The 72,089-nt window shown below is 37.2% G+C and overlaps 1 protein-coding gene across 1 annotated transcript; it reads right to left on the bottom strand.

Annotated features, from left to right (window-relative positions):
• Positions 1-32,483: 32,483 nt before the first annotated feature.
• LOC121321450 (kazal-type serine protease inhibitor domain-containing protein 1-like) lies at positions 32,484-40,185 on the bottom strand. The gene is made up of 4 exons (XM_041260775.1): positions 39,384-40,185; positions 36,082-36,242; positions 34,471-34,618; positions 32,484-33,325 (listed from the first exon to the last, which is right to left on the bottom strand). Exons 1-4 carry the CDS (start codon positions 39,853-39,855, stop codon positions 33,222-33,224), a joined length of 885 nt encoding a protein of 294 aa, XP_041116709.1. The 5' UTR covers positions 39,856-40,185; the 3' UTR covers positions 32,484-33,221.
• Positions 40,186-72,089: the final 31,904 nt, after the last annotated feature.

Here is a 72,089-nt window from a genome sequence, read left to right as displayed (position 1 = left end):
TAAGCAGTAAATACAGTATTAGAAGAAACGCAGTCTCGGATGTGAGAATTATCTATTTTAATCTACATTAAAGATTCCATTCCACAGTTTTGAGGAATGGTAAAGGTCTAAACCGGGTAGGTTACCTTTTTAGTGCAATCTGTAAAAAAGTACCTAGCAACTATATAGTTTCAGGTTCACCAGGACAGTTTGGGACATTTCAGGTTATTTAACTAGCATCCCAATGCACTCTGGTAATCCTGCACCTCTTAAAGAAGAGTCTGATAAAAGGCATGAATCAGGAAGGCTTGTATTAAACGTCCCCTGCATCTACTGAGAGCCAGAAAGACACTGAACTGAGTCAATTCAACGCACAAAGGTCTTGATTTTGGTGACTTTCTTTTACTTTTTTGCAGAACATCATTTTTGAAATTGAGAAAATAAATAAGTTTATTTTGCCTCTTTACTTAACCACATGAGACATTTTGGAGCCAAGCATGTGGATGCCAAGTATATTTTATTCAATATCCGTATTGTTTTACAAATGTGTAATGGGTAATTTATTTAAAACTATGTGCATTTAAGAGAGTAATACATTATTTAATACATTATCACTGGAGTTAGTATTTGCAGAATGGCTTCTGGATTATTACAACATAATGATCATACTCTCGCTATTACAACTCAATAAAGTTATAGCCGTGATCATTTTGAATCAAGGCTCACTTCCTTAATGCCGGTTGATTCTGATGAATTAACTGTTTTATTCTTTGTGACTGTTATCAATTTTTCACCAGCTGAAAATGTTTTTAACTCTGTCTGTGCTGTGGGTGCTTCTGTAGTACTTGTTGAATTTAATCTGGCCACATTGCCCACAGTGCACTGTGGGAGATCAGTTCCCACTAATGACCATTTCACACAAAGTGTGGCAGCTCTGAGTTAGGCAAAATCATACTTTTCATTTTAAATGTTGTGTAACACATATTGTGCACTCAGTGAAAATCTACAGGTGTGGAAATTTAACAAAACATAGTTTACCTTTGTTTTGTGTAGCATTTCTATCACTTGGATTCATTTATTTAGGGTTGCTAGGATCGGTTTAGCATGAAAATTATTTTAAGCCTCTCTCCTCAGAACATTTAAACAAATCTCCTCATCAAGCATGGATGTGCAATGTTTCTTATTCTGACATCATGTGTTCCTGACCCCTAGCAGAGCCCCGGTGGTCATGTACAGATTTAACCCCTTAACAATCAGGTGGGCGTGCACAAAGCTCAGGTACTATAACGATTATTTACAGACAGATAGACTAAGCATCCTTTTACTGACTTAAAGGCCTTCTGTAGCGCCTGCGTTTAAAACAGCAATTATTTAAATATCAAATCTGTATCTTATATTAATGTATTTAAACTTGTATTGCATATACAAGCCTAAATAAATTATCCAAAGTAATTGGAATATTAAACAAAATGAGGTTAAGCTCTGTTTTGTTAAATTTGCACTCTTATAAATAGTCACTTTAGGAAAACCAGGTAATGGAACAATTGGGCACAGGGTGGAGGGAGGTCCTGATACTTGATTGAGGACAATAGTGAGCTTTCATTACCTAAAAAGTTATTATTGTGTTATTTTCTTACAACAAAAAGTTGTTTTGGTCTTGAGCCACTGTATTTGAGTCGGGTTTTATATTTTCACTTGGAAGCCAATTTTGTCCCTGACATAAAATCGTGACAATCAAAATAATGTCTCATGCTAGTAGCCTCTCAAGAGAGTTTTGCAATCAGAGTTGCACAAATAGGATAATTACACACCAAGCTAAATATAGGATACTAACCTATATAACCAAGGTACATAGAAACTCAATATCTGAAGACACAGACAGTAGGAAAGTGAAAGATCATCTACCTCAACAAGCATGTCCATTTTGTTTGAGTTATTCCTTTGCTTTCTCTTTATTACCACTGTTCTATTTATCACAAGAAACATATCGTACATCTGGTTTTTGGTTTATATGAACCCTAGAAGTATAACGGGGCATCTGAATAGACCTATTTCTACCCATCTCTTCTGCAATTTCTTGTGAGAGTTGGAAAAGAAGAGAAATCTCATGAGATTATAGACTTGGTGACCCATCTACTTATCTGCTAATGGACCTAGCATAACCCAGTGTTACTAATCAAATTGCTGCTGTTGTCATGGATCTCCATCAACCTGCCTGGGGCTGTTAGCAAAGAAAAAGACAACCAGGGCTCCAGCTAAATTGGATTACATGTGATTAATGAAAGCCTTGTCTTCTATGGTTTACACAGGCTACCAAATCCTGTAAATGGTTTTCAAGTGTGCCTATTTGTAGAAATGGAAGTAAGTAATACTGTCTAAAAAAGACCAGGGTGCTACAAATGAAGCTACAGTGAACTAAAGTTAGACTCCTAGCTGGAGATGCTGCTCATTCAGATAAATAATCAGAGTAGTTTCAGAGTACTATGTGTTCTGAACTCTGGAGTGAGAATAATAAGGACATCTACTTACTTTTATCGTGGAGCACGGTCCCGAAAAGAATAAAGGCGCTAATTCTGGACTGCAGCCAAAATGTAAACAATGACTAAGCTTTGATATAGATCAGAGTTGCCCGAAGCAGTTTGTAATGCTGAAAAAGTGATGAAAGCTATTTTAAGTGATCCGGAAATACAGAAAACACCACATCTTACATCTATCAGACCTAAATGCTCACACTATACTCCATCTTGTGGCAGTACACCCTTAGTAGTGTTAGTAGAGTGGTTAGGTACAGAGATGCTAAAGTAAAATAGTTTGAAAGATACAGTGGTATAGAGGTCCATTACAACTGGCAATTTTTTTAAATATGGTTTTAAAAATAATTAAGGAGCACAAAACTGATGAAAAGAAGCCTGTTAGTGATTGTGGGTCTTGAACAGTAACACATTTGAACAAATATAGGAAAGAAATGTTGTTAAGCAAGCAAAATTACTTGAGTCAGGCCCTTAAACAACATGTTTATTTCATGTAATATTAATACCCAACAGCTCAAAGATAAGATTCATTTTTCATGTAATATTTATACATGCAGTAACACAAGGATTGAATTTCAAATTGGATTTATCAGCATGCCTCCCTGGTCACCAAAAGTCAACGTATCCAAGGTAACAAATAAACACCAGAGGCTAGATTCTCAAACATTTTAGTTTTTTATCTAAATCGTTCTAACACAATTAAGTAAAACTACTAACAAGCCACCAAATTAAATGTCTGTGTGATTTCAACAGTGTTTAATATAAAACAAAGTTTCAATCGTACTGTTTTTTTTATTTTATTTATTTTATTTTTTTATATTATTCTAGTGGGTTACAACAGGGTTTAATGCAGTGGTACTCATTAAAGACTTGGACAAAAAATGTTAATTAAAATAAAATGAGTTACGTTGAGATTACAATATGAATTATCTTGAGATCACAATGGTTTCAAACATTCAGATCCTGAGATATTTTATCTCATGATTTCAACATAATGGTTTAAAATATCACGAACCTGACATAAATATCTTGTTATCTTGTAATAGCAATTTAAAAAAAAAAAAGACATTACTGTACTTTCTTTCTATCCGGTATAGTTCAAACCATGCCCTTGAGTATTGAATTGAGCAGCTCAGAGCTTTGTTCTAACCAGGTGTTTTATCGTGTAATTAAATAGTTTCTAACAGGTTCTGGGTTGAATGTGCTGAAGAGTCACGCATTTAGTGTATTTCATGGATAGTGGACATTTTTTTTCAGACAGAAACAAATGAACCCTCTAAGTCTGAGAATGTTTTGCATGTTATTTGTATTGGATATTGGCTCATGATTTCAACTTCTCTGCACTCCCCACCTCTACCCCCCCCCCCTTTCTTTACTGTATAAACACAACCTGTGAACTTTCTGTCCTCATTTGTCAATTATGATATGTGTGCCTTTTATGTTCTCAAGAAATGCTACCAGCTTTACTTTCTCATACCACAGTGTCTGCAAAAAGACAATCAATCAAACGTTGCTTAGGATTTCTTTCCCATCAAATCTTTTCTTGTAAATGATTAATAGTCACTTCATTGATAATTGCACTATCAAGCTTGGCCTGAACTGTAATTAAGCATCAAGTGTTCCTCCTGCCTGTATGGGTTTCAGCCTGAAGGTGCCTGGATTTTAAATAAAATAAAAAGGTTTTATCTGATCTCTCCCTCGTTCTTTCTGGTTCATTGACACCAAGATGTCATAGAAAAGGAAATGATTGAATGTTGTTGTTTAAACTAAATGAAACCTGCGTGAGCACCATAGCTCTGCTGCCATTAGTGTCTCTTTGAAGTGATGCATTTGGTGCGTTCCAAATGTCAGACCTAATTTGTCACTGTCAAACTCGGACGATCCTTGCAAGACATGAATCTGATTCCTTTAAGATTAAGTTTTATTGGAACTTGTTTTATATTTGCTTTCGTTATTTGGCTAAGCAGAACAGTGAAACGTAGCCTGTCAAAACTTGCAATGTAAAGATCATATGTTTCAAAGTGTAAATATATAACCTTTTAATCTTTAAAAGCCAGCACAGTTGTGCCAGAAGAAGTGGTGGTTGAGTGGGCTGAATGCATTGCACACTTTGCCAGTCATGCTTTTCAGGTCTTTGAGTTGAGTAAAAGGAGACAGTTGACAAGCATGCCTGTTTTAAAAGATGCCTTATGTCTACTTTGGGTGCGTACGGGGTGACTTCAGGTAGGGATTTGCAGCTGTAACTGCCTCGCTTTCATTTCCATGATCTATAAAGCCATTATAGACCTATAGTCAGACATGATGCAATGTTTATGTTCATGGGCTAGTAGGAATATGGTTGTCAAGTTTTTCAGTAGTTCCCCTCACCCATATAGCTAATGTTATCTGATGATGAAATTACTTGCATTACATTTTACTGTCTAAAACTAGGTATTACAAGATACTTCACAATTAAACGTAATACACAGCAGAAAAAATAGTGTCATTCTAAATTGATCATTCTTTCTAGAATTATTATACAACAAATGTTCCTAAATATTTAAATCCTTAGCTGAGAAACAGCAAATTCCAAATTAAAGAATATTTAGTTTTCTTTTTTTTTTCATCAGTAAAATATCAAACGAAATCAATAAATAAATATAAAAATAATAACAGACACATGAAATGTCTCTTTCTTGTACTTCACAGAGTGATCTTTAGCAGAAATATTTACGATCTTTGATACAGCTGGTGTCTTTTTTGTTGAAGACATTTTAAAGAAATCGTGCAGCTCTATGCAGAGTGCGTTCAATCATTTACCGAAAGCAAGCCAGGTTCCTAAATGCAGTGTAACAGCTAGTGTGTCAATAAGGAAAAGGTTCGCTGTATTTATTTTTAAGTTATAAAAATGTACATATTTACACTGTTCTTTCAACAATGTTAATTTTCATGGGGAACTACATATTACACAGCAATGGGTACATTTCAGGGAAATCGTCAAATCTGTGATGACCGTGAAAAAAACTAAATACAACCTTAGTTATATACTGTATATAATGAAATAATTTCATAATTCTCACCTGTTGTGAGATGCAGTTCTCAAATATGTATGTTTGAAAGAAAAACATGAACGAAAAACAAGAAAGCTCTTTGGCTGTTTTACTTTCATGCAGTTTTACACTTCCTAGGTCTTTTTACCTAGAGAATAAAATTGTCCCCTGTCCATTGCAGGGTTTCCAGAGAAAGAAAGACAGAAAGAATTATCTCAGTTGAACACCCAGTACCACAAACTGTCCCTTTATGCATGCCTTATTTTGGGGGCTTTGCTGTATATTATAGGTATTATATATTATAAGGTGCCTTTCAGCTACATTTCACATTTAAATACATATTATCTAGATACTACTTACTTGTTTGACTTTGTGGAAAGGGTCCTTACATAGTTGACATAATGTTCTGGTATTCTGAAAGATATTTGCCTCAAATACCATGTTAATGTGTTTTTGTTGCATTAGCTGGAAACGGCTGGGCCATGGATCAGGAACTTGCATGCTACCCTATCAGAAAATGTAAAGAAATGATACTAAAATGTTCCAATATTGAGTTATCCATTTTCTTTATTTAAGTTTTTACCTGGCGTTGAACTTGCCTTGAGCTGGACTGGAGAATCTACTAGCGCTGCCAGAAAATATCAGCATTGTAGTTCATAAATAGCGAAATGGGAGCTGTAGATTTATGGACAGCTGTGTTCCAATTACAACATTGTTGGATTATGGTGATTCAATTAAATGTGCTCTGTGGCAAGGCAGATGCCCTGTTCTTGTAAATAGTGTTTGATTTGGTTGTGGGGGTAATTAAAGATGTATTATTTTGTATTTAGGTTTGGCAGGGATGGGGTTAATTCCATCCATGCCAAACCCATGTGTGGAATGTGGGTGGGTCTTGATTGAATAATTAATCATAAACAGAGGTCCAGTGAAGGCCCAGCCTGGCCTATCAGAAGTAGTGCAATTAAATGAAAGATGATTATTGTGCTTTGTTTAACCTTTTATTTTGGCCCTCATGCCCTGTTTCTTTGTTCCTCTTCTGTTGTATAATTGTTTAATAAGTGTGCACATGCAATGCTTCCCCTGCAGCTTCTTGATCTCATTAGTGATGATATTCTGTCTCAGCTCACTAACAATTTGGGGCAAAATGTATTTGACAATAATAAGTCTCCTTGATAGAGTTGAAGACTTCGGGCAGTTGATGGTTGACTCAAACACTATTTTGTTAAATTTAGTTATTTTTTAAGTTAAACCGCCTCAAGTGTGTTGTTTGCCACATCATTTTTCTAATGCATAAAGGAAATCCTGAGGTAAGTCATGGCAAGGTAAATGTTCTATATTCTCTCGCCTGAGTCATACATGCATTGAGGTGGTTGCTTTGTCTTTGCTCGTATCCCACTGTCCCTCCTGTCACAACATGGCCTCCATCAATTAAATGAAGACAAATGAGTGGCTAAGAGTCAGCACTTCATACACAGAAACAATATGAGCTCCTGGAAAGAGAACCGGAAATATGGATGGCTCCCACAGGGTTGTAGTCTGACAAATTTGGCAACTCTGCATAATTGTATATATAAACACCTCTGTACTAATTCACAAAGCCTGTGACTGGCCATGGTATTAGTGCATGACTGGTAGACATCATCCTACCCTGTAATAACTTCAATAGTCTTCAATAAAGACTGCTCTTTTTAACTAAACAACAACCAGCTTGCTGTTCAAGTCAGAAGAGTAAACTTTGAAGAGAAGATGATATGCAGTGGTCCCAACTGTATTTTGGTATTATTTCTTTACATTTTTTGAGGCAGTAACATGCAGGTTCCTGATCCATGGCCCAGTCGTTTCCAGTTCTGATAATACCTTGTTTAAGGTGCAAGATGCTGAATTGGATTTAGATTCAGAGATTGTGCTGGCCAAAGAAGATGACTGTCTCTTGCGTCTTGATCCAGTTACTAAATAGGTGGATGATCGCAGTTTAATCTTGAAAGGTGCTGTCAGTATTATTTTTTTGCATATGCAAATGCAATAGGATGAAAGGGGATGGGAAGGCCTTATATACACCTACTATACTAGTTGTAACTTACACACCGTGTATTAATGAGATATGTATGTGTTAATGAATGGAGTTGTTAATAGTGCAAGAGAGCGAATAGTTAAAAGCTGTTCTTCCAAGTATCTTATATCATCCCTCTATTAAAGACTGTAAGATCTGTTACCTTTCCTGAAACTGACTAATAACTTAAGTGCTACAGAATACATGTCAGAGGTGTTATTTTCACAAGTAAATCTATTAATTTAAGGGAGAGCATGTTTCAACATCAATGTTCTCTGCATTACACAGGTACATCCATTTAATATCTGTTTTTTTTTTTTTCAGACAAATTACATTGGCAGGTACAACTCAACCAGCATGGATAATGGGGGCAAAAAAAAGCCTTTTTCAGATAATTGGTGGACATATTTTACATTAATAATGCAACACACTAAACACTAACACTCAATGCCTGACAATTTTGTTTCCCAATGTATTGTACCTCCATCTGCCAGATGAAAATAAAATACTGTATGACTTTAAAATTATAAACAAGAACAGTATCCAATAAGGATGTTATTGAACATGAAGGGTCACACGTGTGTCATTTTGAAGGCCCTTAGAGCACTGGTCACCTTAGGCAGAGGAGAGAAGTGTATCAACTTGGGCCATCAATATTCTTTAATTATCCCCAAGGAGAAGAAGATCTTTGAGTAGGCAGCTGCCAGAGCCAATGGATTATCAGATATCACAAAACGATGTCCTGCTAAACTGGGAGGTTGGGAGGTGCTGGAAACATATGGGAAGAGCACAGAGATTTGAACTAACTTTTAATGGCTTGAATACATAGGGATCTGTATCACTTACAGTGTAATTTCTATGGCAAACTATTTAATAACCAATTTAAGTTATTTCAATAATTTGTTGGAAAATATGAATGTTAATATTAATCCACCAAGGTGTGAATTCAATAAACCAATCAAATAATTACACCATGTAACAATTTTTTTTTTTTTTTTTTTTTTTTTTTTGTTCCTGGGTAGTAAGTGTTATTTCCTAATTGCTTATTCATCAAAAGTATAGAAAATGGCTATTTTTCCCCACAAACTTTGCTTTTGTGACCAGGACAGTGATATTTAGAAATATCACTATTTCCAATGGGAAAACGGGCAAATGTGTGTCTTTTCGTTCACATAAAGTCAGAAAAAAACAACATATGAATCCAAATTAACATGTATTTATACTAAAGTAATACAAAAATGACTACAAAAGATTTAGAAGTGAGTAGTTTTTCGAGAGTTACGATTATACTGTATTTACACTATAATCGTAAATCTCGAAAAACAGCACCATAAAACAGTGAAATAATGCAGGACATATGCTTTTCCCCCACACAAATAAAATAAGCCATACAGAGTGTAATTTAAAAAGTACATTATTTAGCACAAAAGCCAACATCAAAGTCTGGCTGTTGTATCCTACATGGTGAACCCAACACCTGCCTTTAAAATGCATTCAGTTTTCATGCTGGATAATTCTACGGCTGTCGCTTTCCATTGCTGTGACCTGTCCACTGATCTGAAGCAGCGATGTTTTTACTATAGGGCTGTGGGGTGCCAATAAAAGGTTTATGCACCCACATAAAATCATCAGAATAATTATTTGCTAAAAACGACTTTATAACTGTAGCAATCTTCATCGAGAGAACTCCAGTAAATGAATGAATTAATAAATAAATAAATAAAAACATGTTTATTGCATTGCCTAGTACGACCATATAGACATTACAAAAAACAACTAATTAAAAGATCATTACAACAATACTGTATTTTGTTTATTATGTTATATTGTCTTGAGATTTATTGTATGAAATAATAACTATTCTTATACATAGCAACCAATGGTATAATGCAAGCTACAATTATTATTATTATTATTATTATTATTATTATTATTATTATTATTATTATTATTATTATTATTAATAATAATAATTATAATAACAATAATAATAAAGAAGCATACAGAGAACACCACAATGGACAGTAGAGGGGTAGAGGGGGCACAAAAAGAAGTACAGCAGCAGTGGGGAGTAAGGTCTAAAAAGAGAGAATGGCTTTTAAAAGGCTTTTGTCAGTTATTGACTGGTTGCACTCTTCTGCTAATAGCTATTTAAAGATTATGAGCCTGCTGGTGGAAATCAAGGCCTCCATTGTTCTCTTTATTGCTGTCTGGCAGATGGGGACTGACACAACAACACACAACCTCCCTCCGGGCACGCTTACTGCTTACTGGCTTCCATCAGCACATTTCCTATTGAACCAACCCTAATAACTTATCATGAATTATTAATCCACGCACTATACAAGAGGGGGGTGGACAAGATTGGCATGCAGGTGCCATCCAAGGAAGGCCTGCCAAAAGAGTCCCTGGGAAGCAATTTCTCGGAATACCGCGGACATTCCGATAACTGACAGAGAGAGAGAACATATATATTCATTAAAAGGAAGCTTTTGATGAAATGAGAGCTATCCATTAGTGTGAGGTGAATTGCCTAGCCATCTAGCTTTAGTCTCCAGTTTTCTGCTTTTAGCAGAACTTTGAAAGGCACCGAGGAAAGGCCCTGGGCTACTGGAAAGTTTGTTTTATGTTTATGTTTTGTTTTGTCATAAATAGGTTCCCCTGACACACAATTAACTTCTGAAGGTCGTATCATCAACATTTTCATAATACTTCATTTATTATCAGTTTAATATCCTATGTGTGTGTGCTCTCTTGTTTACAGAAAATAAATGTTCTTTTAAATCTGCTTTTAAAAGCTGCATGTTTGAAGAGAGGCTTGAAAAATAAACACTAGGTGTTTTCAACTGTAATTCCTGCCCGTAATCTCCAGAGTAGGTGGGACCTGTAGAGTTCAAAGGTCACACTGACAGATGACATGCGTGGAATGAGGTAGTCAGTTAACTGTCGTGCAGTTAGGATACTCCAGGCAAAGATCAGCAGAACCCAGAACTGCTTATAATGATGGAAACATCAGAAAAAAAACAACAGATAAAGACTGAAATTCAATTAAAGTGACTTATGTTCCTCAAATGCAGTCTTGGGTGACATTGCTGCTTTCAGTATACTCGGCTAACACCAGATCAACATTAAACCTTTTGTCCCCTAAAAAAGGCAGAAGCACTACAATACACTTTCATTGTTTTAATCTTGATGTTTGAAAAAGTTATTATTGGGGTTGATGTGAGCTGCAGGGAATTCACCGAAATGTATTAAGTGTGGAAGGGGTTATTATCCACATTCAATAGGGACATTCTTCAGTCTTAAGACCTTGTTCCACTTGCATCTGGAATATCAGCACAGTCATTTGAATTTTCAAGAATGAGCAACACGATACAGAATCCACTGATACAAGGTAAAATACATGCAATCATTAACTAGGAATACAAGGCTTTGTTAAATTCTCTTTCAAGACTTACAAAGTCTTTTCCAATACTCAAGACCTTTCTTTCAGGTAAGAAAGTATAATGTTTTGCAGTATGTATCCATATTTTTAACCTGGATTTAGACTGATAGGTTAATTTTTTTGTGTTGCATTATTTATGAAGCTCTCTTATCAGGTAGGTTTAAACAATATATATTATATGAGCAATAGACAGAGATTGGAAGCAAGTTCTTTTTTTGCAACTGAGGTCAGATCTTTTCAAAATATACGGAATAAAATCATTTTTCTAACCTATTCTTAAATTAGCAGCATTATCATCAGTCCCCTAAAGAAATATTGTTTTGTTCTTTGTGTGCAATGCAACAGATGCCACAGCTAGAGACCGGGCCAGCCAAAACCTTATGCTGAGTGCTTCTAACCCCTGACAAGTCTGTATATTCTACGTATACAGACACCCTGAATGGCCTTATTGCATTTATAATCCAGGTCAAACAGTGGACTTGAAAAAAAACAGAAGTAAATTTTAGGGCAAAAAAAAAATGTTTCAAATATCCTTACCCCAATAAAGGTACCACAAAAGTAGTCCCATTTATAACTTTGAACAACACACTAATTTAAGCAGAGTAAATTGATTTAATTGAAACATGCAAAAGTAAATATTTATTGTTGATGTGTTGAATTTTACAGGAGACGGAGTTGAGACGGCACTGAATTATTTTTTGTGAGAATGCAGGACACTGTTATTCAGCAGGAGTAAAAAAATTAATACAATAATGACGTCTTGGATTTCAGTAATTTTTCAAGGTATGTGTCTGAGAGGGGTGGATAATGTGCAGAAGTGTTTTTGTGTGTTTTTCTGTAGTGTTTACAAACCGCCAAAAAGTCGTTATTTGAAGTTGGAGTGAGTGAGTGAGTGTAAAGACAGTGATTTTCAAAAAAGTTTTTTTTTTTTTTTTTTTTTTGCTATTTTCCAGCTCATTTAATTGTTCTTCACCTAAATTGAAATGTCTATTTACTAAATTTTTTTAAAATTTATTTGCTGGTAATTGGTCACTCAGTTTTATAGTTACTGTACATCTGTAACTGTAAACAAGATGGATACCGGCACTTTAAATTTTGTGAGGCAGCGTAGTGATTTCGAACATGTGACAAGGCTCCAGCTGTCCATATCCATCCAATATACTGAATGGCCTCCTCTCGTTTGTAAACTTTCTTATGTTCTTATAGCACCCATTGTAATGAGGCAAACAACAAGCAACAAACGAAAATGCCAAGAAGAGTGAGTCTTGCTCCGAAAGGGGTCTTACTCCCCTGAGAGACGATTATTACCAAGAAGTTACAGGCCGTTCTCTGGTTGACAGTAACCACTGCTAATGGCTCAAGCTGTTTATTCAGTGCTGCACAGAACTAGATTACAAGGATAATTAAGCTTAATGATATGTTTCTATTGACTCACTGCTGGTTAAATGGTCCTCCTTTGTTAACCATGCTGTTACCGGTAGCTTACCTTTAGAGACAGCTAAGCATCCCATTCGGCACTTATAGCCATTCCAGGACGGAATGGAATGGACTGGCCTTCCATCATTCAGTCATTCCTTCGCTATCAACACAAGCCATGTATTTGATCTTTCAATACCTTGTGTAGAATTGTGCCCCCTACAGGAATGGAACCCCTATAACGCCATACTTGCGTCTATTCTTCAGAAATTAGATTTGACAGTCCAGTAAGCTGCATTTCACCAAACTCAGCACATGACAAAACAGTGGGAGCTGTTGTCTCTTAACATTCTCATTTTAAGTGCAGGTACATGTATGCTTTAGTTTAAAATATATATTTTTGGAAAACAGAATATGTATCATAGGGTGCTGAATGCACAGGTGCCATAACAGCACCCCTTGTATATAGTCTTTATTTAAAAAATAATTAAGTTTGTGAATTTACTTGGAAGTGCAAAAGCACATTTCCATAGAGGATAGCATAATCTAGAAGTTTCTCAGAATAATAATTGAACTGCTTCTTCCAACAACTAAATGGATTCTTTCAAGTTTGTTACCTTTACCCTTGTTATTCCAGCTCAGAAGGTTGCCTTTACACTTGCTTGAAAATAGGGGCCATTTATCTTTCACTGGGGAGGTTGCCAAGAAATATAAGTTTAAGATGACATTTGTTCTTGAACTTGGTCATGATACCTCCACCAGTATTTTATAATGTACAGTGTGTAAGGCTAATAAATTCTAGTTGTAAATTCTGTGCTGGTTTCAATTACTTATTGGATACATATCTGAACAGAACTCCTTTCTCTCTCTAGAAAAATAAGTTTAATACGTTTTCTTTATGTTTCTTTAAGTCAAACTGAAATGCTGGAACAAAATATACATTTAAAAAAAAAACCAAATTATCCAGACACTATTGCCTTCATTATATTACCGTATTACTTCAATTTAGTGGCATCCTTGAATTAAAGAAGCCCTCGTATTGACGTGCAGTCATAGATCACCTTTATAATAGAGGCTGGCCTCGAATAATGGTCACTATCAATAAAGAAACATTAAGGTATTTTTTTCTCCCCCTACTAAAAAAAACACACACAGTAAACAAATAAACGTGCAACACTATGTACATGTAACGCCCCCGAAGAGAGGGGAGCCTCAAACTAGCACGTAAATTACAAACTAATGTACACACACACAGTAAGCACATTTTATTTTGTGGTAGTACAATTCTGAAAGAAAATGCAAGATAAACTACTTACAAAACAGTAGTCCTTCTGAGGTTCTTATAGGTGGTTTTGTTGTTTTGCTGTTGGTTCAATTGCAATTCCTGTACTCAATCCCGTACAAATAAAAACAATGTGCTTACTATCTATGAGAAGATTTAGTTTTGGTTTCTCATGCAGAGAAATTACAAACAAACAAGTTACAGTGAGAAAAAAAAAATAACCGAGTAGGATATATTATAGTTTTTTCAGAAATCAAACTGGCATTGTGAGATCATTTCTGGTGCAGAAAAACATCACGTCACACTCTTGGATTTAACTGCTACATCAGCATTGTCCCGCTCCTTACCAACCAATACACACTCCTGATTCGCTGGTACAGTACTCCACTGATCTTCCAACTTCCACCTAATAGGCTCTCGGTAACTGTCACTGATAAGTGTACTGTAGTCAAAGTAGGTTAGCCACACACGCTGCTACATACAGGTAGACTACCGTATTACAGAAAATAAGCAACCGCGATACCTCTGAAATGCCATATCATGTAGTAAAATATTGCAGCGTTTGGAAATTGTAGTATTATTAATAAAGGTCGCCCTCGAATAACTTTTAAGCACCGCAGTCATTTTGATTAATTTAAAATAAATGCTGCGGCGCAAAATTGAAGTAATACGGTATTTTAATCAAAAGTTAAGTTAAAAGGGGCAAGAAGACAACCATTTTTTTTTTTTGTTTGTTTGTTTTATATTTGCCATTGTCCATTTACCAAGTAAATGTCACTGACTGTCATTGTTGAAACTGTTCACATGTTCTGTACTCTTTGTAATACATCGTTAGTTTTCTGTTGGGACGGATCTTCATAAATGACGTTGCTAGTGCTTTCCCTGTTGTACAGTGCTGTTGATGTTTTACACACAACACCAGATGGGGAAAACAAAGACAGCAATGTAAAACACAGTTAAATTCTCTGGGCAACTGACATGTATCTAAAGGTGATCAAAAGAAAATTACACATTTCCGAGACTGATGTGTTATCACATTGGTGTATTATATAACTGCTAATTTACTTGCATTCCATCTAGAGAGCCGCATCCAATGTAGAAATATTCATGCTAATGTGACTGTGCTTTAGGAGCCATATATTAGACAGTGAATGCCATTGCTAGTTTAAGGAGTCCCTGGGATATGGGACAATCCGTGCATTTACGAGAGCATATAGAATTCCGATATTTTTCAGAAAACTAATTTTTCGGAAAACTACGTTTTCAGAAAACTAATTCTGATATCAAAAGTCATGTAAGCACAGTTTTCGGAAAATGTATCGGAATATTCCGAAAGTCAGATTTCAGGAAAATGCACCTAGAAATTTCCGATTATATTCCAAAAACTGACAAACTGCATATCATGTAAACACACTTTTCGGAAAACTTACTCCGATAGCGTACTGCACATGTGCAAACTTTGACCTTCATTCCTGCACGTGGTTTTAGAAAACAGAGAAAATAATCATAATCTGCAGTCAGTCTGCATGCATTCATTTGTCTAGTTAGGGATAAAGTAATACATTTGTTAAAGTCTGTATGTATTTGTTAATAGCTAGAAGCAGCAAATATTTTACAGCCTTAAAATGACGTGATAATTTAAAATAATGTATGCAAAAGAAACTGGTAATATAGAACATTGTGTGGACTCTGAATAGAGGTATAGAACAGTAATCTTTGAATTTAAGACCTGGCACTTCGATAAAGCGCTATATTGGAATGGTCTCCGTGCTATCGTAGAAATGTCCGGTCTTCAAATCGTGCTTAGGCTACTACAGTACTTTGCGTGTGAAAATATTCTGCGTTTTCCAAAAACTTCAATCCATGTATAGTATTGAATTCTAATTGGATTTTCTATCATTAATCATGTAAACACAGAAAAGTGACGTTTTAAGAACATCAGTTTTCTGATTGAGTTTTCCGAAAACATGTAAATGTACTAAATTATTATGTCTAGTTACAATTGTATCATAAAGGAGTTAGGGTTATAGCATAAACATGTTTACACATTAAGTACATTGTAACTACACGTAATAAGATTGTAATTATGTGTAAGTATACATGTGTTTACTAAATAACTACTATGTAAATACACAGTAATTAGAGACAATGTAAAGTGTTACCCAGCGCTTGTAGTCAGGCTGGAACGTGCCGGGACACGCTCCGATACTTTTTCTAAAAGCAAAACCTTGGCTTATGTATTAACTTAAGAATCTTTACTGATCTGTTATGAAAATGTTTATATGGTGCCCAGCCTCGCTAATTTTGGGGCCTGGGCACCAATGAAGTAATGTATTTTCTGTGGGAGGAAATCAAGTTAGTCTTTCCATTGAATAGGCACTAGGAACCAATAATCAGTGTCCGATTCCCTACATACCAGTTTTGATGGTACACTGCGAATTGGAGTCTCTGATAAGCAGCGCATGTTTTAAGTATATGCAGAGTCAAGTTGCACACATCTCTCGCCAGTAAGTCGTCCATGTGATGGAATAAATAGAACATTATGGACTTCTATTACAAACTACAGTATGCTACTACTTTAAGAAGGCTAACAATGTTTTTAGTAAAAATGCTGAGGACGAAGACAACAAAAGTGCATCGTATGACTGTGGCCATAAACACAGGTTTAAAGATGCTTTATAATATGCAGACGCGGGGCTTAGAGCGAACGACTGCCCGTGCTTTTAAGTTGTGAGAAAAAAAACAAGCACAGCAGATATATTACAAAAGTATAAATAAATGCCACACATTTATTTAATATAAAAAGCACTGGTAATTAATGTCATAAACTATGTATTTATGTATCTGCTTTGCTTGTTTTTTCCTTATAACTTATGGTACCAGAACTGCTGTTTTTTTGTTTTTTTGTTTTTTTGTTTTTTTTTTTTTTTTGTTTGTTTGTTTGTTTGTTTGTTTTGTTTGTTTTATTTATCTTCTCTAGTTCCTCATCTACATAGATATAGACGTCAAGTTCATTAACTATATCTGCAGTTCAAGTAATTGCTTAGGCAAAATTCAAATTGCATTGCGGCCAGGCAATTATTTTGCACTGCGCTATGTAAGTGTAAGATCAATCCAAATCCCGCACAAATAATGACCTGCAAATATGATAGTGAGGGTTGCAATGAGCACATTGGTCTGTTTAGTGGTCGCACTTGCAGCCTAAAAGTGACAGAGTTAGGAGTACAGAAAGCAGGCGCTGTATGACATTTGTGGAGCACGAGAATTCAAACCAAAAAAAAAAAAAAAAAACATGTCAGCAAAAGGGCAGCAAAGTCCTCTTGGTGCACGGAAAAGAAAATAAAGGTTTTCTGAGATGGAGCTGAGAGTCCTCAGCCAACATCAGTTATGCTAGTATTCTTAGGAAATTATATGTATTGGCCTGCCCTTTTCAGCATGACATCCAGAAATTTTCCTAGCACTCAGGGCAAGGTGGATTGGGCTATCCCTCGAGACATTCCAACTGTGGTTGGGACAGTGGTCTCTAGATTGACACTAGGGTCTACCTCATCCATCAATTCAGCTATTAGGTCTAGGATGACCTGTGGAGTGAGACGATAACACTTTAGCACCACATCCTCCAGCATCCTAAATACAGTGCCCCTGGGATTGAATGTGCAGGGTCATCTTCGTCTTGCCCTTCCCCTCTGAACGTGTTCCTGCGTCTCCTCAACAAAAGCTAAGTGTTGCATCATCAGGGAGTTTATCCCAGCAGCCATCCTGAAGCCAATGACAGGTCTCTGCAGGTGTGTGCTTTTATACAGCTCTTAATTACTCGCTCCTATAATGGCTTGCACCTTGTAAGAAGAGGTATAAAATTGTGCAAAGCAAAATCCTTACATCACATTATGGTTTGGGCCTGCTTACTATCCAGATCCTGCCCAATTACATGCTCTTTTTTTTTTTTATTTGAATGCATTTCAATATAATTTGTGTGGATTAATGATGGCAAAGTTCAAATTTGATAGTGGGTGCAGAACGGCAGGTGAACACTATTCTTTACATACGCTGCATTTTTAGCGTTCGCTAAAATCAGACTTTAAGGCTGCTAAACGAGATTTACGTTCTCATTATGGCATGTCCAGGAAAAAAAAAAAAAGAAACATATTCAGAATGTAGTGTAAATTTGAATTGTCCAGAACTGTCGGCAGATAGTCTTTAAACATAAATGAAAAAAAGTAAAAACAATTCAAATTGTACTGATACAGTTCTAAACTGATGACGAATAAAAAATAACTGAGCTTGATTAAAAAAAAAAAAACGAAACCACCAAAGGCAACATTTACCCAGTAGATGCTTTCAAGACAAGACAAATTTGGTTTAAAACCACCAATCTGGCAACGCTGATCAAGGGGGAGTAGCCTGGAATTCGCATGCCTTACCTTTTAAATGTTACCTCAAGTTCAATATACAAATAAAATGTGAATTCTGAAAATTTATTTTAGAAAACTTTCACATGTAGGAATACACCATTGGTGCTACTTAAGATATTTTGTTCATAGAATTGGAGGGATAATGTTTAAACTCAAAATGACTTTCAGTGGTATTTTTCAACTGGATCAAAGACACAGGTGTCGTGTTATTTTCAGGTATGCGGTAAAAAGTAGTACCCAGCTAACTGCACATGCTCATGCATGCCTAAACAACTTCCACTAAGAGAACAGGGTCATGCCCATTCAGATGTAGTAGGGTATGTCGTTTTCGTTCTTTTCCATCTTTTTAAATTGAATTGATCTTTTTTCTAGTCTTTTACACTGTTTTTAATGCAATTTATCATATTTTTCCACCATCAAGAAAACAGTATGATAATGTTTATCATATGCAATACATTGGGTCTTGTATAAATTGTTTTTTCTTTTTAGAGAAATTGATTGTCTGTTTCCAGTTTAAGTTTACAAAAAAATAATGCATAATTAATTGTAAGTGTACCTCTGTTTGACAATAGGAAAACACCCATCAGATTGCAATTGATTGCACCTGTACCAAAATATGCCACGTACCACTCTCAATGTGACAGCGTATCACTTTCTGACATTACACAGGTCAAGTTTTGGTACACATACCACATTCTGACGTTGTACCACTTTCTAACACAACACCGGTACTGAAGTGTAGTAAGATTCAAACATTTCTGCCACTCTCATGCTGTATCGCTTCTAACTCACTCACAATCTATATTTACTTGACTGCGTCTGTCTTGGTTTTGTCTGTGATAATTGTGTCTGTCCTAGAATATTACTGCACTGTCTCTGAGACAAGCTACTGGCTTCCTGCTCATGGATTTCAGTCCCAACAGCTTCTCTGATAAAAGTCTGAGAAATCCATTTACATAAAACTCTGTTGATGTTGACTTCATTATGATGCACACCTTGTTATTAAGTGCAGAAATGCTCTTCTTTCAAAGAGAGTATTATTATATAGGGAATAATAGTTCCATTTCTTCTGTATGAACTGCCTAAATTGGACAAAAACAGGAAGGTGTAATATTTTAACAGACTTTAGCATTCCTGAATCTTCCTAGATTATCAATAATGGTAACAAAGTGCATTTTCAAAAATGTAACAATTCTGAAATCAAATCAGTGGGAACAGAAACAAATTTGAGAGCTGCACAAATGATCGAGTTTATCAGGGGTAAATAAATTAAACCCTGTTACTGGCTATTAATGTCTCCATTTCTGACACATTTCACTGCTTTTTCCTGTAATTTTTGAAAGCCATTTGGTGGAATAAAAATGTATCTCCTTTTTTTGTTGCATTAGAGAACATTTAAGGTTTCCATGTTTTTTTTTTCTTTCTCATAATTGGATTTTCTGTTCAAAAAAGCACTTTTCTCGTTTTCCATTGAAATGACACTGAGAATTTAAAACTTCCAAATTGAATCGGTATTCTCTTTTGTTCCACTGGTGTAACCCTGACATTGTGACGTCACTTATCTGCCAACAGATACACAACAGTCTGGGCATCAAGGCAACTTTGCTGAGGTCCAGAGGCCTGTATGCAAACAGTATAGTACAAAGTAGTTATGCCAATATAGAAATCTAGATTTGGTAGATTTGCTGTAACGTAAATACGTACTGATATTTATCCTAAGAATGTAAAAATGGACCAGAGAGAAAAAGAGAGTGCTAGTGGTGATTTGACTTTTTCCAAAAATAAATGTTACTTTACACTGAGCACTTTACTTATCACTGTCATTGTATATTATTCACAAGGATTACTTGAGTCTAACAGAAAAAAATCTATATATTACAGTTACATTTTAGTTTTTGACATTAAGAATATTTAATTTACTGCTTTTAAGAATAACTTTGGCTTTGCAGCTTATACCAGCATAGCTGCACATGTCTGAAATCACTTATTTTTAAACATTAAAATGACGCTACTATGTGTAGATATTTGTAACACAGCTTAAACTAATCTAGCCAGACTTGCACATCCTGTTCAGTTTTGTTTGAATATTTACTAATCTCATGCAGTTATTTCATTTCTTTGCATTATTATATTATTTTTGTTTGCCCATCCTTTTTATTATAATAAATATATCTTTGTGTGTCTTTGTCTAAAAACAGATTCAAATACAAAAAACAAAAAAAAAAAATGGATTATTCATTGGATAGAGAACTTTTGTTCAGTTTGGGAACTAACCCATTAACATGTTAATATACATCTTAGATAATACAATATATACCATAGAACTGCCATTATTTTCAGTAAGGGAATAGTTAGTCAGTTTATGAAAGCTTGAGTCCTTTTACCTCTTTCTACTTGTAATGCTGGAACGATGTGCCTGACTGAAGAATAAAGGCTGTGCCGGATGCTTTTTAATTACTTTCCATTGGAATACACAATCATGCCAGGAGACATTTTATGACACTAACTGACAATCAGAATGATGTGGGGTAATTAAAAATCGGGGCGTAAGAAAAAACAAAGCAAGCAGGGTGTCTGAAGAATTGTGTCAGAGGTTGTAGCATTTGAAGAGGATTTTTTTATTACCTGTGCAACAAGGATGTCAAATTGAACTGTCCTGGGATTTCATTCATGATTTCCAGAACTGACATTAAAATACCGAAGGGCTGTTTGAATATTTCACTGGGTGAAAGCTCAGTTCTGGCTGACATTAGACAAGCTATGCTTTTTCAGATGTGCTGGAAATATGTAGACAGCTGGATTTTTTGAGTTTCCAACTACTTAAGCTTTTAAAATTGAATGGCAATTTTTGTTTGTTCCAAAATAAGAAAGAATATGAAAAAAGAACTTAAGAGAATTCTTCTTTTAAAGGAATTAAAAAAAAAACACACAATTTGGTGACCAAACTAAACTGGTGGTTGAGAGAGGAAGGGGCATGCTTGCTGAGTGATATATTAGAACAGAAGCCAATATGTCTGATAGGTAGATCAATATGTTTCAGTCAACAAAGATAACCCAAATAAAATAGCCAATAGGAAGTTAGTATGCAAAGCAGTTGCACCTAGAAAGTGGTCAGATTAGTGATAAATGCTAAGGGCATCTTTGGCCTCATTTAACATTTTATAAAGTAGAGATCTAAACAGAGCCTTTGCACTGAGCGTGAATCGAAGGAGGAAACAGGACTAGGAAGGCAACCGACATGAATTGCTGCACAGCAGTTGTGGGGGAGGAGGGGGAAGTTGCTTTTGGAAAAGAGCAACAGAAGATTGTAGGTAAGATTAGCAACACAAATACAGTTAAAGAAGTGCCCGCCCCTTAAATACAGTTTTTTTTTATTTTATTTTTATTTTTTTTGTCTGCTGGTTGACTAGTCTTCATTTTCATTTGTAAACTCTAGAACATTTTATTTCAAAGATAACATATTGTTTATAACTATATGTGTGGAGTGTTTATATCAAAGAACATGTTTATTTATCAAATAATACAGAAACACAGATTAACATATCATACTTGGGTGTGCCATATCGAATGTTTTACAGGCTGTTATACAGTATAGTGACCAGAGACAGACAAACTGTAATAGATGGGATATTCAGTCAGGGGAACTAGCCACAAAAAAGGGTGCAATACCACTGTAAATTAATTAATTAATTAATTAATTAATTAATTAATTAATTAATTATAATAATAATAATAATACATACATACATACATACATACATACATACATACATACATACATACATACATATGGGTGCCAGTGCAGAGTGTTATGTTGTCAGGTAGGAGCTGATTATAACTGGATCAGAGATTTGAGCCAATGCCAGTTTCTGTATAGTTTTCAACAGTATATAACCCTCTTGACTGTTATCATACCCACATATCAGAGGTCTCTGGGGTCTCAGGCTACAGTTCACATGTAACTAAAACAGGTGCAGTGAGAAGGGAAGCTTTAACTTGCAGTAGATCTTTTTGTAGCATACGCCATCTGGTGGAAATGTTTCATATAACCAGGTTGGCTTTGAATCTCATTTCTATTTTGCGGTTTAATGTTGAACATACAGATAGTTTATTGCATTTGAATGATTTCATTGTAATGGTCAGAGCAAGCCTGCTGGTATCTGTTTTTTTCTTTATAATGCATGGCGTTTTTAAGCAAGGGAGGAGGGTTTATAAGCCAGGGCAGATGCTATGCAACCTTTCAGTTAGACACATCACAGCTAAGCATGCGAAGCTCATCAGTCTGCATATGCTCCTTTACCCTTCACTTGCATTTAACTGTAAAAACAACTATTAAAACAAATAAGCTATCTAAACTGAAACTATCTATATATATATATATCTATATCTATATATATATATATATATAATATATATATATATATATATATATAGTGGGACAGATCAGGGTGGTGTCTATCCCACCACAATTGGCATCAACGTAAAGTTCAAGCCAGTATCAGGGGGTCTTTCTGAAACTGACAAATATTTATTTATTTACTTATATTTTCTGTTTGCTTCGATGCATTGCCCATTTAATTTAATTGCCACTTAAATGCAGCTTGCTGGATGAGCATCCCTTAGTTTGTTCTGAATTTGACGCTTTTCATTTAGGGCAGAGGGTTTGAGATGAACATTGGACCCGTGGATACACAGGAAACACCGCAGCTTTAATTTATTTTCCATTGATCTGAATATAGGTTATTCTATCTCCTTCAGTAATTGACAGAAAGCCTGTACTGTTTTAATACCCCAGTGCAGCGCTTATTCGGTTAAGTGAAATGACCATTAAAGGTAATGAGGAGATGTTTCGATGTGGCATATGAAAGGGGAAACCTGCATTGTTGAACAGTAACAGTATAGGGTGGGTGATTATGAAGACAGATGGACACTTTACAACGATGACAAAATCAAATCAAATTATGAGTAGGCATCTTCAAATGTCAGTTTGATTTCTTTTTCTTTTTCTCTTTTTTATGTTTTCCTTATGTATGTTATTTGCTATTGTTCTGAGGGGGTTCTGGTGATCTCATGTTGACTGTAATCATTTGTATCTAAATCTTCCTTTACCTGGCTTTCACCTTGCTTTGAACTTGTCTGGTAAATGGCTTTTCCATTCATGTAACAATATGACTTTTCAACTCTGCTAACCATATACTGTAATATGGAGTAGGTAGAGTTTAAAGGTCATTGCCACATGATTTGTATGGAATGAGGGTAACACTTTACATTAAGTGACTCTAATTACTGTGTATTACATAGCAGTTACATGGTGAATACATGTGAACTTGCACATAATTACAATGTTATTATGCATAGTTGTAATGTGCTTAACATGTAAATCTTTTTGCACGATATATGTAAGTACATAATTGTATCAGAAAAAGGTTAGAGTCCAGTTTAGGTTAGGGTTAGGGATAGGGTTAGGGTTAAGTTATGCTTAGGGTTATATCATGCAAAACAAACATACACATTAAGTACATTGTAACTATGCAAAATAACATTGTAATTTTAAAACTACTTTGTAAAAACACAGTAATTAAAGACACTTAATGGTAAGTGTTACCAGAATGAGGAAGGCTGTCTGATTCTTCAGACACGATCAAAACGAGATCAAATTGACCGTTTTTTGAGATCAACTAGCTCCTCTTGTTCAAAAATGTCCTTAAGTTTTTTAAGCTCTAAACATCTCAACTAACATTAGCCAACCAAGATAATCATGAAATACTGTTTCAAATACTGACACTAATTCTACTAAATACTATTTCCTCTGCATTAGTGCTCCACAGAAGCCCCAGTAGCAGCATGAGTCTTATAAGTTTATCTAGCAAAGGTAGTGAGTCACTTATGAAATATAAACAGTCAATATCTCCCCCAATTGATTTCTCAAGTGGACTTTCACCTTATCGACTAATAAACATTAAAAGGCTTTCAGCAACATCTTCAGCTCATTCATCTAGTCTTATCGTTTGTTACTATTGAATACATTTTCATGGTTTAAAGGGCAGGTCCCTGGCAGAGCTCTATTAAAGGGATGTACATGAACAAATGCAGCCCTCCATGTGACCTCTGCTGTGGCCAGGAAATGCTGATTTGTTACAAAGCATCTGCTTCAGTATTTGATAGGCCTGTCAATCACCGCTCTAACAGAAGAGATTCAAGCCGGGCGCAACAATAAACACCTTGATTTTATTGACTGTCTGGTTCTGCAGTGGAAACGTGCTGGAAGACATACATAAAACAACATTTCAACTACACACACACTCACAAGCACACCCTTATGATTGTCCACATTAGTGAAAATGGGCCAACTCATATAAGTAGCTTAACATTTTAGCCTTTTGAGCTATGATGAATGAATGTCTCCGCTGGAGTATTCTAGTGAAACCAAGGTGGTGGATGAGGTCCTACTGAAATCAGTTTTGAATCAAACAGCACCTCCTTCAATACCTGCTTAGCAGTACAGAGCTGTAGGTGCACCAAGCATCAACAGTATAAGTATGCATGCAGTCGTTTGTTTGTGTTTGCTTTTAAGTACTAGGCTTGTTAACAGGGGACTGTAGAAAAGAAACAAATGGTCCAGAAGCAAAAACAGAAAGTATTGGTTAGCATGTGATATAACTAGCTGCTAACTAGACTGTTTGAATTACACTATCCAACCCAGTTTGGAACAAAATACTGCAATACAGATACATTACAATCTTCAAAAACTCAGTCATACAATACAGATAGATTCAATGTTCTGACAAAAATATCTTCTTTTTGTTGCATTCAATATAGTTTCAGTTTTATTGGGGATGTCTTTAGAGTACAACTTGAAAATAATATCTGTAAAACTATACGTGTTTCAATGGAATACAGATTGTTATTTTGAGTTCATCGAAATGCATTCATGCAAATAAGTAGCCATGATGTAAAAGACTTAATAATATTAACATCACCATTTGCTTGCTTTTAATCCTGTAAAAACCTTGTTTGAGTTTCCACAGTTGAATGTTTGGATCCTTGCCTGGGGCTGTCTGGGTTTCAGGTCTCTGAAATGCAATTTTAAAAGATAATTAACGTTTGCCAGCCTTTTAATATTGAAACATTCCCCTCTATTGCTGACAGGTCAGGCCACAGAGCCAGTAATATAATCCCACATTATTGGAACATCCATTAATCGAACTTCTCAGCCATGACCTCTGGCCAGAGTGACCCATGAACATCATATTACCAGTTCAAAGAAGAATCCCCACAGGCCAACCTGCTGACACCCTTCTCAAAAAGCAACATTTCACAGTTCAAGAAAAGAGTAACCAGGGACGTGTTGATGGAATAGCTTTTCAAGTACAATTACAAATTCTTTTGCACAGGTTTTGGGAAAAGTACATTAACTCACTCTTCTAACTAGTCGGCATGTGCTGTTAAATATAGAGCCTTTTTTCTCTGTCTTTCACGCAACCTGCCATGTTTTTTTTTTTTTTTTTTAAGAATCCCTTCCTAGTAAAATGTTTTTTTTTAAATGGACCAGTGAAGTGAACATGAATCAAAGAGTATTTTCAGCAGCATTTATCTATTAATTAAATGGTACTCAGAGTGTTTTTTTTTTAAGCAGGCACTTAGTATCTAGATATGATGAAGCACTTTTTTGTATATATTTATTTCACATATCTTTGAAATGATATATACAGGCCTGTGCTTGTTTTATCAAACTGGTACAGACAGGCCCTTAGAAATTCGGGTCAGTATCAGCTTCATTGAGGAGGCTTGAGCCTGACCTGTGCTGAAGCTTAAAAATGTAACTTATTTTATGATGCTGGGTTTACCACTCAACACGTTTTTTAATACATTTCCTTTTTCCTTTTCTTTTTCCTCTTCCCTATCTTTTTATGTTACAATCCTTCTAGTGATTCTCAATTAAGTTGCTCCAAATACATTTGTATATGTTTTCTCATTTTAAATTAAGTCCAAGTACATCGTGTTGTGACCTTACCCTACCTGCTTCAGACTAAGATTAAGACTATAGACTGCTAAACAACTGAGTATCACACTAAAACATTTAAAACGTTGATACACAACTTATATTATAAATACAGTATTTCAGAAAAAAAGCCGCGCTTGACATTGTGAACAGGACGCTTTTATTGATTTCAATAAAGTGAAAGAATAACATTTTCAGTCAATAACTTGCCACAAAGATAGCGTCAAAGTTGGAATCGTTATTAGTTTTCCCCTATCAACTTTCAGAAAAACGAAGGCCTGATGTCAGAATAAGTGGTTGGTTGGACAAAGCAAAGCATAACTAAGTATTTGTTTACACTGAGGATGGATTTGAGAGCATAGCTCAGACTAATGTATCTTTATGGAAAGTTTGTCATAATGTGATACTGTGTAGTCATTATGAACAATAAGAGCAGTGGTGATCTACAGTGCAGAGAAACAACATTACTGTAAACCAGGCAGGGTTGTATTGTTTTTGGTAAAATAGACATACAGAAGCACATTTAATGAAGGGGTGTAAGTAAGAGAGTATCCACTATGGATGTACAGAATACAAAGTCTCTGACACAGTAAGCCCTCGACCATTTATTGCTGCAAACATTTCTATAGAACAATTGTAAGGATTTGAACATAGGTTATATTAAACAGCGAGTGGACCAGTTTCATTACATAGGGAAATAGTGACTCCTATTGGTGAGACAAGAGAAATCTCCAGGACAGCATGTCTGGTCATGCAGGTGTGTGGTGGATTTAATCCTCAGCTGACTGGCCTCCTCTTGTTCACCAGCAGGCATGACCATGTTTTCCTTTCTCTTTTCCTTTGTTTTAATATACAATAGAGATCATGTGTAAGATGCTTTTGCTATGATCAGGGCCTCCCTGTAAACAAGTTATATCTTGATAGACAAATCCTGTCAAAACTGAAATAAATGAACACGCCAGTGTTACAAACAGAAGTAGAATTCAAGTCGAGACTTTCTGTAGTTTTGAACTGTGTTTCTTCTCTAAAGGTAAATTCTAGTCACTAAGAAAACTGACTTGTTCCGTACCGTCTGAGGTGACGTGAGCAATACTTTCCTGCTTTGCAGTTCAGTTTCAGTAGCGTTTGGAGTTCACGCTCCAGCTTTAAGCACGTACCAGATGGTCACATATTGTTTTTTTAAGATCATGTCTTTGAATATGAGAATGTTTTTGCAGTTGTTGTAATTTTAACACTGCATTTTCAATTATTTTTGGATCTAATGTGGTTTAAACACCAAAAACTTTAGCAGCATCTTAAACAGCAATGTAATGGGCTATCATCTTAATTTAATGATGTTTTAGTATTTTTACACAACTATTAAAAAAAATATATATATAAAAAAAAATGTTAAAATGACTTACAGGCATTTGTAGGTACATGTTATATCATGTATGCATGATTACTTTCATATTGTTTGTTTCAAGTAAAGGTAGTAGATGTTCCATTGTATAAAGTGCATGTGTGTTTTGTGAAAAAATGTACTTTTAAACTAAAATTTTCATTGAATTAGTGGTTGGTCAATGAATCGCTTGATTTTACCAACATTATTAGATAGCACTCTATACAGGCCAGAATCAATATCATACATATCAGGATGGCATCATACAGGGGAAGAGTTCTTAAAGGGGCTGGACCAAAATGTAATGTCTGCCTCCAATCCTAGCACTGCTAACATTATTAATTGCTGCAATGTTGTGACACCAGGTTTAGAGGAGCGATTTCTTCTTTTCATTGTCTGAATTTAGGGCTGGAAGCCAGGTTTGGTGCACATCTAATGGTACTAGATTATGTGGTGATGACGTTCATTGGGGGCTGTGATAAGGCCACAAAGGCTAAATAAAAAACACTGGAGCCCAGCTATCCCTCTCTTTGGCCGTTTTTTTTTTTGGCCACAAACCTGATTTACCCTAGTAATTCTCCCAAACGTGCACTCACATCGCCATTTCATGTGTAAATTGACCCGCATGGAAACCCCATGAGTGCCTTGGAGTGTGTTATAATGTTGTCAAAGATGTATAACATATGCAAGCTCAAAATGTAACCCAGTTTATCAATTCCTTGTCCCTGCACCAATTCCTTGTCCCTGCACCGTCCAGGCTGGTTCAGTAGGTAAAAATAATCTCATTTACTCGTGTAAATGACGAAACACGCTGGAAAATACACGCCCAGTTTTGTATGGAAACCCGCATTTCAGGTGTAAATGTTAATGAGCGTGTTTATCTTTAACTATATTGCAAGAGAACAGGTCAGTTGTTACTGTGAATTCCAAGAGGGCAGAAAGTAGTGGCTGATGGGTGGTTTTGTGGTTAGCAGTGGTGTAGATCACCTAATGCTAATGCTGGCAGCTCTTTTTTTTTATTATTATTGTTTTTTGCTGTGTCTGGACTGTCATGTTGTAGATCTCTTGTGGGTTTACAGTTCTGTTTAAAACCTGCGTTAAGCCTGTTATAGTGTTAATGCAGCTGTTTGAGAATATCCTTGCTGTAAAAACTACGCTAAAGTTAAACACGAAGTGCAAGTGAGCTGCTTAAATGTAACTGAATTAATTCCCGTCCTTTTTTTGATACCTGCTACAGTATGTCCAAAGACAACACGTGTCTGCCCTCCACGTTAATAAATATAGTTGGTGAACTGGATGTTATGAGCCAGCTCGATCGCCCAAAACAGAGCAACAACATGCAAGCTGTTGATGCCCTCACAGAACCGGCCAAATAAAATTGCAAATGAACGTATTGATTGTGTTGTATTTCTTTGCATCATTAATATTTAACACAACAGTAAATCCAACACAATTTACAAGAAACTAGAGAATCTCTGGCAGCACGAGCCTCAGATCGCTGCTGTCTAACTGAAACTGGCGGCTGAGGTAACCTTTCCAGTCGCCAATTCCGCTTATAATAAGCGGGATTGGGCTTGTTTTTTGCGAGTCGCGGGTTGGATTTTGCGTAACCACCCAAAATAAGAAAGGCAGACACTTTTTTTTTTTTTCTCGTGATACTGTAACCTTCCCCATCCGTCTCACAGGCAGTCACTGATTCCTGAACATCTAATTTTGTTGTCGACAAGAGTTTGTGCAGGATACAGCAGGCAGTGGCAATTTTGGGAACAAATTACTGCACTTCAGTCCGTTTCATCACTATTTGCCACCTCCCTTTCAAGTGCTCAGTACCCGTATTTGCTCAAGCGTGGTGTTGAATGCTTTCTCAGCAGCTGTCATCCGTCTGGACAGGTACGGCTTCTAAGCCAGGTTAGTATACGCAGCATCACCTGATCCATTATATGCTGTATTGCCTGAATGAAAGGGATATATACGAATTGCCGGTTTTCAGCCATGGTGATATGCAGTACGTGTTGGTCAGTTTCATGTTATACCTCCGAGTTTATTTTTAATTAATGAGTCGTAAGGTACATTAGTTGAAAGAGTATTCCCTACTAATGACATTTGAAAAATAATTGGACAAGAGCAGTAAAACACATTATTAACCAGCCAGTCACGGGGTATTTTGCTTTATTGCAGCAGCTTAGATTCACTCGTGTACCAGTTCTCTGCGCATGAAAACAACATTTTCACAGAATTTCACTAGTAATCTTCAAAAACAACATGAGTACTTTACGCATAGCTAATTTACATATAAAACCCCACCATTCCCATTCATTTGCGTGAATGTAGGGTGAAAAGCATAGTTTATTCGAGTAAAATAAACTGAGCGAATGGAAACCCCCCCCCCAAAAAAAAACATTTTGCACGAGGCATTTTTCTTGTGTAAATGTCTGGAGTTTAAAAAAAAAAAAAAAAAAAAAAAAAACTTGCATGGAAACCCCATGATTGATAATGTTTAGATATTGTTAGGAAAACATAGCGGAAGCAGATTTCACAAAGTTGGGCTACACACGCGCAGTTAGTTAAGATATAAAACAGACACTCATTAGTGCGAGTGACACGAGCTTACCCGAATCCTCTTCTGACGACAGACCATCTCCGTTCCGGAGCTATCTCCCAGGGAATTAGATAACTGTTCCTTATCTGATTTCTGTTTAGATCAAGGTGCCACGTTTGTTTTGTGTGTAAAGATAAATGTTTATGCTATAGATGTGTAACTTTTGAAAATTCAAATCAATAAAATGAAAATTTGGGAACATAGCCATTGGTAATGTGTGCACTCAAATTAAATTACTTTTCTTACAAACTTACTTCACTTATGACCGGGCCTCCAGAGGTGAAAAACATGTAAAACCAGTGAACTCGCCTGCAGTGCCACCTAACCCCTAACCTGTGCGATTTATAGGTCTGTGATAAGGAAAGAAAGAGTCAATGCTGTAAATCTCCCTCCCGACCAGAAAAGGCACTGTAGCTGTGTAAGGCTGGTAGTACACTTTACCGTAGACGGGTTGACTCGACGGTGGGTGGAAACAGGAAGTCGGTCATCTCAGAGGTGAGTAGCTGCGCGTACTGGAAACGATTCTCATGCGATCAGCTGCGGGCCAGGCAGTGATTGGTTACACAGGGTGTTGGGCTGATTGCAGGATGGAATCTTTTCAGTCTATCAAATGCAAGGGAAAGGGGATCAGGACTCAGTGTGACCTACGGAGGTAGGCTACGGAGGCCCCCAGTGTTGAAACTACATCAGCTCCACTCGATATCCCGAAATTCTGGGACCGAGATGTGGACCTAGCATTGGAACAAAAGAATGATCCTTCGCTGGCACACATCTGGGGGCAGGTCTGATCTAAAGAGGGGAATGAAGAAGAGGCCAGGATCCCAAGCCACGAGCACAAGTCATATTGTAACACAATTACTTGTTCCTCAGTCTTTGATGTGAGATCATGGGGTTGGCTGGCTCACCATGTCCCATGTTTGGGCTATTTAGGTAGCGACAAGACTCGGGAACGAATATTGGCTCGGTTTTATTGGATGGGAGTTGTCAGTGAGATGACACGATATGTGGCAGAGTGTCCGGAATGCCAGCAAGTAGCGCCAGGACGGGTTCGCCCGGCTCTGCTGGTCCCACTGCCCTGATCTCAGTTCCCTTTGAACGCATTGCTATGAATATAGTTGGTCCATTGAGCCTAAAACCGCTGTGTTTTTGCTTCCCCTATACCACTGCTGGTATAGGGGCGACCTGCTTTCTTTTGGAAAAATATTATTTTCTTTTTGTTGTAAATTTAATAAACATGGACAGTTTTTGAGAGCAAAACCCTTGTCCTGGACCTTGTATTATTACACCACTTTGCACATCCTGTCACAAGGTCATAGAATCTTGCAGCTCTGATCAGGATGTATTTTGCCAAATTTCAACATGTGGCCAACTAAACTAGGTTTATTATTGGACTACATTTTTAAAGCTGTTAACTCCAGTTCATAATTAGCATGATTTTTTCAGATAGCAAAAATCCACCTATGGAAGTTAGCAAACCAAAAATTAACGACTCAAACATTTTATTAAGGGCTTTGTAGACCATTGGAAGTTGTTTCTCAATTATTTTTAGAATTGCAATTGGTGTTTTTGTCCCCTATTTAGACACAAATTGTGCTAATGGTGATTTGGAAGGAATAGGTTTGATAATCTATCCCACTGTATGTCGACAGACAAATAACTTAATCACGACCAAGAATAACCCAAATACAAAACCCAAGAAAACTATTTATATGTTTTATTTACATTATAAAGTTAGGAAGGGGTACAGCTCTGCAGGGTGTGATTCAGATTTATACAAAGAGATTTAGACAGGTTGAGGCACAGGAAGATATCAGCAAATGTAGCAGCCCCCTCACTAGGGCTGCCCCGTCTATTATTTTCTGCAGCTTTGTGCACCAGCAGTACTCTTATGTGGCTCCCTATCTATTCCACTCCAGAATCTTTTTCCAACCATGCCTTAATTATTGGATTGAGCAACACAAAGCCTTGTTTCACACAGGGCTTTAAAGTTGTATTTAATCTTTATTTTGTACACTGTAATAATTGCTTATTTCACTGCATTTCACAGATATTTCACGATTAGACATAATGTTTACTAAAGTGGAAAAATATTTCTTTTTTAATATGTCTGCTTAATTGCAGAATATTTCATTTGTTATGTCCACCTTTTAAAGACATTCTATTTTCACCATCAGTGAATTATCAAACTGAATAAAAATATAAATAAATGTAAAAATAACAACAGACATGTACAGTGTTCCCTTCTAGTACTGGACAGAGTGATCTTTAGCAGAAATATTTTCAATCTTTGATGCAACTGGTGCCTTTTCGTTGAAGACATTTTAAAAAAAATCATGCAGCTTTTTGCAGTGTATCAAGCAGTGTGTCAATAATAAGGCAAGTTCTTGGTGTATTTATTTTTAAGTGATAGAAAATATGCATACTTGCACTATTCTTTCAGAAATGTAAATTTTCACAGGGAACTACATTACAGAAATCGTGAGATGCGTCATAACCATGAAAAAAAACAACCTTACCTGTGGGATTCAATTTAATAGAGAACCTGGTCGGAACAAGTTTCTGGACTGGAATGGACTGAAAGAGCCACAAGCGCCACTAACATCAGTACTGATTGTGCCAAAGTCAACTGATACAAATTACCATCTGGGTCCAAATTCACACAATGAAAAAAGTAAAACTTACATTCACAAATAGTGTGATTAAACTCTACTTTGCCAAGATAGCCCTACATTTACTAAGCAATACATAATATACTCAAAATAACTGTTTGAGTTACATCGAAGCAAATGAAGAACATACTTAATGTGTGGCTTAGGGAATGGTTAGACGTTTAGTAGTACATAACTAAACTGAAGTGTGTTAAAAGAAACCCCACCATTTTCATATGCACACATTAAATCAGCAAACACAGGTTTTACTGGCATATAATGACTGCCACATGGGAGGTATAGACAATACTGGCTAACCACTATTTACAACACAGGGATAAAGGTAGACTCTAGCACTCTTTAAATTCAAATGTTCTACTCCTATCTTTAATGTTTCCAAATAATCTGAACAGTTTTTTTTTTTTTTTTTTTTTTTTTTTTTTTTTTTTAATATGAATAGCCACTTCCTCCATACTCAATGTCTTCTTCATCATCTGTGATGTCATAAACTCCAGTTTTGAAAGATTTCACTTTACTTGCCAGTGGGGAATCTAGGGAAATAAGAAGGAGACTTATTTTGATGTACGAGTATCAATCAGTATGTACAGTATATTTTATGTCCTTTTAGGTTTCATTTAACAAGGACGTGGGTTCATTTGGGATTTTAAAGTGTTATTGTACTTGCTGTAGGGTTTGAAACAATGCATTACTTTCCCTAGCTTTCTGCTTTGTTGTGCGCATTCCTGCAATATCTTTTTCAACATAATCACAATTATTTTGATATTTTTATAAACGTAAACCATAATTCAGTTTTAACTGGTTTATAAATATGCATGACGAGCTCTGCATAATGACAACATGTTCCCTCCCATCTGAACCTGTGCTGGAGCAAGCAGCTAGGATCCTGGAAAGATGACAGGCAGGTGAAGCAATCAAAATGCTGACTTTCATGAGAGGAGCTGGGAACCAGTTAAATGTTTCTGGTTGAACAGGTTGTATTCAAGCAGCCACTGTTGTGAATTTGGAAGACACTTTGATGGAAAGAGCCGATGCATAACAAGTCAAAACAGATTTATAACCAGGGATGTGTTAATAAAAATATCAAAACAATTATGTTGACGTGCTGTGTTTTAAACCCCACAGTCTGTTGAGTAACACTTTATTAGAGTAGCTGTTTTCTGTTCAAGCTGATCCCTCAACTAAACCCACAGCAAGGCTTTATCTACTCAAAAAACTCAATTGTTTAGCTGCCATATAATATGAGGATCACAATCTAGGTCCTGTCAGACTGATGCCTATGAATGCATTTTATTCTGTGGTTGTGTATAAAAAGCTTGAGGCACATAAGGTCAATTTTAGATGCTGAGACTTCCCGGAATCACAAGTCCACCTACTGTTGCAGTTAGAGATGTTTGGTACTGATAATACAATCAATAAGCATTTCCATTGATACTGTCATTTTTAGCTGACAGATGATATCCAACTTGTCAGTTAATAATTGCATGGTAAGTTCCTGATCTAGACATTCTTTTTAAAATTCTCTATGAAGGCTATACACTATAATATTATAATTATAATTAAAAGGGCATTTGAAGCTACTAACTTAACTAATAGTGACAGCAATGCAAATCATTTCTTGTTTCACGGTCATTCTATACATACTCTTTAATATTGTTGCACCTCTATGCTTTCTTACCTGGGTTGATAACCTGGAGTCTTGCAGAGGCAGACGTTTCTCCAAACTTGTTTTTGGCATGGCAGGTGTACACCCCCTGATCCTCCTTCTGAACCCGTTGTATCTGCAGCCAGCCGGTGAGCTCAAAGCGCTGAGGTCCTCCTCTGGCCTGATAATTACAAAGGAACTGTTGTCAGGAATCTTCTTGTTCCAGATGCTCCACTGTCTCTGTCTCTGTTAAAATGTCAGACCCCTCAAACAGCAAATTATTACCCTTTTTAAAAACATAAATCTAGAGTGTACAGTGCTTTCTAAGGAGAAGATGGGGAATGTGATACTGCCACTCTGTGTTTTAAAGATATGCTTCTCTTGGCATCAGCCTTTAAAAAAAGGCATACTACCACAGCAGTGACATAAAAAAGTGATCAAAAACTGATAATTCCTATAGAGGAAAATATACTTAAACTTTGACCCATTCGAATCCTCAAGACCATCATTTTCAATTCAAACACAAAATGTCTCGTTATGAATCACTTGACAACACCCGCAGTACAGAAATGGTGATTAATGATCAACAAAATGAGAATACGTTAAAAAAATGATGTAAAGCTAGTACTTTCATATCTCAGAAACTGGAGAGGAATGGGAAATTAAAATAAGGTAAAGACAATCATCCAAATAAAGCTGAAGCACTAACGGATAACAACATAGAACGTCTGTACTGCACTGAAACAATAGAGGTTTCTGTGACAGTTTATAAATTACTCAACGTTCGGTCAACCAAAGTGCTAGAAATTTTAATATGATAATGCAGAAACTAATTCTAGAAAAGTCTACAAATGCCAGATTGTAGGTGAAGAGAGAGTATAAAAGGGTTAGGCATAGGATGATTGCTGTCATTACCAATAAGTCAATATGGGAAAAAATAAAGAGCTATCTGAAGACCTTACGCAGAATATTATTTATTGTCATAAAGCTGGAGAAGAATACAAGAAGATTTCCAAGCATTTTAGTATCCCAATTTCAACTATTGTTTCTATTATCAAGAAGTACAAGACTCATGGTGCTGTCATAACACTCCCTCGGTCTGGAAGAAAGAAGGTTCTTTCACTAAGAACAAGTAGAAGAATTGTGAGGAAGGTTAATAACAATCCAGGATTGACTGCCAAAGATATTCAAAGTGAACTGGCTGCAAGTGGGACTGGGGAATGAATTTGAATAAACTGGAACAATTTAGGGTTGAAGAATGGTCAAAAATCACTAAAGAATCATACTAAAAGCTCCTTGACAAATATCCTAATAATTTAAAATAGGTTATTATTGCTAAAGGTGCCTCAACTAGCTATTCATTTCATTGTTCTCGTCAGGGTATGAGTATTCTTTGAATCAGCATTTTTGGAGTTTTGCAAAAAAAAATAAAAAAAAATGCAGAAATAAATAATTGTAAACCATCTATTTCTTGTAACTTTTTTCCTCATCCACAAAAGCAAAACCTTTGCTACAAAAGATTTTTCTTGTAATTATTTGTTTTCAAGAAATTTCTAGAAATTATAAATTTCCATTTGGGTATGTAAACGTTTGATTACAGCTGTATATCTGAACACCCATAACTAGAACACCATAAAAGAGTACCTGTACTGCCATATGGGAATCATCAGCAGGTAAGAAAATGCTGTTTCCTTCCTTCCGCCACTCCACAATCGCCATTGGATACGATGACACCTCACAGCCGAAAATTATGTCACTTCCTTCCACATTTATGATATCACGTGGTGGCGTGGCAATAAATGGTGCTGTAGGTAAACAAATATAAAAAGACATAAATAAACGTTAAATACTAAAATACTATAAACACTTTACATTAAGTGTCTCTAATTACTGTATATTTACATGGTAGTTGCTTAGTAAATACATGTGTACTTATACCTAATTACAATGCTATTTTGCATAGTTACAATGTACTTGACATGTAAGTCTTTTTGCACAATGTATGTAAGTACACAATTGTATCAGAAAATGGTTTAGGGTTAGTGGGGTTAGAGTTAGGGTAATATCATGCAAAAAGACTTACACATTAAGTACACTGTAACTGCATTACATCATTGTAGTTAAGTGTAAGTTTACATGTTTTACTAAGCAACTACTATGAAAATACACAGCAATTAGAGACACTGTAAAGTGAAATGTAAAGTGGTGCCTAAAATACGTATTTTATTATTCTAAAATGTTTCAGTAGTGGCCCCTGGTCTTTTTCAAATGAAACTATAGCACTGATATATCTATTGTGTTGCTAAAATTATCTATATAATTCAGACCCCTTTCTTTTGTAATAGAATGGATCATTAACAGCATTTTATTGCTTTAAGGGTTAAAACTTGTGAGCTAAATTCATTGATAACCTAGAATGCCATCTTTAAAGAAGGGCATTTTTATGCAAAATAGAAAAAGCTAAGTGCAGTGTCAGAATCCAGTGTGAAATACCTAACAAGCAGCTTTAAAAATGTAGGGACCTTCTCTAAATATTATTTTACCAGCACTCTCTCCATTTATATATAGTGATATCAAAGGCTAGGCCTGTTTGTTTCCTGGCTACAATCCTATTTATTGGCCTTTACTAGCACTGTATACCCCCAGCACTTACATAGCCTTCCAGAATTTACAATTTCTTACACTTTATTGTAAAAGGAAAATCAATATTGTTATTAAATGACTAGTAACAAACTATGTATCAACCTTTTGAGTCATTTTCTGTGATTTCTATGAAATCGAAAAACTTTGTTTGACTTGTATTTGTGACGCAAACTGCATTTTGGCTAGAGTCGACCCTCACCAATCTGACCCATTGAAATAAGGAGCATGTGTTTGTTTCCCACAGCATTTCCTCTTTATGTACAAGATTTGCAGATTCACTGTTCAAGCCATACACCACGACACTAAACAGCCATATTAACTGTAAGGGGATGCAATAACAATCTTAAAGGGATGTTGTTACATTGCCTTGCTAGCTGTCCTTTCCCATGCTGTGGTGGATACAACCTCACTGGGGTACTTCTGTTATTTAACAAAACAAAAGTTTTTCAACTACAAAGCATGCAGGACCACACCCTACAACGCATGGTACTGCCAGCAGCACACACTCTCACCCAGCATATCTAGGGGTGTGTAGATGGAAGCGATCCAGAGTTATTCAAATGCAGGATCTGAAACTATGATAAGAAACTACTTACCCATCAACAGCCTAATCTAAACGTCTCACAATGACGTTAGTGCTGAATAACCTAAAGAAAAGTCTCAGCCAATCTCAATAACATACAGGTATATAGAAGCGATCTCATTTAAATGATATGCCTCCAGGGATAAACAATAGACTCATTTGCACTCAAATGGGCAAATCGTGACCCAGCCCCCAGCCCCAGCCCCAGCAGTGTTTAAATCACATTAGATTGCCTGTAGTTTCACTTGTTCAAAAGTGTAAATTCTCTGGCAAGAGGGCACATTACTGAAACTGTTTCCCTTGATCCACACAAAAGCTTTCTTAAGGAACGTAAAAAGGCACTTTAGGGTTTGCATCACCCTATAGAATTAACTAATTCTGGTTCATAGAGTCATATGAAACCTTAGAACAATGTTATGGTAATAGATTGAATTACATACCACTTTGTAGTTTTCCATCTACTTAATGAAAAAGTGAAAGAAATTGAAAAATGTGACATTTCAAAATCTAACATGAAATACTGTATTACTATTATGGCTTCTGGTAGACTATTGCAATATAAATGTGTATTTTCCTTATTATATGGTGTTAAATAAAAGATCAAAATCATGTTCATACAGGTGTTTTTTTTTTTTTTTTTTTTTTTTTTTTAATTATGTCTCAATTCTAAAATTCAATGTGATGCAAAACTTTTGGCCAGAGCTGTATTTTGTTATTAGAAACCAAACAAAAAAACAAAGCTCAGATTTAACTCCTTCAGTTATTGCAAAGGTGAATCTTAATTGTTTTGGGTCTTTTTACCCCAGTATTAATGTACATTCAATGTTACAAAATGTTGTTAATGGTATTTAAGAAATATTTAAAAAAAATACATTATAAAAAAAAAAAAACGTTTTTGGTCCAGTGCACAATTTGCATTCCTTTATTATAGCTAACGCTGAGTAAATATTATTCTCTTAAAGCTAAGCATTCATTAACAGAAGCAAAAAGAAAACTGGAACCAAATTAAACTGCTGCCATCTGCATTCTTAAACTGACGTGAGTGCTGTTGGGAGTCCCTGTATATTTAATCCTTGGAAACCACCTTCCGTACACCATGAATGACTATTCGGTGCTATTTACAGCATTTTCCAAGGAAAAGCAAATTATTAATTTTACAAAGTACAGTGTCCCGGAGTTATTTGTTCACACTTCTATGATGCTGACATCTTTATTTTCTTTAACAACAATGGTGCAAATTAACTTTTGGTGCAAAGACCTTGATAGATACTAATAAATCTGTGCCTGTGACATTTCTCTATTTAGTGTTATTCATCAAGCTACTCTGCTCCCATCTTGGCTTTCCAAGCATTAAACCTACAAAGCACTATTAGTTTTCCCATGTTGCTGTGCAAAAATATTCAAACTTTGTGTTTTCTTTACTTATAAGTTATTTAACTCATGTTTTTTCACTCCTTCAACAACAGCCTAGAACAGTTTATGTGTTTTTTTTTAGAAAACACTCTGCAAAGTTTGCACTGGCCTTTAAAGACATGTGCATGAGCTGCACATCATCGCTTTTGTTAACTTGCATTTTAAAGTAAACCTGTTTGTACATCTGTCCAACTTTCCTTGTTATTCCAATTGCAGTTTCATATTGTACGCAAGGCCTGTGTTAAACTGCACGTTCAATATCTTCCACTGCAAATGCCTTTTTAAACAAACAGCACAGTTGACTTACCTGTTTTGCAGGGACCCTGGTGTGCAGCAGTAAGTTCTTCCTTCATCCTGTGCTGGAACATGCCCTCCCTGAATTTGCAGATGTTTTCGTAGGTCTTCCCATCTGACCCGCAGAGGACCTCCTGGCTGGTGCAGACACACTGGGGCTCTGGAATCTCCCCTGAGTTCAGGTCCTCGTCCTGGGTCTTGCACACCAGGTCCTTGCCGCAAATCCCGTAGAAGTTGCTAGAGGCATCCAGGTCACAGAGCTGACCCTCTGCATTGCCGCACTCCCAGCAGCACCTGCAGAGATCCTTCACCCGGCCAGCTGGGCAGCGCTGAGGGGAATTACAAAGCTCAGGATGACACTCGGAACACTCCTCTACATCCTCCAGCAGCCTCTGCCAGCCCAGCTGCTGGAACCTCTCCATGGGCAGGCTGTGTGTCCCCTCTACTACTAACAGCAGTGCTACCATCAATAGCATGCAAGCCATTGTTTTGAAAATACTTGGATATTCAACGGATAACAGTAGAAATGTATCAAGATATGGTCACTCAGCCTGTGAGGCCCTACCACTTCTTAACTAGTAACTGTTACACTGTTCCCCAAAATAATGTCCTTTTGTGTGTGTTTTATGTCTGAAACTGTTTGCTGTGGTGTCTGAAGGCCTTCCTCCAGTGTCGCTGGGTTTTTTTTCCCCAAAAAATTTGTTTGTATCAGTTGTTTCAGGTCTTCCTTTCAATTCTCACCAGTGTCCAGCAAATTCAAGAAACGGGGATCGTCAGCAGAGCTGCTGATGAAGATGTTCCTGATGGTGGCGTAATCCCTGCCCTTTTGAAAAACAAAAAAATTACCTCCCTGTTCAGGTGCTGTGCTTTAAATTGTGTTAATCCCTGTGCTGGTGCCTTGTGGGAGGAGTTAGGGATCCCTGTTATCCAATCACTGTTTTGTTAACTTTCCTTTGTTTTAACAGACACCACTTGTAGCCACGCCCTTCACTGTAACAGCCCCCATAAACAAACAAATACAAAACATATACCACTAGGTTCACAGTGGAGCGTGGGCAATGATTCATTTTCAAATGTCTGCCTAACAACACTTATAGGCCCAAGTATAGGGTGCAACGTTACACCTGAGCATGTGAAATAGCATTGTGGCATGCTGAATGAAATTGGCAAGGATTCTATCACACCATGAAATATATATATATATATATATATATATATATATATATATATATATATATATATATATATATATATATATATATATATATATATATAGACACACACACACACACACACACAAAGAGGAATAAGTAGCATAAGAAGCAGATTTGCTCCATACAAGTATTGTAAAGTCCAGATAGGTATGGCAAAACATATTGCATGACATGGCAAACCATGGATGATAAATTGTAATAAATGCATCAGTATAACCATGGCACAAGCAAGAGAAAACTGCAAAACTTCTGTACATATTTACAGTGGTAAGCTTTCAGAAGCATGTCAATGAATTTTGCAGTTTGCATAAAAAAGAACTTTTAGCATTTTAGTCTTAATGGTCCCAACGCTTTATTTTAAGAATGCTTTTAAATGCTCTCTCAGGTTAGAGAATAATTTGAAAGACAAGACAAAAACCCTCCTCAGAAACAGACAGGAAAGATTTAATTGCAGTATATTTACGGTAGCCTATACATTACATTTTTTTATTTAGGCAACATTCTCAAATAAATAAAAAATAAACTGTGTTTAAAATCTGTTGCATAAGATGGTTTGTTTAATTAATTAATTCAATCTATTCATTAATTGATCTATTCAAACTTTTATCATGTACAGTTTTTGTAAAAAAAAAAAAAAAAAAAATTATGCATGCAAGAAAGATTAAACTGTTTTTTCAATACCCTTATTTTTTCCTATTAATAAATGTGCAAATTGCACACTGGCGTAGAAAGCATGGGCCCAATGTATGATGTTTAGGGAAGTAAAGTGAAAATCAAATTCTCACCCAGTCTTTTTGCACATGTAGTAAATGAATCTTATTTGAGGTATCAGCTCACTTGTGAGACAACTTGTTCATTAAAGTAATTTATCTATATTTGAACATGAGTTCATTATCTGTTCAGGAACACCAAGTGTGAAGTTAAAACAGCAGTCATTCTGTATTTATTCTTTTGCCTTATCAACTCCCGTCGATAATTCCTTTATCATAGACAGTATTTACATCACAAAGGATTACATTCAATGCTGAAGGCAGAAGACATTAACGGAAATATAGTTTTAATGAAAAAACTGTATTATTTGAATAACGGCATCAGAATGTGAGCTTTCTATATTTTTTTTTCTGAAAATTTGTCCTTCGAAGTATAGTAAATGCCTGAACCATATTGCCCCGGCAGCAATTATTCTGTCTAATTTAGTTTGGAAATGCAAATGAAAGGTATAGTTGAACTGACCCTCTGTGTGCATGTAATGTAGTTATTTGTTGTAATCTGACACTGGCACACTTAGATCCTTGTCAAGTCAGCATGATTTAAAGTGCAGTGTAGAGTACTTTCTGAGTAAGACTGCTACTTCAGAGTACATTACCATGGCTATTTCATTTTGGCCTGCTTTGTAGTTTTAGAAAAAAAAAAAAGTACTGTTCTTTGTTTTCAATAATATGGGGTTTGATATTTTTACAGAAGCACATCCATTACTGAGAAGAAAAGCAGCAAACACAACCCTGCATTAAAGTGAAAATTACTAAGCAAGGCAGCAGAGCCAACAATTTGCCCAGTGTGAGTCTAGTACATGTCACTCCAGCAATCTGTAAGTGTGGGATGCCAGACAAGAAATGATAGTGTATTGGCACATTGCTGTTACCTCAGGGGTGAGAAAAGCTGGTAAACAGCCCAGCCCTTAGGCATTGTTAGCCTTTACAGTGCTTTATCCTTGATGCTCTCTTTTAAATGGAACATTGTGTTATTAACCCTTGCACTGCATTGTAGACTTTAATATGATTTGTTAACATCGAAATTACATCAGACGTGAAAAAATAAACACATTTATTTTAAAACGGAATTGGCATCTTTAAGTTAACAATAAAAAAGGTTTCCCAACGATATATATATATATATATATATATAATATATATATATATATATATATATATATATATATATATATATTTAGAATGATATAAAAGTCATGCAGTAGAATTAAAAACTATGGGATCAAGTGAGACCACCAACACCACCACAGTGCAAAGAATAAACCAGTTATAATATAATAACGTTATATTATTCAGGTCAATGAGAGAGGCTTGGGCATTGATCAGATATAGCAAAATGGCTGTAGGCCATTTATGGCCAACATAAATTTGTTTCTCAGTTCACATATTTATAGCAAATGGAACAAAACACTGAAACGGAGAGCTTGTAATTAGACATCTTTGACTTGTAATGAAAATGACCCCGAACTGCAATTTATTCTAATGATAATTGGGTTCTAGAGGATCACTGGGTCGTCATGCAGCCTTCTTTAATGACTGTGCTGCTAGTTAATATCCGCTCATGGGACAAGTTGACAGCCCTGCCTTAAGATTTGAAACCAAGAAACTGAAATCAAGTTGTTATAAACCTGGAACTTTTCTTAAAATTATGCAGATTTTCAAACAGATCACTACAGCAATGTGCTGACCCAGAATTAACTCAACAAGGTATAATGGATTCCCATTTCATTTAGACATGGACTCATGATATAGTCCACTCTTTAAAATAAGTGCTAACAGTACCTCAGAGGGCAGAAGCAAAATACAGAGACCTGTCTGTATGCATGGTTATAGAGCTTTTACCAGGGCTCAGAATGTAGAACACAACTTCACCCAACATAACAAACTTATTCATTAGGAACTGATGTTTGGTCTAGATTCAGAACTGCATAAACTCAGCTTTACTTACTAAATTACAATTCATTACTATGGTTTCAAAATGATATACATTTGGTGCCCCCCCCCCCCCCCCCCCCCCAAACTGTTTCTATATCTGTGATAGTCACAAAGCCTTTGTGGCAAAATAAATTACGTTTTAGTCATTTATTTACATCTAAAAGACATTGCAAAAATGAATTCACTAAACAGTTTCAATTGAATTACCTCCTGTTCTCACTTTGGCAGCGATTACAATTGTAATTTAGCTTAACAGGGAAGGTAAGCAGATGAGTGATTGTTTAACAGTCACTAATTAGTCTGGAGACAAGAAGGTATATTTGAGAGACCACAGTAAGGTCATAAAGGGTGTGTCTCTAGTTTCAACCATTTTGATGGAAACCCTTAGCGCTTTTCCATTTCATTAAAAACGTAAATACTATTTCAATATACGAACATGATAAAGTTTCATAAAAAGCATTTGCTAAGATTCCCATTTAGATAAGGGAGTATTGTGTGAAGATTTGGAGTTGCGGTGATGGCTCTCCGAATCTCTGGTAAAAATGACAAATAAATCAGGACTATCTTATTGTTGCCTGTTGGGCACAGTAACAGAGGGTTAAAACCCTTTTCCACAGGGATGTCATTATAGTGCAATGCATTGTACAAAGAAAAGCTTTCAAAAACCTGTGTTTGTTCCCAATTCATTACTTTAGTAAACTGCCCTGCAGAATCACAATCCCTAGTTATTTGTTGAAGACCAGCTTTCAAGATTGCATTGGGGCCCAAATCTCCCCCAAGGAATGTTGGTCACACCTTAGTTAAGGATCCATTTATAAAGGTTTTGAGTATTACAAAATGAATAATATCTCTAATGCAGTAGTATTTTATTAATATTAAGGTATATCTTCATGTCATGTTACAAATTAGAAAGCGATTCAGCATCATCAGCAATCAGCTTCCAGCTGTAACAAGATTTTAATAGACAGTAGATCCTCGCTGGAATACACCGCATCACCAGTTAATCAAATTTAAAATCAATCTGTGTAAGTACCGGCTTTTTCATTTTGACTTGTCGTAATGAAAGATCAGTTCACATCTGTTGGACAGCAAGTACTAAATAAAGACACCATTTGTCTAAATTTAAACACCAAAACCAGCCAATCATTATTTTGCACTCAGAAAAGCAACCAGTCGCTCTACCAGCAGCTGCCAAATCAGCCAATCATAGCTGGTCAGCTTGACTGGAGCGCAGCAGCTTTCCACAGCAACAAAATGGTACTCAGACACAATTCAGTAATATTGCTCCATTCAGATATCTGGCACTGTCCAGATATACTATAAAACAACTCTGACAAGTAAAACAGTTATTTCGTTAATAAAGTTTTTTTTTTTTTTCTTTAATTATGTATGTGATTCTTTATGAACATTTTTGGGACTATTTTCCTAAACCTTTTCTTAGTGGAAGGGTCATTACAAGTTCAAGGTAAATCTAGTTTTTAAAGTGCTTTTTAAAGTATATGATGAGAAAATTGTTTTCTAATAGTGACAATGCCCTCTCGATGAAGTCTCTATCGTATAGTAGTTGAATGCATAACGGCTCGGGATGCATAACTCCAGTCACGGTCAACTATCACACGGTAGAGCCTTCAATGACCATCACTATCACTTAGGTAATTACATGACAAGCAGAACGACTCTGCTGTTCACTTGTCATTGGGATTTCAAATCCCCATATCCAGAAACAATGGTACAGGTTGCACAGGTGGGTAGCAATGTGCTTGGAAATGATAACCATTATAGAAGCCTGAGGTCGAGCGATTGACTGATTCAGTCATTTTAAATTTTTAGGTCCAGAATTTATATATATATATATATATATATACTTATATATATATATATATAATATATATATATATATATATATATGATATATATATATTATATTACTTGTCGTTGTCTGCTGCTTCTAATCTGCTGTTCACCACGGAGGAGTCCTTGCAGCTGTAATCTTCTCAACCAAGTTTATGATCTCATCTGATTCTTGCAGGAAAAATAATCTGTTAGAAGTCTGAGACCATCTCTGTTGGATTGTCACACCCTTTCCTTATATCTCTGTAATCATACTTTGTTTGCAATTGCACGTGATACTTTGTACTGATGAATCTCGTACACTAAGGCAGCGTTGCTAGGAGACAGATTAATTAACTTTGGTGTCCCATTGGTGACCTGGTTTCACCAGGAGGTAATGACTGAAAAGAAAATGATACTCAAAGTGAATCTAAACAAAAATAATAAATTAGGATAACTGTGATACTTCATGCCCACACCGTTTCTCTTTATCTGCCTGCATAGCTTCTCTATGGCTAATTGAACAATTTTTCATGCACTTAGAGGAATAGCTTGTCTGCATATCAGTCGGACATCTTCAAGGCACTGGTTGAGATTTCTGATGAAATGATAAAGACAGAAGATGTCCCTGCTGACTGGTGGATTGCAAATGGGCCGCTATTTAAGAAGGGAGATAAGGGGGATCCGGAAAATTACAGACCCGTCAGCCTTACCGCCATAACATTCAATGTCATGAAATCAATTATAAGGGTTAAACTGAAAGGTTACTTATATAGTAACAACATTATTGGAGAAAGGCAGTGGATTAAGAAAAGGACAATTCTGTCTTACTTGTAACGGGGGACCGGCGGAGAGCCCGTCCTGCTACCAAAAGATAATACATACTATCTATTGTATTAATGGACTTATTTCAATCATTACTATTACAGTTAACAGCAGGTAATAATTGTAGTCCCAGCCAGAATAAAGCAGTCTCACACACAAAGGTTATTTTACTTGGAAGAAATACAAACAGGTTCCTAGGATCCCTGGTAATTAAGCATATTAACACAAAAATGTTATAATTGCAAATAGTGTAGTTGCTATTTGTTACAATGGGGAACAACATCAGAGGTGATTGTGATGTCAGAACTGACGCTCCTCATTGGGCAGGCTTTCAGGAAGAAGTGGGCGGGTTTTTGTAAAAATAGTTGGCAACAGTGTTAGACTGGGGGGTGGAGGTTGTCCACACACTTTTTTGGAAGGGAGGACCGAGTCCACCCACTATTTTTAGTGAAACGACATTTTTTACAGTCCATCTACATTGTTATTTATCTTGAATAGCAGCCTGTTTGATTTCTCCCCAATGCTTCATTGTATAATGTTCCCGACGCAACTTTTTCTTTTACTGCTTCTGCGTGCTAACGTTAGCAAAACAGCAACTCGAGTTCTACTGAAATTGACAAATGGCCAGAGCTGGCGTCAGGGGGTGAGGCTGCACCCGGGCCCAGCCTGTGTAGGGGCCAACTACCAAAGATATCCGATAATCTCTTTGCCCAATTATTTATTTGATTTTTTTCGGTCCATTATCAAAAAATAAAAACTATTCTCCCAGTGTCTCAAAAATAAACAGTGGCAAAGTTGTGCTGTCAGTCAAAGCAAACATTATCAAATCAGAGCTGCGTAGGCGGGACTCAGCATGAAACTTTATAATAGGTCAGTGTCCATTAAAAATCAACAGACTGTTCCATTTACAGGGGGGGGGGTTGCATTTCTTTCACAGCTGCTGTTTATAAAGATTATAACAAACAGTTTACTAACAAGGTATATAATCACAAATACTTCTGAAAGAAATAATTCTCTGTGCGAACTCCTACATCAAACTGCAATTTTCCATAATAAAAGCGCTCGGTGGAAGTAAGCTAACTTTTCCACAGTTGTGGTAATAAGTTAATAACGTACAGTATATGGAATATGCCATCAAAACACAAGTTTGTTCAAAGTGAAAAGAGCAGAAAAGACAGCTAGAATTTTTTCAAAAAGCAGCAGAAAATGCTAAAAAAAAAAAAAAAAAAGGGTGCAGTAATTAGTTTAAAAGTGGGTCGAAAACAGCAGATGGAAGTATAGCGTGTCAGTGGAACTGCAACCTCCTCCTCACACAAATCATAACCCACAATTGAGCCAGACAACAGATGTGAATCAGAGACATCGGATTGGAAATGGACAACAGCAAATACAAGGTTCTGAATCGTGTACTGTAAACCTGGTACCCAGCCAGGAAACTTTATGTGATTTTTATGATCCAGCTACTTGGCCTGACTTTTGTACCAACGAGCTAAGAGTTGAAATCATGAAACATAAACCTGTGCAGCTACAGAAACTGATGTTGAATTCCCCAAAAACCACACATAATTTGTACTCATTTTCTGGAACAAAACGTAAAAGTAAATTTTATTTTAGGTTTATTTTTTTATATTATTTTTTTTTTTTTTTTGGGTGGGGGGGGGGGGTAAGTGTGAGAACGTGCACCCGGGCCCAGTCACTCTAGGATCGATGGCTTGTGACTCTAATTTTGGTGCCCCATGGAATTCGGTATCCCTTGTGATTTCACGCCTGCGCAGATTCATTTTTTTCGAAAGCGCTGAATTGGATTGTCAAATATATCTGTGTATACGCGCCACACTATTTTCTCCCAATAAAACCGCGATGTAGTCATGCTTTTCGTTTTTGTTAGTTACCGTGATGTACACAGGCTTATTGTTTTACTTAGTTTGATGCAAAAAAGCGTCACATTATATTTATGTTTAGCGATTCTATATATTGTTTGTTTTCTAGATACTGAAATATAAAGTAATTAATGAGGTGCCACTGCCCACAAAGAATTTGACAATATTTAATAAGTAATTAATAGAAATCAAATGAAGTGAAACATAACACAAATACTGGGCAGCGTGTCTTTTTTTATTCATTTTATTCTGTTTGATTTATTCTGTTTGGTTAAAGCTCTCTTTATCCCTCAGTGTAGACTGCAGATAAATCTTTGGCTGCGTTCGCGTTACATCTAGAAAGTCTGCATTAAAGTCGGGAGTCATACGCTTTTTGTACAGACTGTCCTGTGAGGTATGTGTTCAATTGAATTAAACACCGGGGTCCCCCAATATTTTACATAGGTGGGGGTACAGTATTACATAGCTATTGAGAAGCCATGGAATTCCGTATTCCTTTTGAAGGTACGATTTTTATTTATTTATTTATTTAGTTATCGCATATAATTTAATAAGACGTCTTTGTGCTTTATTGTGTGTTGTATAGGTATAATTCGCAATATATTTCGGTATGCTTCAGGTTTATTTATTAATTTATTTATCGATTTTTATTTGTTGTGTACTTCTAACGTGTTTTTTTTTTATTTTTATTTGCTAAAAGCGGCTATTTTTGGAAATTAAAAAGAAACAGCACTCAAATACAGTAGTTATAGTAACTTTCAGTTTGTATAAAATAAAAGTATTTATAATCTCAATTGAGCAACGCATAAACCTTCAACATAATACATGCAGGTTTAATGTTAGAATAATACATATAATGCAACTTAATATTCGATGTCTTGTGCACCTTTAAAATTCAGGTAATGCAGAAGTGCAGTTCCGTGTCTGGTCCCATTAGATAGACTGTATAGACGGAGCTCTTCAGCCCGGCAGCAGATGGCGATTGAGGAGCTGAATTAGTGTTGAATCTCGCTGTCGAGAAGCAGGATGTGAGAAAGCTGGCTGCCCTTCACGTCACCCCAACATTTGTGATGTGGATTTATTTAATGTGTGGTCTTTTATTATGTTTAGAAAGCATTAGGTATTGTAATGAGTTCTACTGAGACGGGTGATTTTGTCTGGTTTTAACCTTGTACACATTTTGCTCTTTTAAGCCAGTGTTATTTAAATTGAATGATTAAAACATCGAATTTTAAGGCATAACCCCTTTCGATTTTTTATCAGTTAAAAACCAATTAGTTCACATGAAGACATTCTGATAGTATTATTAACATGTTTTCAACCGTCTTTCTCTGATCCACTTTAAACATGCTAATCATGTTTAATTTTGTATTTTAAATATTTTGTTATTAGATATTAGAATAGTGAACATTTTGGAGAAGATTGGCATGCAGCAATAATATTTCTTCAATTGGATTTATGCTATAGTGTGGTCGTTTTGCTGGGTGCCTTTGCTATTGTATTGTGCTTGACTGTGTGTGTCACAGGATAACAGTATACCACCCTGAGATTTCCTGCAGTGTGTTGATGCCATACTTTCTATTTTGTGTACAAAATATATTTGTTTTCCAGTTTTAAATTATTGTCTAATCCTAAAACAATGTAAACATTATACCAGACATTTAGTGTATGCAAAATACCATTTATTTTAAATGTTTAACCCGTTTTTGGGGACCAGGAGAAGTGACTAGTCAGATTATTTTCTCAAATGGTTTCGTACTGCATTAACATTTTTATTAATGTATTGCACCGATAGCCTTGCAGCTAAGTAATATTTCTCAAAAGCAAGCAAGGATAGCCCTCCCAGTTTAGAGAGTGAGAGTCTCCTTTTCTTTATTCTGGGCTGGGAACCTTCCATAGAAAATCTACCCAAAAGTGACAGCATATGCTCCTTTAATTATTGATTCTAATAAGCCTAAAACTTAGTTCCAGTTTCCACATAATATCATTATTTAAGTTCAAATAAAGATTTTCCCATCCAACTAACAGTATGATTTTTCATGGATCTGGCTCCCCAGATAATATCTATAGATCAATGTCTTCGTCTTTTTAGGTGTAAAATTGACTTCACTGGCACTGTAAGTGTAAAAAGGGGCTTTGCCCCTGGACCCCACTGGGGCCTGGGGTCACAAAACCTCTCGCAGGTAGGAAAATGTGCACCATTGTTCAACATTGGTTAAACCTATAGAGTCCACTCACTATTTTCTGTAGGAGTGTAACCCTGGTTGGCAACCCTACATGCAAGCACTTGTAGCTGGGATGCTCCTAGGCAACCAAGCACCGCACCACCAATTCCCCCATACCTGAAAGGCGCCATTTCATTGACTAAGCCTTTTGCCTACCTGACCATCCAATCATCACCAAACCCTCTTGAACAGAAGATGGTGCATTAAAATGTTTTGCTCCCCCACAGGTAGCAGCACTCAGTACACCAGGAATACAATTTAACCCAAATTGCCTCCTCCTAAATCAATTAAACAGTGCACAACCAGGCTGGGACCGTGATCATCTTATCATTTACATACAGCATTCATTTAAAGTTACAAACCTATGACTGGTAACATAAAATACAAAAAGGACTACCCATAAAATATAGAGCACTCTCAAAACTAGAGTGTTTAGTTTAGTTTCAGTCTTATTATAGTTTAAGTCAATTATATAATTAATTAGAGTACCTCCAATTTTGTTTTAACACATTCTAAATTTCTGTATGTTATTTATTAGATAACATGCAAACCTCAATTTTACCATACAAAGCAGAATAATCATACTCGTGTTCAAACATATCATTCATGCAGCATTACAATTTCCACCAATGTTCTTTAACACAGACCTTTATAGCTCATAATTTATATTTTAAGAGTTACAGACAATATCTCTTCGCTCATGTAACAAGGTCCAGTAGTACAATTCTGAATGTGCCACTTTCTCTGTCTCGCCATCGGCGACACAAAGTCTCCAACCTGTTAGATTTACAAAAATAAAACCAGGATTAAAAAGACAAAAGACAGATGGTAGCTCAATATCCCACACAACAACAACTAGACACTGATAAACAAACAAGCCAGCAAACACAAAGCATAGGACTGCTTTATTTTCTACCGTCCGTTTTCTTTCTTTCCAACCTGGTTTGCTGTTTTAAGTGAGCCTCAAGCAGAAATTGATTCAATCAATGCTTCTACTGCCATCTTGCACCTGCTCGGAGGACAGCTGTCAATCAGTAGAAATTGACTCCACGCTCTGAAATTCTGAAGGATCATTCACTCAAGGCACAAACGGGCAGCAACACAAAACAAATTAAATATTCACACAGACACAAACACACACTCTTTATGCCTTGATCAAACAATAATTCAATAGTGAATAAACAAAAACAATACACAATAAATAATAACAAAAATCTAAGTGATACTAAATGACAACAATATTGTGAACATGAAAATAAAAATACATTATAATAACAGTGTTACATAACCTTCTAGATGTCTTGATGTTAATGAAAAGATGGATTCAAACAGAGATGATCTAATATATTTGGACTTTCAAAAGGCTTTTGATGAAATGTATATAAGACTGATCATTGAATTGAATTCCAGGGTAGTACATGCAAAAACTCATCTGCATAAATGACCCAAATATTAAACAAAAAGCTTGTAATATTTGCTGATCTAACCAAGCTTGAAGGAATGGACTACACATATGTGATGGCCCAGGAAACCCACAGGGAGTTAGACTACATATAGAACTAGACTGAAACATGGTAATTTAATCTTAATAATCTTAAGTGTTACATGTGGTCACAAAAATGTAGGACTCGATTCAGGTCCCATCAATACAAACAGGACATTGGAGAAAATCCAACGAACGGCAACCAGATTAATCCCTGTCTAAATGTATGAGTTATTACTTGTTGATTGCATGTGTGAGGGACAACATTCCTTGCACCATCATTAAGGATAGTCAATAAATGGGCCAGTCCTCTATTGGCCATTTACAACATGCAATGTTTAACGTGGACACTGGTTCTGAACAATAATCTATGTACAGCCCCAACACATGGCTGGTTAAAAGCATGTCAAGTTTGATTCCTGGCAAGGTGGGTGGCAAGTCTAGTAAGTACTGATCGCGAGCCAACAACACCAAATGGCAAGAATCATATTACATTCCCTCGAAAACATGTCCCTGGACCACAATTTTATTCCAAGTTCAGGAGGAGGGGAAAGAATAGATGACACAGTGATTAAGTTCATTAGCCTGTAATGTTTTTCACTGGGATTGAATATGATGGCCTCAAGGAAGCCTCCAGTGGATATTAGTTCACATTATAAAGCCATCAGAATTAAAATAATCCCAGGACTGAATGGCAGAAGGTGTAGAGGACAGCCAGGATTGGGGTGCACTCAGAGCTGTGAGGCAGAGCCCTCACAGCACCCCTGGACACCGGCCAGTGCTCTGTTACTTGTGTTAATGAGTATTGAAAACCAGGGACAAATAAAGATTATGCATTACTGTACTATTGTGACCAATAATGATGGTAACAAAGTCTGATTGAAAATTGGTCGGGGAGGGTGGGAGACTTTCACTGTTGCCAATCAACATTGAAGCAATACTAGAAAAGATGCTGTTGTATGAACACCCTCTGCTTGCTCACCCGAGTCCATAGAGGCTGCTCTGATGATGTTTTGGATTTTGATCTTTTCTTGTCAGTTCCACTGTGTTCTCTTTTTAAAGGGAAGAAGACAAAAAGAAAACAAAATCCTATTAAGATTAATGGTCTTTTTAACGGATTGCCTTCCCTATAAAATGAGCCCCTTATGCTGGGAAAACAAGATCATTTAATAATCATATACAAGAAGACAAAAGGAGAACATCGCCATCCAGACGGCCATTCAGTAAAAGAAATGGTTCCCAGAGAAAACAGAATTATGTGGCAGCCATCGTGGAGCCTCGAAAATGGCAATTATTTTATTACATCATTGGAGAGCGGAAGCCATACGTGGAGATAATTCAAAGCAGAAGATGTTAAAAGCAATAAAAGGGTATTACTGTTTGAATGCTCGTTGTATTATGGTAAGTGCTAACTGGGGAGGAATATGCTTCACCTTGGGGAGCTTTCACAGTGGGTCTGATAATATAAAGGAGATGATTTATAGCAGGGGGAGAACACAAACCCTTTTAAGACACTTAGATTTCTGTTTACCTCTTTATCTCTCAAATGTCATCATTAGAGCTGAAACGTCTAACCTTTCACGTTAAAGGTGGAAAATCTGTTCATCTGCTTTTAGCGCGATAACCCAAAGGAGAACAAATACAAAATATATCATTTTTATTTATGGTCCTTTTTTCATTTTATTTCCTTCCTTGTTTATTATAGTCCCTAAACCCCAAATGCGTCTGGCAACTAAGCTTGATGGTAGGGGCAGAAGAAGAGCTGCACACTCTCCTTCAACCACTGCCTGCCATTGCCAGGTCAAAATTACCCACAAACCTCTTCAGCAGCAACACAGCCACATTTTAAACTCAATTTTCAATTTCTTTTTTAGAATGATTTTTCTTTCCCCTTAGGCCACTGCAAGTATATTTGTACTATGTTAAATTCCCAATCTATGCAGTAACACATTACATGAAGTGTCTCGACATCTTTTTTGCAAGATATAACCCTTACCCTAACCCTATTCCTAACCCTAACTCTTTTGTGATACAATTGTGTACTTACATATATATCGTGAAAAAAAACCTACACATTCAGTACATTATAACTATGCATAATAACATTGTAATTATGTGTAAGTACACATGTATTTACTAAGCAACATCTACGTGAATTCATAGTAATTAGAGACACTTCATGTAAAGTGTTACTGCATAGATTGGGAATCATACTTGCTTTGTCCGAAGGGGGAAAAAATCAAATGTGTCCCCTGAGAGGCTGGATCGGGTAATATTAAAAATCTTCTTAGCACAGTGTATTATTATATTACTCTCACAGACCCTGATTAGCACTAATCTTTGACTAGCTAATGTTAAAGAGGGTGTGTCCTAAAAATCTAATTCACACGCACTCAGTGAAGCATATTTTTGCAGGAGCACACAATACAATCATGCTAACAGTAAGGTACCACACTCCATTACAGCTGAATAATGAAACTGCTTTTGGAGAACCGACTAGACATGTTCATCAGCTGAGCACAGACAATAATGAAATGAAGAATGCGAGTGCCACAGTCATGTTCAGTATGATATTTCTGTATGAAAGTGAAGATGACTCTGGGGCAGTGTTGATGGTGTTAGGTATGTGTGTTTGGGGAGGATCAGGGAGGCAGGTAAACAGGACCTCAGACTAACCTTAGACAAACCTCAGACTTGGTTTCCCACAAGCCACAGGCTTTTCATACCTCACACTGAATAATTGAAAACTTGTGTTGTTCATAATTCATTTAAAATGCTTTCTCAATTGGATCCCTTCATGGGCTGGTTAGTGGGAAGCAGTATATACCATATGTTCTGAAGAGATGCATAATGTATTCTGAAGATAAAAAGCTTTTAAGTTTTAAAGTCCACCTGAGTATGCAAGGTCTACAATAAATAACACTAAATTAGTTGAATTCATTTTGGCCAATAAGTCATGAATTGGTTCTCTTAGGGAGATTCCTAATAGTTTCAGAATGAATGTCTGTGACCAGATCTACTGATTGGATAGCAAATACCGACCCATTTATCACAGAATGAAGAAAAATCCCATTCTTAAAGTCATTGTTTTGTAAAGAAGCACAGCATATAAAGGGACTGATGTAAGGATATCTGTAGTGGACACAACTGGGGCTGCAAAATCCAAATTGCCTAGCGGCCAGGCAATTATTGTGCACTGCAGCTTATGTATGCTTAAGAGCAATGCAAATTACTCAACACACACAAATAATGAGCTGCAATCACTATAATGAGGGTCACAGTGAGCACTGCCAGTGCATTTAGCAGTCGCACTTACAGCCCAGAGGTGAGGTGAGTTAGGAGTACAGAGAGCAGTAGGTGCTGAATGAGATTTGTGGACCACAAGAATCAATTCAGCTATTAGGTTTAGGATGGCCTGCGGATTCAGATGCTAACGCCTTACCATCTCATTCTCTGGCATCCCAAACGAAGTGATCCTGGGTTTGAATTAGTGCGTTCTTCTCTGTCTTGTCCTTCTCCTCTGAAGGTTTTCCTCCCTGTCATCACCAAGATCCATGCTTTTCTGCATCAGGAAGTGTTCCATAGCAGCCATCCTGAGGCCAATGACAGGTCTCTGAAGGTGTGTGCTTTTATACAGCTCTTACGTAAGGTGTGTGTATTTTTAAAATGTTTTAAAAAAATACAGAAGATGATGGGAAATGTAGTTCTGAAAGGTGTGTGCGAAGCCATCTCGAGGCAGGGAATTCAAAGTTTAGAAAAATGGTCAAAATGTAAAAAAAAAATAAAAATAACACAATACACACACCTTACATAAACAGTTGTAGCAACACATGGGAACATGTAACACAATAAAATAATAAAAAGGTCCTTATGTACCCTTTAACATAGTACAATTATAAAGGGCTTCACATCCTGATCTGTTTCATTCACAGGGTGTGGAATAACTTAACACAGATGTTAAGTTTACAGGCAGTCTGCTGTATCTATTGTTCTGTGCCTTCCTCTTTAGAACATGGCCTTCCTTATGAAGGTGTAGCAATACAGCCTAGTGGACAGTCTAGGAAGGACAGCAGTAGTAGTCAGTTAGAGATGACTTGGTCATATACTGTAGTAGCAGATATCAGATGTGTTTGTCAGGTAATTCTTTTTTTAATGAAAGTTGTTAAAGTCTCAATACTTGTTGTTGGGTAATGTAGCCTACTTAATATGTGTACTTATTATATGCATTTATATATTTTTAAACCACGGGATATGACATCAAACACTTTGTTTTCTTTACATACATATGCATACATTAGTTTTGTTCATAGATAATAATAATATGGACTTAAAACCAGATGATAACAAATGAAAATATTCTCTAAAATGTGTAATTGTCCAGAGCAATTTACAAATTTCAGGAACAAAATGCTGCACACTTCAAAATTTGTCATTTATTGTTACAGACAACAATACTGTGCTGTTTGACAAGCCCATCAGAGTGCATGACAAAGCTTTTCGGAAGTCTTGCAGATCTCCCTTATCCCATTTTCAAAACTACACTGAGCAAACGATCTATGGAGCTATGATGCCGAGAAACCAAAGTACTTTAGAAACACAAACTTTGCTCTCCTTATCAGGATATCAGACTCCTCTGCCTCCCTCCACCATCTGTCCACAAAGAATCTGTTTCACTCTCCCAGCCAAACGCAGCCTTTATTGGGCTTAATGGTGCTATCAGCTGAGCCACCAAACCTGATTACCTCTTAAAAAGGGAGGCTTTCCAAGCTAATCATGGCTGCTTAACACAATTTAGCCACGATGAAGAGAAGGGATAAATGGCAGTTAATGGAGGGAGAATGATCTCACAAATACAAAAAACTCAATTCATTTCTCCGGGAGAGCAATCTGTCCGATTTAGTGCTAATGGAGTGCAGTTTCATTAGGCGGCAGACCTTAGAGGTGCCATATCCCTTTCACGCAATAATGTTCGTCTTCATTTAAAAAAATATAATAATAGTAATAAGAAAATAACATCTGTAAATGGGAGAGTGGAAAGGTTTCCTATAAATCACTGAAAGAAAAAAGAAAAAGGGGACTGCAGTGGAAATGTGATCTGCATTCGGTCAATCGTGGGAGTGAAGATAGCCAGAGCCGCTCAGACAATCTGAAACATGAGTATTGCTCTTATGCAAATCCTTTAGTTGCAATACTTGTTATTATATGGTTATTATATATATATAAGCGCCACTGATTGGTACTCAATTGTAAACATGAGTGAAGGACAGCTTCAACACCTAAATTAGTGTATTTATTGAATACATGCCGATAAATACTTCTTAAAAGCAATTTCAAGTATGAGGACAAGTAACAGCACACCCCTAACCTGCACTTAGTCAAGTTGGACTGGAATGAAAATCTGATCTACATTCAGTCATATAAGTGAGCTTTTAAAATGTCTTATATTACTCAATGGTCTGTTCTTGGAAAACAGATTTGTGTGAGTTTGGTGAGGGAACAAAAGGAGCAAGTTTCCTCAGATCTCTTCTGAAGATGTTGTGTGGGGGTATTAGTCTTGTAGTGACAGTGTTGATAAGACACAGGCAGCGCTGGTCTCAGATAACTAGCAAAAGATAGCGCCAGACTGGGCTCTGTGGTGGGTTTTGGGGAAGGCCATTGTATATTTATTTAGAAAAGGACTTGGAGAGTGTTTTTAACAGTCTCTTTGGTAATCTCTAAATCAGTCTGAAAGGGTTTTGTAACGACCCTAAAAGAAAACTCATTCAATATTTTTTTTGAGTTTGAAATCATACAGTACTGCTAAATAGGTATTAAAATAGGTATTAAAATCTATATTCTAACTATACGTCTCTTATAAGCTACTTATATTTTGCTACATAATGAAATGCCGGAGAGGGCCATGAAGTACTATGACCAAATAGCCGAATAGCAGAGAGCGGTATTGTGAGCATGATAGATATGGTCTGTGTCTTCAGGGAAATGTGGAAACTCTGCCAGGTATAAAGAGGGAAGTAATATAATCAAAACGAAGCAGGTGACTGCAATTCTTTCCTCATTGAATTGTTTATGAAATGGGCACCAGACATTCCCAAAGCACTGCAGCCTGGGGTGGACCTAATTGGAAATGAAACCTCCCACACTGTGCCAGCTGGGAAGAAATGTGGAAGAGGCAATACCATGCAGGCGTACAGTTCTGGCTTCAGACTTCTAAAGGCACATTTCCATCTGCCACTGGGACTAATTCAAAGGTGTTCTGAAATCAGTCCTGTTTGTTTCCATTAGTACTAGAACAAAATGACTTCAAACTGAGGTTAGGGTTGCAGGCTAGCTGCCCTCCAACTCTCTCAGATGGAGAAAACAAACAGTTACCATAAATATGCATCTGGGGATTATTTGATGTCATGCATTCCCTATGCTATCTTTGGAGTGGCAGCCCATACAGTATTTGTTATTGGAGATCTGCTTTTATAGTTGTATAGTGCAGGTTGTACAGGCTAGTGATCAGACTTTTAAAACAGATCCACATGTATGTTATTACATTTTAACCATTATGAATGGCTTTTTAATAAAAAAAATATGTTGCATGGGAATCGGACCACTGAGCAGAATGTAATGGTTTTTTGAAAAGGAGTAATGGTAGCACATGTGAAGGAGTCGTTGGTAGAACACATAGACATGCTGCTGGTGTCACATTAATACACACTGAATAAATAACATTTAAGTGCCATGGTACAATACGAATACCAGGGTGCAACATCTCTTTGAAATCCATTGCTGATAATGTTGCGGTATGCTATCAGTTCTTCTAGGGGTTTAGATAATGGTGTTCCAATGTTTTCTGTGTAAATAATGTTTGTTTAAGAATTGGATGATCTTGTGCACCTGGTTTGTTTTGGAACAATTTCACTCCAGCGAGACAGTGAGAAACCCTGAGCCACTTCCTCAGATTTGTTTGTTTTCTGGTGATTCATCTTCCAGTTCAAACCGTCTAATTCAAATATGCCGTACGCATTGCTAAACTGGTATAATAACATGGTGGTGAATATGTGTGCAGTGCAGCTACGTACTCACACAGTATAACAGTACAGCATGTGTTCTAATGTTGTAATAGTTGTATGGTTGGGCCTGACTTTGCCCTTTAAGGTAAAGAAAGGTGTATTAGAATCAAAATTAAAATCCCTATAAAAATCACCAGTGAATAAAATACAACTTCCTCAGAGCATATAGGAAAACAGTATAGTACTACAAAATATATTTAAAAAGCAGTTAATTTGGGAATATGGGCTGAGTTGCCGTGAGTAAATTGACTGGCTGAAATCAGAGTCTCTTTCGGAGTTTATTAGTTCAATAAACAGTCTCTTCATAAATGACACTTGTGTTTATATTCAGTTAGGTTGAAGATGAATCACGGCTGTGGTCAGGATATGTTCTTTCTTCTGAGGACAAAAGGGTTGTGGATATAGTCCAGAAGCTCGGCAGTGGACAGCTCAGAGGGATCTAGCCAGATTCGCAGACGGCTATTAGGGAGCCCAGAGTTTAAATCCTATTAGTTTGAGTTGGAAATTGGATTATCATTGTCGAGAATCACCCGTCTGGCAACTAGGGGCTAATTTACGCCAATCAACAGCAATTAGTGAGGGGAAGGGAGCTCCTATTAGGGAGCCTCATCCACTTAGGCTAATGAATGGAGCAAATGTAATATCGGCTGCTGTGACGTATAGGTGGCCAGCTGCAGGAGGCTGCAGCGCAGGGCTAGAGTATAGTGCTGTGTTATATAGGTGGCCAGCTGCAGGAGGCTGCAGCGCAGGGCTAGAGTATAGTGCTGTGTTATATAGGTGGCCAGCTGCAGGAGGCTGCAGCGTAGGGCTAGAGTATAGTGCTGTGTTATATAGGTGGCCAGCTGCAGGAGGCTGCAGCGCAGGGCTAGAGTATAGTGCTGTGTTATATAGGTGGCCAGCTGCAGGAGGCTGCAGCGCAGGGCTAGAGTATAGTGCTGTGTTATATAGGTGGCCAGCTGCAGGAGGCTGCAGCGCAGGGCTAGAGTATAGTGCTGTGTTATATAGGTGGCCAGCTGCAGGAGGCTGCAACGCAGGGCTAGAGTATAGTGCTGTGTTATATAGGTGGCCAGCTGCAGGAGGCTGCAGCGCAGGGCTAGAGTATAGTGCTGTGTTATATAGGTGGCCAGCTGCAGGAGGCTGCAGCGCAGGGCTAGAGTATAGTGCTGTGTTATATAGGTGGCCAGCTGCAGGAGGCTGCAGCGCAGGGCTAGAGTATAGTGCTGTGTTATATAGGTGGCCAGCTGCAGGAGGCTGCAGCGCAGGGCTAGAGTATAGTGCTGTGTTATATAGGTGGCCAGCTGCAGGAGGCTGCAGCGCAGGGCTAGAGTATAGTGCTGTGTTATATAGGTGGCCAGCTGCAGGAGGCTGCAGCGCAGGGCTAGAGTATAGTGCTGTGTTATATAGGTGGCCAGCTGCAGGAGGCTGCAGCGCAGGGCTAGAGTATAGTGCTGTGTTATATAGGTGGCCAGCTGCAGGAGGCTGCAGCGCAGGGCTAGAGTATAGTGCTGTGTTATATAGGTGGCCAGCTGCAGGAGGCTGCAGCGCAGGGCTAGAGTATAGTGCTGTGTTATATAGGTGGCCAGCTGCAGGAGGCTGCAGCGCAGGGCTAGAGTATAGTGCTGTGTTATATAGGTGGCCAGCTGCAGGAGGCTGCAGCGCAGGGCTAGAGTATAGTGCTGTGTTATATAGGTGGCCAGCTGCAGGAGGCTGCAGCGCAGGGCTAGAGTATAGTGCTGTGATGTATAGGTGGCCAGCTGTTACGGTGTGGGCATCTGCTGAGAGATGAGAGAGACATAGAGTGTTTAAGGTTGCACATGCTGCACAGCTGTCCTGGTTTTATTTATTTGCAAGAGGTTGCAGTGGTTGGTGGCCTCCACTAGCCCTAGTGTGGAAGAATGTACCCAAGCACATCGTACATTACAAAAACACAAAAAAAAAAGGTGGCCAAGCTCGGGCTGAGCGCTTCTCCTACTGAAAGGGAGGTTCTGCTTCAAGAACTTTCTCCCTGAACAAACTAAATTAAACTTTTGTGGGATTAAAATTCCCCTAAATGATGCCTGCATTTTAAAGGTAGTTATCCCAGTCTACACACAGTTTTGACGGTTCTTCTCTTCACCTCCAGGCTTGCAGAAGACAGAACCAACACCACACACAAGAAGAACAGAAGAACAAAGGGCTGGCTTTCCAGCACCTGTTTAAAGGCAGGTGACTAGTGTTAACTGATCATCAATTATGCAATTGACACCTGGCCATCTGCTGCACATTCCATTTTGATTAGGCAGAGAGGAAAGTCTACCCCCCAGCCCTTACCCTTACAGGGGCAGGCTTCAGCCCTGTCACAATACCATTGATCAACTCCAGGTACACTATTGAATGAACATGGACCTGAAATGAAGCGTCCTGTGAACTATATACAAGTAATTTCAAGGCAATTGTACCCAACAGGCTTAATGCTCTGCAAAAGACTGTACGTTCACGATCAACAGTACACAGTAACTGTCACCTTGATCTGATATAGTAAAGCCTGAAATGTCATCTTCAAGTGGTACTTACTAACCACGTTTTTTTATTTTTTTTTATTTTTTTTATATATGACATTTACACTCTTTATAAATGTTAGTTACGATATTTGGGCAGCAGGTGGTGCCATTTTCCAACAGGTAATATGATATGAGCCAAAAAGAGATTGTTATACCTCAAAGGTAGTGATCTAGGTTGAAAGTGATTTAAGATGAGAGTGATTTAGGTTGAGAGTGATTTAGAATTTTTGTACATACATTCCCAGTTACAAGACTGATATTTCTTCACATTCATTTCCAGTTACAGACTGGTTGAATTCTGTGAAAATTAATAACGTCTCAAGTCACAGGACCATGCTGTCTCTTGTCACAGTCAGGTTTCATTTAATTATATACCGGTATTAGCTTGTCACAGCTTTTACAGTCAAACAATAAATTATATCAGTTGAACAAATTATTTCATTTCATGTAAAAAAAAAAAAAAACATATAAGTGTTTGTTAGTGGTGATAGAGCTGGAGGTTTTATTGGTCAGAGCTGGTGGTTTAGTTTGGTCAGAGCTGGTGGTTTTACTGGTCAGAGCTGGTGGTTTTACTGGTCAGAGCTGCTGGTTTTCTGGTCAGAGCTGCTGGTTTTCTGGTCAGAGCTGATTGTTTTGCTGGTCAGAGCTGATGGTTTGGTTTGGTCAGAGCTGGTGGTTTAGTTTGGTCAGAGCTGGTGGTTTTACTGGTCAGAGCTGGTGGTTTTGCTGGTCAGAGCTGGTGGTTTTCTGGTCAGAGCTGGTGGTTTAGTTTGGTCAGAGCTGGTGGTTTTACTGGTCAGAGCTGGTGGTTTAGTTTGGTCAGAGCTGGTGGTTTTACTGGTCAGAGCTGGTGGTTTTACTGGTCAGAGCTGGTGGTTTTACTGGTCAGAGCTGGTGGTTTTACTGGTCAGAGCTGGTGGTTTTCTGGTCAGAGCTGATTGTTTTGCTGGTCAGAGCTGATGGTTTGGTTTGGTCAGAGCTGGTGGTTTAGTTTGGTCAGAGCTGGTGGTTTTACTGGTCAGAGCTGGTGGTTTTCTGGTCAGAGCTGGTGGTTTTCTGGTCAGAGCTGGTGGTTTTACTTGGTCAGAGCTGGTGGTTTTACTGGTCAGAGCTGGTGGTTTAGTTTGGTCAGAGCTGGTGGTTTTATTGGTCATAGCTGGTGGTTTTCTGGTCAGAGCTGGTGGTTTTACTGGTCAGAGCTGGTGGTTTTACTGGTCAGAGCTGGTGGTTTTACTGGTCATAGCTGGTGGTTTTACTGGTCATAGCTGGTGGTTTTAGAGCTGGTCAGAGCTGGTGGTTTTACTGGTCAGAGCTGGTGGTTTTACTGGTCAGAGCTGGTGGTTTTGCTGGTCAGAGCTGGTGGTTTTACTGGTCAGAGCTGGTGGTTTTACTGGTCAGAGCTGGTGGTTTTGCTGGTCAGAGCTGGTGGTTTTCTGGTCAGAGCTGGTGGTTTTCTGGTCAGAGCTGGTGGTTTTGCTGGTGAGAGCCTCTGGTTTGCTGGTTTTCAGCTGCTCATGTTGGTTCAGGAGACTTGGTGCCGGTTGAGGAGCTGGTTAAACTGGTCCAAAAAATAGTCCATTAACAAATAGTGTAAAATGTGCAGTAAAGTATGTGTTTCCTGAACTACTGAAGTAATATATTTGCTGTAAAACCTGTGTGGAATTGTATATACTTGCCAACTGCCCAGTAAGACTCTTGACAATATTTGGTTCAACTTTTAGCTGGCCACTAGCCTACCAGCAGTTGCTGTGATTTTTAAAGCAGGAGGGAAGCTGCAGATGTGTTGAAAATGACCCATAATTTAAACTCTACATCCCAGTTTAAGGGACATTCAAATTATTTATGATTAAAATGAAAATATAAAATGAGTGTAATTACAGAAAGTGTATTCTTAGAGCATGTTTTAAACCCTTACTAGATTATAAAAGGCACGCCCTGTCATTAAAGAAAACAAGAACACTACAGTTTTATGAAGTCGAACGCATTCAGGCTTCAGCTACATGGTTTATACAAAGATATTTAATTGTATTTCATTCTATTTTTGTTGCGCAGTCCTGACATCATGCACTTAGCGTTTGGGCTTGTGTTTATTAGAGGAATTATCCGTTTTCATTTTATAGTGCATCTGTTTGCTCTCGGGTCTGGATCTTTCTGCTGAGAGGTCAAAGAGTTAATGTACGAGTATGAATTGGGCTCTCAACATTGTGCGATCAAACATCAAACAAAGACTGCCCTCCAGTGGACTGTTTGTAGTTACATTTTCATTATTGATTTTTATAGAGAGCAATCGTGTGGGACTCATGCTTTCCTAAAAGAAAGCAAAGGTTTCGTGAATATGTTTAAGAAGTTATGGTTTATTTTTATTTTGTCACCAGAATGTGATTAAAGCCAGGGTTTAAATATTAGATACATGGAATATTTTGAGCAGAAGAAAATATGGTATAAAGGATTCACATAACACTCAGCGGCATTTAAAGCGCTTTGAAGTAATTTTGAATCATAAGAACATAAGAACATAAGAAAGTTTACAAACGAGAGGAGGCCATTCGGCCCATCTTGCTCGTTTGGTTGTTAGTAGCTTATTGATCCCAAAATCTCATCAAGCAGCTTCTTGAAGGATCCCAGGGTGTCAGCTTCAACAACATTACTGGGGAGTTGATTCCAGACCCTCACAATTCTCTGTGTAAAAAAGTGTCTCCTATTTTCTGTTCTGAATGCCCCTTTTTCTAAACTCCATTTGTGACCCCTGGTCCTTGTTTCTTTTTTCAGGCTGAAAAAGTCCCTTGGGTCGACACTGTCAATACCTTTTAGAATTTTGAATGCTTGAATTAGGTCGCCACGTAGTCTTCTTTGTTCAAGACTGAACAGATTCAATTCTTTTAGCCTGTCTGCATATGACATGCCTTTTAAGCCCGGAATAATTCTGGTCGCTCTTCTTTGCACTCTTTCTAGAGCAGCAATATCTTTTTTATAGCGAGGTGACCAGAACTGCACACAATATTCAAGATGAGGTCTTACAAGTGCATTGTACAGTTTTAACATTACTTCCCTTGATTTAAATTCAACACTTTTCACAATGTATCCGAGTATCTTGTTAGCCTTTTTTATAGCTTCCCCACATTGCCTAGATGAAGACATTTCTGAGTCAACAAAAACTCCTAGGTCTTTTTCATAGATTCCTTCTCCAATTTCAATATCTCCCATATGATATTTATAATGTACATTTTTATTTCCTGCGTGCAGTACCTTACACTTTTCTCTATTAAATGTCATTTGCCATGTATCTGCCCAGTTCTGAATCTTGTCTAGATCATTTTGAATGACCTTTGCTGCTGCAACAGTGTTTGCCACTCCTCCTACTTTTGTGTCGTCTGCAAATTTAACAAGTTTGCTTACTATACCAGAATCTAAATCATTAATGTAGATTAGGAATAGCAGAGGACCTAATACTGATCCCTGTGGTACACCGCTGGTTACCACACTCCATTCTGAGGTTTTTCCTCTAATCAGTACTTTCTGTTTTCTACATGTTAACCACTCCCTAATCCATGTACATGCGTTTCCTTGAATCCCAACTGCGTTCAGTTTGAGAATTAATCTTTTGTGCGGGACTTTGTCAAAAGCTTTCTGGAAATCTAAATAAACCATGTCATATGCTTTGCAATTATCCATTATCGATGTTGCATCCTCAAAAAAATCAAGCAAGTTAGTTAGGCACGATCTCCCTTTCCTAAAACCATGTTGACTGTCTCCCAGTACCCTGTTACCATATAGGTAATTTTCCATTTTGGATCTTATTATAGTTTCCATAAGTTTGCATATAATAGAAGTCAGGCTTACTGGTCTGTAGTTACCTGGTTCAGTTTTGTTTCCCTTTTTGTGGATCGGTATTACGTTTGCAATTTTCCAGTCTGTCGGTACCACCCCTGTGTCAAGAGACTGCTGCATGATCTTGGTTAGCGGTTTGTAAATTACTTCTTTCATTTCTTTGAGTACTACTGGGAGGATCTCATCCGGCCCAGGGGATTTGTTTATTTTAAGAGCTCCTAGTCCCTTTAACACTTCTGCCTCAGTTATGCTAAAGTTATTTAAAACTGGATAGGAACTGGATGACATGTGGGGCATGTTGTCAGTATCTTCCTTTGTAAAAACTTGTGAAAAGTAATCATTTAACATATTTGCTATTTTTTTTTCTTCCTCTACGATTTTGCCATTTGTATCTCTTAAACATTTAATCTCCTCTTTGAATGTTCTCTTGCTGTTGTAATATTGGAAAAACATTTTGGAATTGGTTTTAGCTCCCTTAGCAATGTTCATTTCTATTTCTCTCTTGGCCTTTCTAACTTCCTTTTTGACTTGCATTTGCAGTTCTGTGTACTCTTTCTGCGTACTTTCTTTTTGGTCCTTTTTTAATGCTCTGTAAAGTGCCTTTTTTCACTGAATATTTTTTTTAATTGATCTATTAAACCATTTTGGCAATTTAGTTTTACATTTAGATTTGTCTACTTTAGGGATATAATTGTTTTGCGCCTCTAGTACTACATTTTTGAAGAACAACCATCCTTCTTCTGTGGGTGTTTTCTCTATTTTACTCCAATCTACTTCTGTTAGTCTCTGTTTCATACCTTCATAGTTTGCTTTTCTAAAATTGTAAACCTTAGCTTTAGTCTTTACTTTTGAGGATTTAAAAAACACTTCAAATGAGACCATGTTGTGGTCTGAGTTTGCCAGTGGTTCTCTGACCTCTGTTTTAGTTATTCTATCTTCGTTATTTGAAAAGACTAAATCAAGACATGCCTCCCCTCTAGTGGGTGCCTTCACAAATTGTGTTAGGAAGCAGTCATTTGTCATTTCCACCATTTCTATTTCATCCTTCGCGCTACCCACCGGGTTTTCCCATTTTATTTGGGGGAAGTTGAAATCCCCCATTAGTATGGCTTCTCCTTTGCTACACACATTTCTAATGTCATTGTATAACAGATTATTATGCTCACCGTCTGAATCTGGCGGTCTATAGCATGCTCCTATTATTATGCCTTTTGAATTTTTGTCTGTTATTCTGACCCATATTGATTCGGTTTTATTTTCTTTGTCCAGGTTTAACACCTGGGCTTCAAGACTGTTTCTTATGTATAGCGCTACCCCTCCTCCTCTTCTGTCCTGTCTGTCTTTCCTATACAGTGTATACCCACAAATATTATATTCGTCCCCATCACTCTCAGATAACCACGTTTCTGTAACACCTATCACATCATAGTTACCTGTTAGTGCAGTAGCTTCAAGTTCTAGAATTTTGTTTCTGATACTTCTAGCATTTAGATAAATACATTTAATGGTTGTCTTACCTGAGTTGTTGTTCTTGTTTTGATGCGGTCTCCCTTCTGTTTTTTTGTTGATTTCTCCCCCCTTCCTTTCTAGTTTAAATGCTTCTGAACCTGCTCGAGGATCTTTTCTCCAAGTAGACTAGTTCCCTTGTTATTTAAATGCAGTCCATCCCGTCTATACAGATAGTCCTCGTTGTAGAAAGTGGTCCAATGATCAAGATAGGTGAAGCCTTCCCGTGTGCACCACGTCTTCAACCATTCGTTTTGATTAATTATTTCCAGCTGTCCATATGGTCCTTTGCAAGGTGCGGGTAGTATACCAGAAAATACCACAGTTTTGGTTTTCTCTTTTAATTTCCTTCCTAGCTCTCTGAATTTGTTTTGCAGGGATTTTGGTCTGTCTCTTCCAATGTTGTTTGTACCGATGTGGACGACTACTACCGGGTCGTCTCCTGTTCGTTCTAGGAGCCTGTCCACGTTTTCAGTGATGTGCTTGACCGAGGCTCCCGGAAGGCAGCACACTGTTGTAGTAAGGGGGTCCAAACTGCGAACTGAACTTGCTGTGTTTCTCAATATGGAGTCCCCAACAATCATGACCTCCCTTCTTTTTACTGTCTGGTCACCACTGTCAATAGGGTCCTGGATGTTGTTCCTTTCATTCTCTTGTTGTTGGTTCTGCTCATCAAAATTCTGAAGTGACTCAAATCTGTTGGTTGTTTTGATTTCTGGTGGTTGTGTTTGACGAAGTTTCTTTTTTTCCCTGCTTCTGCCTACCTGAACCCAGCTGTTCTGACCTTCTATCTCCCTGGTGGCTTTCAGTCTGTTAGGGGTGATGCAGACTTCCATGAATTGTGGGTGTGCCAGTTCCTCAAGATCCTGTTGCTGTCTCACTTCTTCCAGCTCCATTTCTAGCATACTTACTAGTTTATGCAAGTCCTGGATCGCGCGGCACTTTACGCACACTTGGTTTAGCTCCGCTGGGTTTTCTCGGATTTCCCACATCAAGCAGGTGTCACAGATTACTGGCTTGAAGACCATGTTGAGGGTTTTTTTTTTTTTTGAAGTTTAGTTTCTTCTGCAGCTGTCAACCTGCTTTCCAACTGCTTCGAAACTGCTCTGTACTTTTCCACGCCTGTACTTCTCCCACTCGCTGTCGCTGGGAAGACTGCCTCGTTTAACTGCGTTGTTCTGCTGTGCTGTCGGCTCCTCCCCTCGCCCGTGTCTCAAAACGGCGCTGAATTTGAATCAGCTGCTCCGAGTTTCAGCTTGTTTGTTATCAGAAAAACACACGCGGCTGTTTGACTTTGAGCTGCTGCTATGTTTCCCCGATGTCCTCTGATTAAAGCAATTCAAGATGCAATTTCTCCTTTCTGCTTCGAAACTGCTCTGTACTTTTCCACGCCTGTACTTCTCCCACTCGCTGTCGCTGGGAAGACTGCCTCGTTTAACGCATTTATATTAAATAGCATTTAATCTTGTAAATTATCCACAATTATAAACCATAGCCTTAAGGGAATCTAAAACTATAAGAAAAGTGATAACCATGTTGATCATTTGGAATGATAAAATTGCAACTTTACATTGAAAGGGTGTGTAGACAACTAATGGAACAATTTCATTTGTTTACCTGTCCCGAACTTCCATTCACTATGACGTTGAAAACGATATGCTAAGTTTCTACATGAACAACCATACAGTAAATGTTCCTCTACTTATATCACCTCCAGAGGTCATTGTAATGCAGTGAGATTTAAAGATATCAGCAAAAGACGGGGTTTCCTAATAAAAAATAAATAAATAAAAATAAAAACTACATTTTTAGCAACATAAAACGCGGGATTTGGATGCCCAAATTTAGTTTTGTTCCACATGGAAACAAGTGGAGACATCTATTTAAATACGCATGTAAACTACATCCCATCTTCTAATGCAATGTAACAAAGCAGCCTCTGAGCAGCCGTGAAGGAGGAGGCTGGAAACAGCGTCTTCAGATAAAATTGAACTCATGTATGTAATGCAACAAGAGTCAGGGCAAGATACCAAATCAACACTGCAATTGTTACATCACTTCCCTGCTGGTTGAAGGAACTCATATAGTAGGTGCACAGTATAATCAGATAATGGTATTCTGTACAGGGGTGCTTTTGACAGGATAGTATACAGGAGGTGCACATTATACAAGAGGTATGCTTTAGACAGGTTTACCAGGTTGACCAGTCAGACGACTTATACACAAAATTTTCATTATGTTTCAAATAATGTGCTAGAAACCATTGCTGCTCATTGAAAATTGCTTCAAATGAACTGTAGCTGGCAGCATTTCAGTAGTAACAAATGAGTTTATTCATTAGTCAATCTTCCATATCAGCTGCTACAGTAACATCCTCCCAGGTTTGATAGTCAGAACTGGAAAACTGCAGTAGATTCAGACAGGGAAGAGACCTTGGACCAAGCAATACAGAAAGCTTGCGCTAGAGGTCTAAGGAAACGACTCATCACAAAATATTGCAATCCAGTGCAGTCTGTGGAAACTTTACTTTTTGTCAGCACAAAGCGGAAAAAAAAAACATCAATGCTGTAGCACAGTAGTCTTCATGAGTTTGTAAATAGCTTGTTCTTTATCATGAATAATCACAGTCTACTGTTTCAGTGCTTAGGAAAATGCAATAGACATTTTCATAAGTGTCTGTAATTGAATAAAGTTAATTATTTAATAAACTATTGTTGGCTTCTTTAACAATTGTTTAATTGATGCCATATTGTATTTAATATTAAAGTTTTTAATTTAAAACTTTTTTTAAAGTTGTTTTAATAAACCCAAGAGTTAGAGTTCATTTAGATACAGTAGAAAGAATCTATGAAAAAAATACTTGATTACATGACTAAAATAACATTTTAAAAACCAACTTTTTTTCAACATTTGATTTGAGCTACAAGCTGAACAGAAATGTGTTTCATATGGGATGTTTGTAACCCATATAAAACATATTATATTACCCTGATATGAGCTTAGGTTAACCTGCTATAAACATGTTTGAAATTGGTACAGACACATGTGGTTAACTATTAGTGAAAATGCTAAATTATTGCACTGTAACTGCACCTCATTTGTAGTGAAGCTATACTGTCAATAACTTTGAAACTGCAATGGTCTGTTAAAATATGTTTGTAGCTACATCAAATTACTATGTTTCATAAAAGCTAAAGGGAGACAAAGGAGACTTCAGACTTGCACTGTTAACAGGGAGAACAGAAGCATATATCACTGAACAGTGTACAGTATTCCATAAGGAGGGAGCAACACTGCTAACTGACTGTCCCCCAGAGTCACACCTTTGGCTAAAGATAATTCCAGCTGCCATCTAGGGATATAGGTACTGTTTGTTTCAATGTGTGTTTTCTATCAGGCTGTGGAGATACCGGGCTAAGAGTTATAGAGAGGGGTAGGGTTAAGTATAAGATTAGGGTCTGCTGTTTTCTGTCAGTTGAGGTGCACAATGCTGTTATTCATTATTAATGTAATTAACCCTGAATCACTAATTTCCAAAGAGAAGTGGCTTCTGTGGCTGCTTATTCAAGTTGCCTCTGTCATTCACTTTCATTGAGTGTTACTGGCATGTAAGAGTGTGTGACAGGGTAGCTGATTTGGTGACGCCAGGCCAGAATGCAGGAACAAAAAACAGAGACTGCTCGATGAAAGTTGGTGTCTTTTCTCATAATTGCAGTTAGCATTGTGACCAAACAGTTAAATGTTCTTCGGCTAATTCAAAAGATTCTTAAAACTCAGGGGCTTCTGAGTGGTACATCCAGTAAAGGCACTCTGCATGAGTGCAGGATGAGCCCCATGTTGTCGGCAGCACACACCTCAGAGGACAGCATGTGTTCATCTCCACTCCCAAGTCAGGCAGGGGTGGCAGCAGTGAGCTGAGCCTAAATAATAATTGGGCATTTCAAATTGGGAGAAAATAACAAAAAGAATTGGCAAAAAAAAAAAAAAAAAAAAAAAGATTTTTAGGAACTGAAGGTTTTGCATATTCAATCCCAAAAAACAGATGTTCTTGTGCATGTCCACACAGATCGCTCTCTTATTGCACCTGTTAAATTCTGTATAGCCATCGGTGTATACAGGAAATGTATTTTTGCCTCATACAGAAAGTTGTGAAAACGCAGCACAGACCTGTGTTTCTTTTCTATTTCTTGCTGTTGTCAATGCTGCTCTCTCCTTTGTGCTCTCTGTCGCCTTCGTTTGTTGACAATGTTGACCCAGCTTTCTCGTAGACTGTAAGATAACTATATACATTTTCTAAGATAAGTCAGTGCAATATGAACACGACACGGTATTGTTTGTTTGTAATACCACTCTGCCTGTTCCGCCTTTGTGGTTTGGGGAGGGGAAACTCGTCATCTCTTCAGTGATTGTTATGACGTCACCGAGCACATGTTGTAATTTAGATGGTATGCTCTGATGGTACCTAAGCCAGCTCAGGGCACAACTGCAGTGCAAACGCTATTTAAAAAGTAATAAGAATCACTGCGATCAGTCTGACCTGAGTCAGCTGATGTCCTAGGTGGCAGTGTAAATGCAGCAATAGTGAAAAGTGTTGAATTTAAATCAAGGGAAGTAATGTTAAAACTTTATAATGCATTAGTGAGACCTCATATAGAATATTGTGTTCAGTTCTGGTCACCTCGCTACAAAAAGGATGTTGCTGCTCTAGAAAGAGTGCAAATAAGAGTGACCAGAATTATTCCAGGTTTAAAAGGCATCTTGTAAAATAGTGTATCTTGTAAAATAGCATATCTTGTAAAGCGCGTTGGTGGTCCACTATGAAAGGCGCTATATAAAAATAAAGATTATTATTATTATTATTATTATTATTATTATTATTATTATTATTATTATTTATTATTATTATTATTATTATTATTATTATATGCAGACAGGCTAAAATAAAAATGAATCTATTCAGTCTTGAACAAAGATGACTATGCAGCTATCTGATTCAAGCATTCCAAATTCTTAAAGGTATTGACAACGTCGACCCAGGGGACTTTTTCGACCTGAAAAAAGAAACAAGGACCAGGGGTCACAAATTGAGATTAGATAAGGGGTATTCAAAACAGAAAATAGGAGTCACTTTTTATACAGAGAATTGTGGGAGGCTAGAACCAACTTCCCAATAATGTTGATGGTAACATCCTAGCATCCTTCAAGAAGCTTCTTGATGAGATTCTGGGATCAATAAGCTACTAACAACCAAACGAGCAAGATGGGCTGAATGGCCTCCTCTCGTTTGTAACCTTTCTTATGTTCTTATGTTCTTATTACCGGAAGTGCACTTATACTGTGTCCTATTTATTCAGTCCTTTGATCTCTGTATGCTGCTGATTAAGTATGAACCACACATGTTTTATTGTTTTGTTTGTACATTGTAATTGTCTCTTTATTGTTTTCCAGGACCACCTTGTAAATGAGGCCTGTGTCTCAATGGGTAAATCTTCTGGTTATATAAATATATAAATAAATAAATAAATACACTAAAAAAATAGTGTTGTGGCAGGAAAAACAAAAATGTCCAGGTTTTTTTTTATTATTATTATTAATGTTTTGTTCAATTGCTTAACTATAGCCCCA

The sequence above is a fragment of the Polyodon spathula genome, chromosome 1, assembly GCF_017654505.1.
Source record: "Polyodon spathula isolate WHYD16114869_AA chromosome 1, ASM1765450v1, whole genome shotgun sequence".
Taxonomy (NCBI): domain Eukaryota; kingdom Metazoa; phylum Chordata; class Actinopteri; order Acipenseriformes; family Polyodontidae; genus Polyodon; species Polyodon spathula.
The sequence above is the reverse complement of the archived record's forward strand: the minus strand, read 5'-3'. Positions and strand labels throughout refer to the sequence as shown.

Bases quoted from the DNA above. Each gene is read 5' to 3' on its own strand.
- LOC121321450 (XM_041260775.1), bottom strand. From the start codon at position 39,855: ATGGCTTGCATGCTATTGATGGTAGCACTGCTGTTAGTAGTAGAGGGG. The intron at 36,243-39,383 runs GTAAGTCAACTG...GTTTACCTACAG, and splicing joins CCAGGGTCCCTGCAAAACAG to CACCATTTATTGCCACGCCA. The intron at 34,619-36,081 runs GTACTCTTTTAT...TGTAATTATCAG, and splicing joins ATTCCCATATGGCAGTACAG to GCCAGAGGAGGACCTCAGCG.